This window comes from Arvicanthis niloticus, chromosome 4 (genome assembly GCF_011762505.2).
Source record: "Arvicanthis niloticus isolate mArvNil1 chromosome 4, mArvNil1.pat.X, whole genome shotgun sequence".
In the NCBI taxonomy this organism is placed as follows: Eukaryota; Metazoa; Chordata; class Mammalia; order Rodentia; family Muridae; genus Arvicanthis; species Arvicanthis niloticus.
Window position 1 is genome coordinate 13,029,350 of NC_047661.1, and position 60,880 is coordinate 13,090,229.

At 45.7% G+C, this 60,880-nt stretch overlaps 1 protein-coding gene across 2 annotated transcripts; it reads left to right on the forward strand.

The window, feature by feature from the left end:
• The first annotated feature begins 321 nt into the window (after positions 1-321).
• Nceh1 (neutral cholesterol ester hydrolase 1) lies at positions 322-56,668 on the forward strand. Of its 2 annotated transcripts, none has more exons than XM_034500698.2 (5): positions 322-653; positions 36,043-36,271; positions 39,367-39,436; positions 50,985-51,156; positions 52,875-56,668. In XM_034500698.2, the coding sequence occupies exons 1-5, from the start codon at positions 516-518 to the stop codon at positions 53,490-53,492; spliced, it is 1,227 nt and encodes a 408-aa protein (XP_034356589.1). In that variant the 5' UTR covers positions 322-515; the 3' UTR covers positions 53,493-56,668. The 2 variants fall into 2 exon arrangements, with proteins under 2 accessions (XP_034356589.1, XP_076788316.1); XM_076932201.1 differs by lacking the exon at positions 322-653 and adding an exon at positions 8,258-8,489.
• Positions 56,669-60,880: the final 4,212 nt, after the last annotated feature.

Genomic DNA, 60,880 nt, shown 5'->3' on the forward strand with positions numbered 1-60,880 from the left:
ATCTAGCCCAGTATTGACTCAAACTTGTGATGCAGTCCAGGATGACCTTGGCCTTCATCCTTATGTCTCAACCTTTCAAAACCAAAGATGACAATTACGTGTGTCAAACCCAATGTATTTATTGTTTGTTTGCTTGCTTGTTTGTTACTGTTAAGTTTCTCTTCCGAGACTGTTTCAAGTAGCTCAGGCTGACCCGGAACCCCTTTTGCCACACCTTCAGAGGCAGCTTGGCATCGCAGGCAGTCATAATCACAGTGTCCGCCAGGGGTTGCTGTGCGTCCTCCGGGCTGCACCACCCTGCTTCCTGCAACCTGGCGAGCCCGCAGCTTTTTGCAAGGACACCGCGGAGGGGGCATATCCGCGCTCCCACTTCCTCCCGACGCAGCCTGTGATTGGCTCGCAGCCTGAGGAGGAACACGTGAAACAGCAGCTGCGGCTGGCAGAAACTTGCTGGTCGTCTCCCGGTAGCATCGCAGCGTACGGCTGTCAGCTCCAGACAGCCCGGCCTGGGGACAATGAGGTCGTCATGCGTCCTACTGGCCGCGCTGCTGGCGCTGGCCGCCTACTACGTGTACATCCCACTGCCCAGCACGGTGTCCGACCCCTGGAAACTGATGCTGCTGGACGCCACTTTCCGCGGCGCGCAGCAAGTGGTGAGCAGAGCGAAAGGGGATGCCCCGTGTCGTCCCTGCTTCCCTAAACGAAACCCCCATCGCTTATCCCGGTTGCCCATGCGCCCTTTGAGGATGTCACATTTGCATCCTTGTCCTGCAATAGGGATGTCTTGTGTTCCCGTGAACGCGCATCTGCTTTCCCCTGCTTCTTCTGATCCCCGGGCTCTGAGGGTGTCGTGTTTGCATCCTTGTAATGCAGTGGGGGCATCCGGTGTCACCCATGTTTTCCCCGAGCGCACTCGCGCACTCTTCCCCGGGACCCCTATCCCGGGCACGGAGGGTGTCGTGTTAGCATCCTTTAAATCCGCCGGCAGATATGAGAAACAGAAGTTCTCGCCTGGCATCTCCGACAGCTGTTTAACCTTTCCTTGGTTCTAATTAGCTCTCCTGCTTTCCTGGTTCTCTGTGTCTTGAGCCAAAGCCTTAAGCAATTTATAAACCACCCCGCTCCCACCTCCGTTGTCCCACCGGCAGGCAGAGGAGGAGTTAAATGTTTTTTAGCTAAGGGGATTGTGATTCCCGGGTGAGCAGAAGCGGGCGCGGGCAGCTTCCTAACGTTCCCAGGCCTTAGCGCTCGGTTCTGGGAACCGAAAGCTAGGAGGAACCGCTCTGACCTTCGGTTCTCTCCCTGGCACCTTTCAGCTCAATGGAAGAAAAGAAGGCCGGGAGGCTGGCAGGCCAGGAGGGCTGTTTTCTGTTTGCCTGCTGCATTAGTTTTCCGTCCTTCGATGTCTGGGAGATAACCTTGGCTTGAACCAGAGCGGTGTGGCCTTCTTTAACCTGCAGGGTGTCATTTCTCTGCACTGTATCCTGCTCATGTACATTGCTCCCCCGTGGGGTGGACAGTATCATTGGTTTATTACATGGTAGGAGGTTTGCTTTTAGTATAAGAAGCACAGTCTCCAGCTAGGGCTGAATGCCATGGCTACATTTTTCTGCGTTATGCGGGTTCCCAGCGCTCCTCCACCCTCTACCTCTGCCCAGCACTGAGCCTTAATACCGTTTTTTGTTTTGGTTTTCGAGACAAAGTTTCTTCATAACCCTGGCTATCTTGGAACTTGCTCTGTAGACCAGGCTAGCCTCCAACTTGCCTGCAGCTGCCCCAGGAACACTGAGATTAAAGGCATGTGCCACTACCTACCTGGACATGCATTAAAATTTTTTTTTGATTAATTTTTATGTATGGGTGTTTTGCCCGAATGTAAATCCGTGGACCATGTGGGTGGAGTGACCACAGAGACCAGAAGAGAATGTTGGGACTGTAGTTAAAGAAGGTTGTAAGCCCCTGAGTGGATGCTGGGAATGAACCCAGGGCCAGTGCTCTTAACCTGTGAGCTCTAGCTGGTCTCTCTCTCTCTGTGTTTCTGGTCTCTGTGTTTCTGTCTGTCTGTCTGTCTCTCTCCCTCTCTCTCTCTCTGTGTCTGTGTGTCTGCCTCTCTCTGTTTTGTAGACAGAGTCTCAGTATGTAGTTCTAGCTGGATTCTGTGTGTAGCCCAGACTAGTCTTTTTTTTTGGGGGGGGGGGGGGTTTGGTGTTTTCGAGACAGGGTTTCTCTGTGTAGCCCTGGCTATCCTGGAACTCACTCTGTAGACCAGGCTGGCCTCGAACTCAGAAATCCACCTGCCTCTGCCTCCCAAGTACTGGGATTAAAGGCATGTGCCACCACCACCCAGCAGCCCAGACTAGTCTTAAACTCTTGATCCTGCCTCTGCCTCCCAAGTGCTGGAATTTACTATGTGGGTCAAGCTGCTGGCTGTTCTTCATGCTGACATTACAGACCTGTCTGCACACTGTGTGTGTGTGTGTGTGTGTGTGTGTGTGTGTGTGTGTGTGTGTGTGTATGTGTGGTCTTGTAGCTGAGGCTGGGTATGCAGTCCTTGAACTATCCCTAGTGTTCAGACTATGTTGTTTAATTTTGGTTTTTAGAATCCAGACCTTGCTACCTGTCTCAAGCAAGCTGGCCTCAAACTTGCTATGTTGTTCAAGCTGGCCTTTGGGTCATAATTTTCCTGCCTCAGCCTCCTGATCCTGAGTGTCCAGGGAGTTTATTTAAAGGCACCTTCCACAGAGATTCCCCACTGTTTGTGAGGGAGACATCATGGAGACTTTAACAGGATGTGGAATAGTGGTCTGTTCTCTACATGAAACTGAGAAAGTCAGTCTTTCCTAGGAAGCCCTTATGAAGTTGAGTTTGTGCTTGACAGAAATTCTGGAGACTTAGGGGTGTGTACGGTACTGGGCTGGGCTGGCCATCTTTAATAAGTTAAAATAAGGAAAGGAAAACTCTGTGCTGGTGTGGAGATGCTTTGTCTATTATGTTTTAGGTCACTGAGGAATTCTTCCATATCACAGTCTTTTAGGAAAGTCCAGCTTTAGAGGAAAGTTTTTCTTCCCCAACATGCCTTCCAAACCACCAGGGCAAGGTGCCAGACTTCTATGATGGGCCCTCCAACATGCAGGGAATTGGGGGTGTGCTGTCAGGCAGTCCCAGGAAGTGATAAAGTAATGTGTGTTCTCACCTGATGCTGGCTTGGGAGTGGGTTTTGAGAGTGGGTCTGGTTGACTCCCTGCTAAACTGAGAATATTGGCAATACCATTCAGACCAGAAGAAAGCACAGTCTACTTGGAAAGTGGTTTCCCTGAGTTTTCCCCCAAATAGAGTCTAGACTCAGGGTTCTGTGCATGCAGGACAAATAGTGGACAGGGAGCTACACGCTCATGTTGGCCCAGCTGCGGGTCTTCCTTCCCCACTCCCCATCCAAAGCCTCAGTCTGTAGGTCTGGCTGGCTAGCCTAGAGCTTTCTATGTGTACCAGGCTAACCTTGAACCCACAGAGATCCACCTGCCTCTGCCCCTCAAGTGCTGGAATTAAAAGTACATAGCACCATGTCCCTCAACTGTTGTTCTAACTTTTGTTTGTTTGGTTCTTTTGAGGCTTGATCTCTCACTGTATATAGTCCGGACTGACCTGAAATTTATTTTAAGTTGTTTGTTTGTTTTCCTTAGTTTTGGTGTTTAGAATCCAGACGTTGCTACCTGCAGCAGGTTGGCCTCAAACTTGCTATGTTGTTCAAGCTGGCCTTCACCTCATAGTTTTCCTGCCTCTGCCTCCTGAGTGTCCTGGGAGTTTATTTAAAGTCCGATAGCCTGTTGTACTGAGAGTGCCTCCCACAGCGATCCAGCATGGATTGTGAGGAAAGTCTGTAGGATTGTCCCAATTTTGTCCAAACCATAAGATCAGCTGATTTATAGCTTCAGAACCTAGAGAGCCGTCATGAAGTTGGCATAGGCTTGTTTGCCAAGTAATTGTGGTTTAAGTCGCTTGGCTCAATTAGAAAAGCAATTGAAGTTGTTTAAGCGACTGAGCATGGGGGCTGGAGAGATGGCTCAGCAGTTAAGAGCGTTGACTGCTCTTCCTAGAGGTCCTGAGTTCAATTCCCAGCAACCATGGTGGCTTGGTGGCTCACAACCATCTGTCATGGGCATCTGATGCTGTTTTCTGGTGTGACTGAAGACAGCGACAGTACCTTCCTACATACATGAAATAAATAAATCTTGAGAGAGAGAGAGAGAGAGAGAGACACTAAGCTTGACCTTCTTTCTAATGTCAAGAAATTTGAGCGCGCTGCCTGGCATGGTGGCTCACACATCTCCAGCATTCAGGAGGCAGAGGCAGGCAGACCTCTGTGGGTTCAAGGCCAGCCTGGTCTACATGGTGAGAGTTTCAGGTTAGCCAGGGCTACTCCATATTGAGACCTTTCTACAGATAATTAGTGGTGTGCTTCCTTGTTCTGTTACCATTGGCCTCTAGCGTCTGCCATTTCCTTTTGCCTTGTGCACGGTGTCAGGCCATTCCGATCACGTTTATTACGCTTTCCTTCCTGGGAGCTCCTGGAGCTGCTCAGGTCTCTCACTTCCTCTTGCTTTTTGTTGTTTGAGAAAGTGCTTCTTGTAGTAGGGGCTAGCTTTGAACCTTTGGCCTCCAGTCTTCAGCTCCCCAGTGCTAGGGCTGCCTAAAAACTCCTGCCTGGGCCATCGTCCATACCACATTTACTTGGAATTCTGGGTGTTTTCAGGGTTTTTGAGCACTTATTTTCCTTGTGGCTATAGGACCAGGGTTTGGCTTCATCCGTGCTAGGAAAGCACTGTGCCACTGAGCTTCTGTTTCCAGCCAGGTCAGTGGTCTTGTCTTTTGAAAGTTCCCCAGGTGATTTCAACTGTAGCAAAGAACCTTGGTCCTTCCCGAACTCATAAGGCCAACCTGTGGTATATACTGATTATCTTCTGTCAAAAAAAAGAAGGAAATTCCCTCAAATTGTATTACCACGTAAATAAGACACAATACTGTAATGAATACGTTTATTTAGGATATTATTGATATAGTAATGATAATATATATTTTGCTTAATCTACCCAGGTAATCCAGCACGTATGGCTAGGTTATAAGATTAGTTGGGTGAGCTTCAAGGTCTAAGTCAGTGATTCTCAACCTGTGGGTCTTGAGGGGTCACATATCAGATATCCTGCATATCAGATAATTTACATTATAATTCATAACAGTAGCAAAATTGCAGTTATGAAGTAGCAATGAAATAATTTTATGGCCTGAGGTCACCACAACATGAGGAACTAAATTAAAGGGTTGTAGCATTGGAAAGGCTGAGAGCCACTGGTCTAAGGGAATAAGATGTTTACTGAGGAATATTTCAGCGTGACAGCAGAGCCCTCAGACTTCACAGCCACACGACAGTGGCAGTGTGTTGGTGGAAGGCAGAACGTGAGCCGATATCGAAGGAAGCCCCGGGACAGAGGGGAGTCAGGTCTAAGAGCATCTTTGAAAGTGTTCTGTGTGTAAGTGGGCTGGGGTTGTAGCTCACTTGGTAGAGTGGCCAGGCTGACCGAGGTTCTGGTTCAATCCTGAGCTCCGCCTAAACCGGGTATAGCTGTACATAGCTGCATTCAAGGGGCGGAGCCATCTTTATCTACAAATCATATCTGATGCTAATCTGGAATACATGTTACAAAAAAGAAAAGGAGAGAAAGAAAAGGTTGTGCAGATGAAAAGGTGCCTCCCGGGTCCTGCTTTCAGAGCCAAGCACTGCTGGGGAGAGCATGGGTTGGCAGTGCCCATCAGAAACCTTGGTAGCATGTCTTTTCTTCTTGACCACCAGTCCTTTTGGGCAGACTTTGTTATGTCATGGTTGGAGAGAGGCAAGGCTGTAGCTAGAGATGCAGATATTTTACAGGATTGAGAACCGCCTGCTAGTCGAAATACATGGTCATTTGTAAAAAATAGGGGAAACATTCCTCGTTAAGGGAAAGAGGATCGGAACACAGCGCACTGGTGGAGTGCTTATCTTGTATGTGCTAGATCCGAGGCAGCCCAGATCAGAGGCACCTCGAAATCATTTAAATGAAGGAAAATTCAGGAACAATAGAGGAGGGGGTGTGGGGTATGGCTCAAAGGTTGACTGCTTGCCTGGCGTGTGTGACACCCTGAGTTTGATCCCTAAACAAACAAAATATTAAACTGTCGTCAACTCATATTTTTTTGAGTACTAATAGCTAGAGTGTTTCTGTTGTAAAATATAATTTAGTGGGTGCTGGGGATATGACTCAGACAGCAAAGCAAAATGCTTTCTAAGTATGAGGACCTGAGTTTGAATCCTCAGTGTGCATGTAAAACCTGTACATAGTACACATGCCTGTGTTCCCAGCCCATGCCTGTGTTCTTATCCCATGCCTGTGTTCCCAGCTCATGCCTGTGTTCCCAGCTCATGCCCATGTTCTCATCACATGCTTGTGTTCCCAGCTCATGCCTGTGTTCTCATCACATGCTTGTGTTCCCAGCACTCTAGAGGCAGAGACGGGGGTGGGGGGGCGCGATTTCAAGGGCTTTCTGGTCATACATTCTGGCTGAGTCTGTTAGCTCAGTGTCCAGTGAGAGAGCCTACAGGATGTCAGTTATGAATCTTCTTAGTGACAAGATATAAAAGAAAGGTCCCTGAAATTGGCGTGGTCTGCTGACTTCCCCTATTTTTTGAGCACAGCACCAGGCTGTTCCCTGTCTTATGGATGACCAAGCTTTTGGACTAGCTAAGCAAAGCTGTTAGATGTCTCCTCACACTTAGAGCTGTAACTTGACCTGACCTGAGCTCTCTACAGGCCTTGCTGCACTCCTGTGTTGTGTGGGTCTGACTGAAATTACAGCCTAGCTGGAAACTTCAGAACTCCAGTGTACTGACCTTTGCCATACGTTTTCAATGGGAAAACAATACCCATATCAGGTACATTTTAACTATTTCTAAGTAGAGGAGGTGTTTCTTTTGGCTCGTGGTTTGAGGAGATGCAGTCCATGGGCAGGGGTAGCCTGAGAACCTGAGGCAGCTGCTCACATTGCCTCTGTAGTCCAGAAGGAGAGATGAATGTTGGAGCTCTAAATTGACTTTAGAATATATTAGTGAGTAAGTTTTCCTGATTTTCTTTTTGGAAACATTGTCATGCACTGTGAGCTGGGCTGGCCTTACTGTGTCCTTGGTGTAGGCTGGTTTTGAACTTGTGATAACTCCCTTTCAGACTCTTGGAACACTGGGACTGTGGTAGTGGGCTGCTATACTTGGTAGGAGACAAGTTTTCTATGCCACCTCCAGACTTGGCATGAAGACCACTACTTCATGGAAGCTTGAGGGGTCAGTAACCATAGTGATGATTAGCTGATTCAGTTGGATTTCCTACAGAGACAGGGCAGCAGAAAGGCTTCACCTTCACGGAGGTATTGGTACTTACACTAGTTCTGACAGGCAAGCCGGCTGAGTTGTGTTCTGCAGATAGCACTTGGGAGATGCTAAGGTCAAGTCAGTTACCAGGTGTGTACGGGAATAAAATATTAATAGACTCATCTTAATTTTTTTCTAACACTTCTACAGATCCAGCCATGGGCACAGAGAGGGTGTCCCCCTTAAGTGATCTTTTGTGAGGCAACCTATCCTGTTTCTTATAGGCAGCCCAAACTTGATCTGCAGACGTTTCTGTAGGATGTGGAACCTTTCATTCTGAAAGGTTCTTTTTATGCATGGTTACTCTAAAAATAATGAGCAGGAGGCTGGCGTGCAGCTGAACAGTGCAGTGTTTTTCTAGCATGGGTAAGACCTGGATTTTATTCCTAGCACTCAGAGGAGGTAAGAGGAGGGGGAGAGGAGGGGGAAGGTGTAGTTTTAGCTAGGTTGGTTGGTATACTTTGTAATCCCAGTGGCTGGAAATGCTGACACAGGAAAAGGACAAGTTCAGGCCTAGCCTGGGCAACTTAGTAAGATACTTACCTTAAAATAAAAACTTAAAGGGGGTTGGGGCTGGGAGAGGAGAGGTAGAATGTGTCCTTACTTAACAAACACAAGGCCTTGGGTTCAAGCATAGTTCACAGTAATAAATAAATGAATAACCAGCATGTGTTTATCTTAGCCTCCAAGGAGACTGTGTTGTAATAATGTGCTTATTTATTTATTTCCGCCATTTTATGCTCATAAAGGATGGAGGAAGGACCTAGTTTGGGGTGGTATGTACCAATAGGGCCAAACTTGGAAATGTGAGGCAGGAGGATTAAGAGTTTCAGGGTCAGCCTGAGCTGCATAGTAAGACCCTATCTCACAAAGAAATGGAATGAAGGAATGATGAAATGGGGCCTAGGAATGAGCTCAGTGGTGGAGTGTGCCTAGCATGCGCGGTGGTCTCCATTCATTCTCCAGCACCACCAAAGGGAAGAGAAAGCCATTGAGTTGCCAAGTGACAAGCCTGGCAGCACTCCCAGGACAATCGGAGGTATGTCATATTATGAAATGGTAGCTATATATTTTTCAGCGTTTCCAGAATAAAGTTAAAATCCTGCTACCCAAAAGTCATCATATTATGTGTGTGTGTGTGTGTGCGCACACCAGTTACCAGTTACACACACACACACACACACACATATATATATATGCCATGTATATGTATCATCACGTATAGTATATGTCCACATACATCACATACATGCACATGTGATGGTGTACTTGTGTAATTTCAGTGGCTGGAAATGTTGACTCAGGAGAAGGACAAGTTCAGGACTAGCCTGGGCAACTTAGTAAGACACACAACATGCTAAGTTGAGCCGCACATTCTTGGGTGTATTCAATAAAGATATTTTTCTTCTTTTCAGTGTGTCTGCGGTGAGTGCCTGTGTGTATGTACATTCACACGTGTCAGGGCATACATGTGCAGATGCGTATGCATGTGTGTGTGTGTGTGTGATGTGTATAGACATGCACATGCCGTGGCATACATGTGGAGGTCAGAGGATATCTTGCAGGACTGTTTTCTCCTTCTGCTGTGTGAGACCTAAGGATTGAACTTGGCAGTGTCTTAACTCAGCATTCTCACTGTCCTGAGTCCAGAATATTCTGCCATCAATCTTCCACCTTTTTCTTTGAGGAAAGATCTCTAGATGAAACTCAGAGCTCTAGCCAGCTTGTCCAGGGATTCCCTGTCCTGCCTCCCAAGGCTGGAATCACCGGGGAATCGCACAGCAAGGGCTTAAACCACTGAGCAATCCCTCCAACCCTTAACAAGTATCAGCCGGAACAACAGTGCTAGGAGCAGTAGAATGAATGGGAGACAGGTAATGTGGAGTCAGCGGTAACTGGTCTTGCTGTAGAACTTTTCTTGATGAGATACAAACAAATATCTATTTATCTGAGATAAGGTGGTGGTTTGAATGAAAATGGCCTCCATAGGCTCATCGGGTGAATCACTGTTGGGAGGTGTGGCTTTGTTGGAGTAGGCGTGGCCTTGCTGGGGTGGGTGTGGCCTTGCTGGAGTAGGTATGTCCTTGTTGGAGGAACTTGTGTGTTACTGTGGGTGGGCTTTGGGGTTTCAGAAGTTCAAGTCAGGCCCAGAGTCGATCTCTCTTCCTCCTGCCTGTTGATCCTGAGACAGAACTCTCAACTACCTCTCCAGTACCATGTGCCATGCTACCTACAAGGACAATAATGAGCTAACCCTCTGAACTGCAAGCCAGCCCCAGTTAAATATTTTCTTTTGTGGTCCTGGTGTCCCTTTACAGCAATAAGACAGGCATCAGTGACAAGCCAAAGAAACTATTCTGCCCAAGGCTTGCTTAGTGAAGCTATGAGTCTAGTGTATACATGAGTATGTTACAGGAGTATAGGTAATCCGAAGGCAGCTGTGTCATGGAAAATCCCATCCCCAGCATGGGTGATGCTGCCCTGGACTCCACCTTAGAGTCTCCTGTCCCAGCCATTGTTGACTTGTATTCCTGTGGTGGGTGTATATGTGTGTGAATTTTGTAACTTTCATGAACTTCCTGGGCCCTGTGAGTTTACTTCCTGGGCTCTTAGCAACATCCTTCCTGGGATGTTTCAATTAACATAATATAGCTAGCTGGGCAGTGGTGGCACACGCCTTTGATCCCAGCACTTGGGAAGCAGAGGCAGGCGGATTTCTGAGTTCGAGGCCAGCCTGGTCTACAGAGTGAGTTCCAGGATAGCCAGGGCTACACAGAGAAACCCTGTCTCAAAAACCCAACAAACAAACAAACAAACATAATATAGCTGTACAACAAACTCCAGTTGCCAGTTGCTGTTCAATGAGATGTGATGGGCCATCTGATAGTGACAGGGGCTATACTCAAATGACAGAACATAAGTTACAGTTGGGGCTTTTATGGGTCCCTGTAATATCCTTCAAAAAGGACATCAGACACAGACTTGGGGTCAGTGCCTGGTGGTACACACCTGTAATCCCAGCACTGGAGAGGTGGAGGCAGGAGGATCAGAATGTCAAGGCTCCACGAGACCGAACAACAGAAAGTGGCCCTGGCTACTGGGGCATGTCTCTTTTCCTTTGATATCTAATCTGTCAGCAAGGCTGAGTGTTGACAGCACACTCAGTATTTAACCACCGTGAGTGCCTTCGCTCTCACATCCTAGGCTTCACATGTGATTCATTGCGTCACTCCAATAACATGGCATTTTTCTTTATGTGACAGAGGAGAGGACTCAGAGGAAAGAAAACTTGCTCAGGATGACAGCAATGAGGAGGTGGGACTGGGTGAAGGCCAGGCTGCCTTGCTGTCATGCTCAGGAATTTCACCACCATGCTAATTGATGTGGCACAGGGACCAGCTGAGAAAATGGAAGTCAGGCACTTACAAGAGAGGAACAAAAGGCATTTTAGCCAGAGCAACAGAACATGAATGAGGGGCCCGAGGAGAGATGGTGATATAGTTGAGGGCCTAAAAATAGCTTAGGCCAGCTAGAGCCTTAAAAGTTTTATGGCCAGAGTGGAGGTCAGAGGGAAGTATGGGCGGGGCAAGGAGTGGCTTTTTGTGTGTGGTCTAGATGGCAGGAAGTTATGGGATTTTAGCCTGTATTTTAGAACAATCTTCAGCATTTATTTTAGACTCCCATAGCCCAGGCTGGCCAACAACTCCATGTAGCCTCTGAGGACGCTGAGCTGATGCCCTTGCTTCTGTCCCCCAAGTGCAGAGATCACATACCCTGCTGATGAGGTGCTAACAACCCTTGGCTTCCACCATGCTAAGGCGAGCACTTCCCAAGTAAGGTTATAGCGCTAGCATTCAGGAGTGTTTTGCTTTTTTCTCTGGTCTGTTAGGGCCTTATACATACTAGGTGTGGTGATTTGTATATGCTTGGCCCAGGGAGAGGAACTATTTGGAGGTGTGACCCTGTTGGAGTAGGTGGGTCACCTTGTGTGGAAGCTGTGGTGTGTCACAGTGTGTCACATGTATACCCTTTATCCACACCTCACCCTAGCTGCCTAGAAGCCAGTATTTTCCTAGCAGTCTCCAGATGAAGATAGAGAATTCTCAGCTCCACCTGCACCATGCCTGCCTGGATGCTGCCATGCTCCTGCCTTGATGATAATGGACTGAACCTCTGAACCTGTAAGCCAACCCCAATTAAATGTTGTTCTTATAAGAGTTGCCTTGGTTGTGGTGTCTGTCCACAGCAATAAAATCCTAACTAAGACAGTAGGCCAGCACTGCATCACTGAGCTACACCCAGAAGCCTTAGAAGAGTCCCCACTTGTAGTGTAGAAACTGAAATTTCAAGCAGAATCTAGTTATCCAACAGAGAACGTGAAGAAATGGCTTAGAGTAGTTTGATGAGCAGCTGACCAGGGTTGCCGCTGTGGGGATGCTCAGGGATGGGTGGGAGGGAGGAGCTGTGCTGAGCCCTGGACAGACTCTCAGAGCTGCAGCAATGGTGGCACTGAGCCTGATTGAGAGAGGGTCTGCTGGTGGCTGAGGTAGGGTTTGGGTCCTTGGAGGGCACTGCTGAGATGTAATAAGCCTGGCAGTAAACAGTTGGGTGTGGTGGCTCGCCGGAAGGTGACCTGGCTTCATGTGTTGAGGTCAGGGTCCCAGCAAAAGGGTGGTTGTGTGTGGAGTTGGATGAAGACTGGGAAATCTTTTCTAGGGCACTCTTGGGATACGCAGTGTCTTCCTTAGGGTTTCCGTTGTTGTGAAGGGACACTATGACTTCCACTGTGCGCATGCCTCATACCTAATATTCCAACACTCATGACACCAAGGCAGTAATACTGAGAGCTCAGCTTCCTGTCCCACTCCTGCCTTGCCGTGAACTTGTTTGTCCTTGTGTGTCTGACACCTTTCTCTTGTCCCCTATGCCTCAGAGGCCCTCCTGCCTTCTTGCTTTGACCAGCAGCCCACTTTCCTCTACAGTGTTCCCACCCACCAGGCAGGTTTGCCTCTGACCGGTTTTGGTTTGGACAGTCATTTGCCCTAGAGAACTGGAGGAGTTTCTGGTTCTGATTTCCTTCGGTCTGGTGCTCTAGCTGCCTCAAGGATCTGACCTCAGTGTTCACGTGCTTCTGACTCTGAACTTAGCTGAAATCGGCCTCTTGTTTCCTCTGCAGGCTTTTTTTTTTTTTTTTTTTTTTTTTTTTTCCCCCAAGACTGCTGTTTTCTGGGTTTCCAACTTCCTCATAATATTTTTAAAGATTTATGCTTGTTTTTGACTTTGGAATTAATTAACTATGTTTTTTTTTTCTTTTGTCTTGTTTTGTTTTTGGTTAAATACTAGCTGTTAATTCTAGGCCATCTTCTCCAAAGATGGCTGGCAAGCTTGCATCTTCACATGGAGGTGGTCTAGCCTTCTCTCTCCAGGTTGTATTCAGAGCTCCTCTCTCTTTCCTAGCCTGTTTAATGAGGCAGGGTTGCGCTATATAAAATGGCCCTGAATTCAACCTCCTCCTGCCTCAGCCTCTTAAGTGCCTGGATTACAGGCTTGTAAGTCCCTTTGTATCTGCCCTCTGCCCTTGTAGCCTCCCTGCTAAAATTAAAAAAAAAAAAAAAATACCTTGTGTGGAAGCTGTGGTGTGTCACAGTGTGTCACATGTATACCCTTTATCCACACATCTTTCCTTGCAAATGTTCAATGCAATGAGTCATTGTCTGGTTTGAGGCTTCTGACTTCTGTCACACCATCAATACTGGATCCTCACAGGTACTCCTCTCAGTTCCTTATCCTGCCATCCTCTCTCCCCCTCGACCCTGTTCTTCTGTCTCCCTCTTTCCCTGGTTTGTTGATCTCTCCACTGATAACTGTGCATTTGTTAAGTTTGCATCTCTTCCTTCTTCTGTGAGTCCAGACAAGCATCTCTTACTTTGTAGCTTGGGTGGCCTTGAACTTATGGCTGTTCTTCTGCTTCTGCCTCCTATGTGCTGAATGAGTCGCCATCCCCAGCTTTGCTCAGTTACCTTTATTGTTTTGGTTTTTGGTTTTTGGTTTTTCGTTTCTGGTTTTTGGTTTTTGGTTTTTCCGAGACTGGGTTTCTCTGTATAGCCCAGGCTGTTCTGGAACTCTGTAGACCAGGCTGGCCTCGAACTCAGAAATCCACTTGCCTCTGCCTCCCAAGTGCTGGGATTAAAGGTGTGTGCCACCACTGCCCGGCTGCTCAGTTACCTTTAAATCATTTGTCTTTGCAGCTAAGTCTGTTTCCTCTGTCTAGTTAGAAGGGTCTCTAGAGGAGAAAGGACAGGGCTGTGCTCCCCGCCCCCACCTTATGTATCCAGCTTTGAAAACTTCCTGGCACCAAGTAAATCTCTGTAAATTTCCTAAGTCAATAAGTGGGTAAGACACAGAGAGGTCCATCCCTAGAAGCTTTGAGCGCAAAGGGTAGGTTGCTAACACGGGACAGGTTACATCCCTTTCTCAAGCCAGGTAGCATCCTGCAGGGCCTGCCAGCCAGACTTCACTTTTGCCTGCATATCTGTTTCCTTCCCATGAAGAACCTAAGTAGGAAGTGGGCAGGGTGAATTGTCCACTGCTTCAGAAAATATGAACCTGGAGGTGACAGGGAAGAAAGACATAGAAGGTAATACTGTACATTCATTTGTTCAATCATTTTCAGTTAGGTGTGGTGGTATCGGAGGCTGGTGCAAAAGGAATTCAAGTTCAAGGACTGCCTGAGCTACAGAAAGAGCACAGGGCTAGCCTGGGCAATGTTGTGAGACCCTGTCTCAAAACAAAAAGTGGCTTGCATTTTCCCACAACAGAGAAGTAATTAATGCAGGTAGCCATGTAGGGTCACATGTGAACTTGCACCTCTTTTGCAAAGACAGAGACATGTACCTGCTCTGGAGATTGCTCTGGTCTTCTGTTTGGCTCATTGTCAGCACCCATCAATGCTTGGTTGTCCAGCGCGGTGTGTCCTCAGCCCTTCTGGGCTACCACATGTCTAGAGCTATTTGCCAACCTCAAGGACAAGGGTCAGATGAGAGACTGTTGACATTGTCTGTGACCCTTAGCACAGTTTTGAGCATCGCTCAGTATAGTACCAAGTTATAAATAGCCTTCCTCCTAGTGCTTAGTGGATATAAACAATAGCATTCCAGGTAAGTGAATATCTGAGAGAGATAGCATAGGCTGCCTGGATTTTCTGGATCGGTCAGTGTCATTCCTTAATTTTTTTATATTTATTATTTGGTATTGTGTATATATTTGGGGTCTGCTTGTGAGAAAACTGTGATAGTTTGTCTGTCTGTCTGTCTGTCTGTCTGTCTCTCTCTCTCTCTCTTTTTCTTGTTTCCCTCTTTTTCCTTCTTTTAGACCCTGGCACATGTAGGGATTGAGCCGACAGCCTCTCAATGCCTCCTACCCTGAGTAACTTTCATTCTCTGCTTTTTGGGATTTTGTTGTTGTTGATGTCTTTTCTTTTTAATACAGTTTTTTTATGTATATATTTAATCCAAGATGGTCTTGTAATCATGACCAACTTTCTTGTCTCACCCTCCTGAGTACTGGGATTCCAAGGTTTAGACTACCACAGCTTTTAAAACAATTAATTAATTTGAGATAGGACCTAACTGTAGTTTAGGCTGGTCTTGAACTGACTGTGTAGACCAGGCAGGCCTTGAATTCACAGAGATTCCCTTCCTTCTGCCTTCTGAGTACAGGGATTAAATCTGTGGACCAAAGACTTAGCGTACTAAGTCCTGGGTTTCGATTGTGGCATTTCTGTGCATGTATGGCAGTGTTCTTGTTCCTCCTCCATCTCTGTTGACTTCCTGTTGCCTGCCATGTTGCCTCAGATCCTTCCTCTTCTGCCCTCAGGTCACATGGATGCTATTGCATCTTGTTTTCCTTATGAGCGCCTCCTGATTGCTAAAGGTCTGCTCTCTTCCTGCCTTCATGACCTACAGACAGACAGAAAGACATCCAGACAGAAAAACACACAGATAACACACTTCTACTCCTCTAACCATCTTCTGCAAATGTTACAATTTCTAAAAACTATGATGCTGGGTGTGGACCCCAGGAACTTGCCCATTCTAGATGAACACTTTGTCTACCATTGGGCTATATCCCCAGTCCACGATTTCATGTTAATAATGGGTAATTAAAATTCTTTTATGTACATGTACCATCTATCTTTTCTTCATCCACTCATCTGTTGGTGGACACTTAAGCTGGTTCCATTTCTTAGCTGCTTTGAATACTGCAGTGATAAATGTGGACAGGCAGGTATCTCTGGAGTTCTGTTTTTACCTTTTGTGAGAGCTCATGCTGATTTCCCTAGTGACTATGCAGGGTACAGTCCTCCCCACAGATAGAATGGTTCCTCCTCCTCCTCCTCTTCCTCCTCATCTTCTTCACCAGCATTTGATTTATTATTTTGGTGATACCCATTTTGACTTGGCCAAGGTACAGTTGACACACCACACACACACACACACACACACACACACACACGTACACGTACACACACGTGTATATATATGATGAGTACACTGTAGCTATCTTCAGACATACCAGAAGAGAGCATTGGATCCCATTACAGATGGTTGTGAGCCACCATGTGGTTGCTGGGAATTGAACTCAGGACCTCTGGAAAAGCAGTCAGTGCTCTTAACTGCTGAGCCATCTCTCCAGCCCCAGATTGCGACAGTTTTAATTTGCATTCTTCCCCATGGCTAAGGATGTGGAACTATTTTTCAGGTACGTATCATCCACAGGTATTTCTTTTTAGTATTGCCCATTTTGAAAGAAGGCTATTATCTCAAAAAGAAAAGAAAAGAGAGAAATACCCTTTTGGCTTATTGGCCTATTTATGGGTAATCTGTGGCCTGAGTGTTTAGGTTTGCATTTATTTATTTATGTATTTATTTGTTAGAGCCGTGCACAGCACGGCATTTGGAGGTCAGAGGACAACACTGTGGAGTCAGTTTCCCCTTCACCCTTTATATGGGCCCCACTGATTGACATCAGGGTGTCACATGGCAAGTGCATTTATATTCTGGGCCACTGGTCAGCTCAGTTTGTTTGCTGTTCTCGATGCATTTTCAGTATTAACACCGTGTGATGGTCAGCGGGCAGGGTTTTCCTTCCTGTTCTGTAGGCCGTGTCTTCATGCTGATTGTTTCTTTGGCTGTGAGGAAGCCTTTTAATTTCACACAGTCCCAGTTGTCAATCCCGGGAATAAACACCTGTGCCACTGGAGTCCATTTTAGAAGACCCTTGCCTCTGTCTTAGAATGTGTTTCGTGCCTTTCCTTCTGGCAGTTTCAGAGTTTAGATCTCACATCAAGGTCTGTGATGCAGTTTGACTGGATTTTTGCACCCAGTAAGAGATACAGGTCTAGTTGCATTTGCTACATGTATATCCAGTTTCCCAGTACCATTTGTAGAGCGGGGTGTCTTTTCTCCATATTGTGTGGGGCTGAGGTTCACTTGCATATGTGGGCACTTGGCCCCTTTCTGTGGCTTATGCTGTGCTGAGCTTGTACTGGACAACCGTCTGCTGTGTGTCAAAGCTGTGTTCACTTTGCTGGCCTCCCTTCAAATGCCCAGGGCCTCTTCTGGCCACACTTAGTGTGTGTGTCGGGCAGGTCTCACCCTCCTCGGACATCTCCTGAGGTGTGTAATGTTCTCGGAAGTAACTGGGGTGTGTGGAGCATCCTCGGTGAGGTCTGTACAGGCAGAGGACCCACGTTTTTACGGCCCCCAACACCTTTGTAGTATTAATCACCACTTTGGAGGAACACAGCTGTGGATATTGAAGTGACCACTGGGCTTCAGAGTTCTGCAGCTCTACAAAGCCAGTCCACCTGTTGACCTCAGACTCTGGTTCTTCTCAGTTGAAAACTGCTGTTGCCCGTGCCACCAAGGAAGGCGTTAAAGGTTAGGGAAAACCCTGTGTTCTTTTCTGCCTGAGCTGAACTTCTGTAACCTGTCCTTTGCAGCTGGCCTGCCTGCTCTCACAGCTGCTCCCCGGGCTTGTTTTCCCACCCGTGGACTATAAGTTGACTTCTCATTGTTCTCTGCTCTCAGGTCCTCAGCATTACCCAGCGTTAAACAATAGGCTGTCTCTCTAGACGAGCCCCCCAGCACTACCTTCTGAGTCAGTCAGTGACAGATGGGTTTTTCTCCATGGCTAACCTATCCACCAGAGGGATCACTGATGCCTGTCCTGAGGGAAAGACTGCAGTCTCTCTTCTCCAGGACTGCCTTCCTGGTCTCTTGGGCAAGGCTTGTGCTTTCCTTTCCTCAGGGCTAGGGCAGGGTGACTTGGCTTGCTTCTCTTCAGCACACTCCCTGTTGTCTTTCTCCACACTTTCCAGCTCTTCTCTCACTGCGTGCTTGCATGCTGGCTAGTCAGCTTCCCAAACCTACCTGGGAAGAAGGAATCTATTGATTGGCCTTCAACAGATTGCCTGTGGCCAAGTCTTTGGGGGGCATTTCCTTGATAAATGGTTGATGTGGGAGGGTCTAGCCTACAGCCTACTGTGGTCCTGGGAGGGTAAGAAAGGCAGCTGACCGTGAGCCTGGAAGCAAGCCTCTACAGTTCAGAGGAGTCCTCAGAAGTCCTCTACTTCAGTTCCTGCCTTCAGGTTCCTTCCTTAAGTTCCTGCCATGTCTTCCCCCCCCCCACCCCCCGCCCATGATGGAGTATATAGTGTGTAAGCTAAGCAGACCCTTTCTTCACAAGTAGGTTTTGGTCAGTGTTTGTCACAGTAACAGCAAACTGGACAGCTGTCTTTGTCAGTACTGTCAGAACATAGTTCAAGATGGAGTCACGTGAGAATTCTGAGTGCTTGTGAGAAAACTCCAGGAAAATTAAAGAGTCTCAAGACCTCAGTTTCTTTAAAACACAGAATTGTCCTTGGAACAATTTTATGCTCCTCCCAAGTGTTTTGGATAGGAGTGAGTTTCCTTCAGCTGTTGCCATTCATATGCCTTTACAGAAAATGGTTCTGTCACATGTGGCTTGTCCTTGTGATTGAAGACCTTAGTCATGTGGTTCTTCTTAACCCTCAGTGTATAAACTGTCTGATGCTCTGAATAAAGTTGACAGTTGCACAAGACTTTAGCCCACCTCAGTTTTATGCCCCACTTTCCCAGGTTCACGCTGCCAGCTGGAGCGGAAATCAAACACCCAAAGCTCTTCTCCTTTGTCTCTCTGGAATGCTCTGTTCTTTCTTACTGGGTCACAAGGAAGCAGCGTGTACACGTCTTCCCATTCCTCATTAAAACCCCTTCTTCATGTTCTCATTTCTTACTTCTTTACCCTGAGTGGTGCGGGTAGGTGGGAATTAAAAAGAAGCCTTTGTTTCTCGCTTGTTAAGGTTTCTAGAGTCATTGGAAGGCTTTGGTGAGAGAGTAGGGATAGGAGTGTGGGAAGGTTATCTGTGTGGTTAGGAGACAGTGGAGAGGAAAGGCAGGCAGCCTTGCATATGCACTCTGTCCTGGCCAGCAGGACATTAAACAAAGGTTCGGGGAGATTACCTAAGGGGGCGGGGTGTGGGGGTGTGGGGTTGTGTGTGGGTTAAGCAAAGAAACAGTGTGTCTATAGGCTGATCAAACCATAATTTTTACTTTTTCACACAGGGGTTATATACACAAAAAGGCAGGATGTGGGGAAGGGGATGACATAGGAGCATAGGTGTTCAGGGGGAGTACAGATATCTTCCAGAACAGAGTGTCAGCTGGGTGAAGGTTCAGGGGACAGGACACTATGACTCCACCTATGATGCACTTGTCCCAATCTAAGTTGGTACTCTCTACCAAGGTCACCTATCTTCAAGGTCTATGACTAAAGTCTGGTAACTTGCACCAAAGCTGCTTGTTTACAATAGCTTCTAGCCATCTGTTCCAGTGTTTTTCCACAGAGACCCAAGACTTTGTGCTAGCAGGCATGTGGGTTAGGCCTATCGTTGTCTTCAGGCCTATGGCTGATTCCAGGCCTTCAGTGTATAAGCAGAGATGCCCCTGACAGCACTCCACTGTAGAGGGCCCTGTCTGTGTTCACCTCGGCTCATTCTCTGCTGTCAAGATTGTCTCTCTTGTTCATGGAACCAGTGGGAAGTCTTTGGCTGGCTTTGCTCCTCCATGGTGCAGCAATTAGTAACGTGTAGAAGTCCCACAGGTTGGCACCATAAACACAGCCCTTTGGATTTTGGATCAGGCAGGAGTAAGTGTGGACTTATCCTGTTCCTTCCCGGATAGGCATAGTAAACTCTTGTGACCTTTCCAGGTGAAAGGTTGGGTGTCAGTGTTTGATAGACAAACAGTGCTTCACAAGTAGGCCCCACTCTTCACTCTGGTAGGCTAGAGCGTCGGTCCTGTCCCCTGTCTGGCAGGAACTGGACCCCATTTGTAGAACAAATGTCCTAGACTAGCTCCAAACTAGTTTTTAAAACTTGGTTTTTAGATTGGTTTAATTTTATATGAATGTTTTTCCAATGTGTGTGTATATGATCACACGAATGTGTAATACCTGCAGAGGCCAGAGGAGAGTCTGGGGTGTTCTGGAACTGCATTGATGGGTTGTGAGCCAGCAGGTAGGTGCTGGGCATTGAGCCTGGATCCTCTCCAAGAGCAGCAAGTGCTCTAAACCACAGAACCATCTCTTCGTTCTGCTTAGTCAGCTAGCTTTAAGAGAAGTTTGTAGGTGTGAAAAGATTAAATGGAGTTTAATAAATGTCTTATTTACCACTAGGATTTTCCAGTGTCTTTAAAAGACTGAGCTGTTGTGAGCCTGAGAGAAGTGATCCTGATGACACAGTCACAGGGTTCTTCATCCTTTGTTATCAGCAGACAGCTACTGTAACTGGAGCTTTTAGGCCAAAACTCTGGAAACAGGCAGCTCCAATGGGCCAAGCTTGGCTGTGTACCCCGTCATGCCCATTAAGGACAGGGGACAGTGAAGAGCAGATAAGGGGAACACTGGGAAGAAGTGGCCCATAAAGGCGTCCCCAGGTCCATCTTATGGGGTCCTGACATAACCTTATGGGTTCACTGAAAGAACTGGACACTGGGCAGAAGACATCATAGTTAAGCAGTCCTGGCCAGGGTGTGGTCTCACCCATCATTTTCTCAGCTCTGATCTAGCAAGGTGAAGATGTCCTTATTGCTTGAGGGGTCAAGGGGTTGGGGGTAATTCTCAGGGCATGGTTACTTCTTTTTGTATAGAACCTGGTAGCAGAATGGGAACTTGGTACCAGGGCTAAGAAGGAATACATCCTTAGTGTTGTCTATGTCTCTATCTCCTATCATGTATATATCAAGGCTGGAAAGATGGTTCAGTGGATAAAATTGCACACTGCTCTCGCAAAGGAATGGAATTGGGTTTCCAGCACCCACATGAGTCAGCTCACAGTGCTTAGTAATTACAGGTCTAGGGGATCTGATGTCTTCTTCCCAGTGCCTCCGTGGGCATTGTACTCAAATGTGCATGCACTGGAGAGGTTCTCAAACCTACACTTTCACACATACACATGTACAGCTAATTAATAAAATCTCTGTCTTTGTGTTTTGAAACAGGGTCCTGTGTAATGCAGGCTGGCCTCACACTTGGTGAATAGTTCAGTCTGGGCTTTGGAAACCTGCTTCTCTTGCTCCTACTTCCCCAGTTCATTGATTATAGGTACAGCATCATGTGCTTCGATGGCCCTTCATTAATATTTCTGCACCGACTAGGTTTGACCCCACTGAATCTTTCTGGGACATCTAAAAAGACTATGGTGTCAGTATCTGGGTGGAGTCTATTGCCAGTGAGTTGAAGCCTAAAAGCTCTGCCCCAGGGCTGGGGTAGTTCAGTCGGTGGAGGACTCGCACAGCAGCTACAAAGCCCTGGCTTCAGTCCTTAGCACACATTACCTGTGTGTGGTCTACTCCTGTAATTCAAGCAATAACTCAAAGCAAGGTTGAGACCAGCCTGAGCTGCCAGATACTCTGTGGCATCCTGTGTCAAAAACAAATAAGCAAAACCAAAATGATAAACAAATTTGCTCCAAAGTCACCCAGAAAAAAAACAATGTGTAGCCCTGAAAGAGCATTAAGGCCCCAAGCTCCCACAAACGTTAGTGCAGTGACCCGGTTTAAGTGTTTACCTTCAGGTGTTATTTCTGTGTTTATTTACTCTATTGCTTGTTGTTGACTGCGTGTTGTAGTTGAGTGTGCATGTGTGCATATGTGGGTGCACTCTCATGTGATGAGTGCATATGTGGAGTCAGATATACACTTCAGAATCACCCTGTTCTTTACTTAGCAGAATAGTGTCCTCACGGAACATGGAGCTCCTATGTCCCTGAGGTCCTCCAGTCCAGGGTGAGACCTAATTTCCAAAAAAAAAGAGAGAGAGAGTGGATGAAAAATACACACATGGAATCTTTTGCTTGTAATTAACCTATGAAATCTCTCCTTGGAAGGGGTTGTTACTATATTATTATTCCTCTGCCCTGTAGATGCTTTGATGCTGACTGGATTTGTCTAGTATTAAATAGCTTACCTTGTAACTGTGGGTCAAGATGAAATGTTTTCCCTTTTTTAAAGATTTATTTGAATTATATCTGTGTATGTTGGGGCATGTGCATGTGAGTGCACATACCCATGGAAGCCAGAAGAGGGCATTGGATCCCGTGTAACTTGGGTGCAGGCAGCTGTAAGTCACAAGACATGGGTGCTAGGAACCAAACCTGGGTCCTCAGGAAGAGCAGCAAGCTCTCTTAACTGCTGAGCTGTCTCTCTGCCCCCTAAACTCTGTGTTCTACAAGAATGAGTAAGTTGTTTCAATTTCAGTCTGTTTGGATCAGCCAGCAGCTTCTGTTAACAGTGCAGAGTTTAGGAGCCATCGAATGCCAGCATCTGTGGGCAGCCAGCACTGCATCTCTGAGTCCTGTGAGCTGGGCCTGCAGGCCAGCCTGCCTCCTGAGGCCTCTCTACACAAGATGTGCCTGAGCTGTTTGAACCTGAGACTAACCAGTGACCGTGGGACCTCTTCCCGCTGTAAAGGCCTGGGCTTTTGTTCCCATGATGATTTCCTCTGACTCCCTTGTTGGTGCCCGTGGTCCTGCCGCACAGCTGAGCAGATCTGCTGGCAGAAAGAACCTGCTGTCAGGAGGAGGGAGTTGGTGGGGCATTCCATATCCTGCTTCCTTTCTTCCTGATTTTAATTTTGCACATGTAATGTTGCAAAGCACAAGTAATAGGAGAGGTGTGTACGTCTTGGAGCGCTGTTTGGGTGGCGGCTGCCTTCCAGCCCTGAGCAGTCAGTCATATTCAGAGCTATGAGTCAGAATCAGGTGAACCACCGAGTCAGAGACACTGGGGTTGTGGTACTGTGGAATCTGGGCTAGACAATTAACATCTCAGCCTCAGCTGAGCATCTAATAAGTGGGTTGCTCACCCTTCTTATTCATAAGACTTTCAGAGAATCCAGAGAGGGAAAGTTCAAATAAAAGCCATACAAAAGGGTACATAGTGTATTTTAAAAATATTTTATATAGAATTCATTGGTTGATTATTGTCCTTGTAGATAGACACAAATGGGTTATCATCGATTCCTCAGGCGCTGGTGAAGATCTATAAAATCATTTTCCTTGCGTGTTTAGACTTCGTGTACCATTTGAGGAATAATGCGTATCCCACCGTGTAAGCGGTTAGTCAGATTTTAAGCTATAGTGAGCTCTACATGTAAAAACAGAAAGTCATTCATCAAAGATCGCCTCCAATTGTCTGACTCCTAAACTTTGCAGAAAGCAGACGAGTCCAGCTTGTGCGGTACACTGTGGGCTGTGGAGCTTGTGTGTGAAGCCAGGCGGCAGGCATGAGTGGGCAAGCATGGATTGCTGTATTCCAGGAGTTGGGAAGGTTTTGTTTGCAAGCACCTTTTTTTTTTTTTTTTTTTTTTAATGTTGCAGGTTGAATCAGATGCTGTTTGGCACAATGAAAGGAAAACAAGAGCCATTTGTCCTGGCAAGCAGAATGGGCTCTGAGCAGGACATGGCCTCAGGGAGTCTTTTGATTAGGATCAGAACCCAAGGCAGTACAAAACTTTTAAATTTTCTTTTCCTTTTTATTTTTTGGGAGGAGGGGACAGGAAGAAAAAGAATCTTCAATGCTTATTTAAAAAATAATCAATGTACAGAACATGAAAATGAAGTCTCATGTCTGCCAAGCAAGCATGAGAACTTGAAATTAGATTGCCAGAATGCACATTTTTTTTTTTTTTTTGGTTATTGTTTTAACGAGTTGGGCTTGGCAGCATGTGCTGTGCTTATAATTTCAGTATGGGAGGAGTGGAGACAAGTGGGACACTGAGGCTCTTTGAATTGCTAGCCTAGCAGAATCTGTGAGCCTCAGGTTCAGACACACACACACACACACACACACACACACACACACACACACACACACGTGAAAAGACACTTGAAGGGCAACTGCATCAATGGTCTGATAGCCTAGGGGAACGGTACGTGTCTTTAGAATATCTTCAATGATATGTCTCAATATGAGTAGAAAAGAGCTTAATTCTTTTCTGTCTCTTTTGGTGGTGCTGAGCCTGTGTTAAGTTGTCCCCAGCCAGAGCTCTGTCTTTTCATTCTAAATCACATGGTGCTTGGAAGGCAAGGGAGAACAAGACATGAACGGGGCTGAGAGCGTCACAGGGCAGGAGAAGGGCTGGAGGGAGAGGGGATGACACTGGCTCCTTGGTCCTGACCAGTTGAATCTGGAGATGCTCTTCGGTCACTGCTGAGCCTGGGAGAGCCCTGTGTCATCCTTTGCTATCCCAGTGTCATGTTGTGTGACTATGTTCCAGATGGCGCATAATGGAGATCTGATTTTAAATGGGCCCCCAGTTATTTCCTCAGGCTGCTTTTGTCTAATCTTACTCTGTAGTAAGATCAGCGCCGAGCAGCCAGTGGCAACACACTCAGTCGTCTTTTAGACTTGGGGAGACTATTGGAATTTAACTGGCACGTAGCCTTATGGAAACGACTTGATTTCTGGTGACAGTGAAAGGACAATAATGACAGACAAACACCCCACAAATAAGGAGCTGAAGGGGCTAGCACAGCCTCTTTGCTGTCCTGAGACGAAGCGGTTGCCTTTGTGGTGTTCTCCCCAAGGGAGACCATGGACAGCATTTAGACTGAAAAGTTTGGGTGTGTTGTATCCCTCATTCTTTGGCCTAGAGTCTTTTGGCGAGTTAAGGTTCTCAGGTTTGCTTAGAAACCCATGATAGAATTCGTGAATGTGCAGATTAACAATCTGAAACAAAATGAACAGCTCCATAGTAGAGTGGCCTCAGGACAGCCTTGGTATTACAGAGCTGTAGTGTCAGAGGACGACTCTCTCTCTCTCTCTCTCTCTCTCTCTCTCTCTCTCTCTCTCTCTCTTTCTCACACACACACACATACACACACACACACACACACACACACACACACTCACTCTATCTATCTTAATTTTTTTTTTCCGATGCAGGGCTTCTGTTGTATATTGCTGGCTCTCTTGAAACTTGCTTTGTGGACCAGGCTGGCCTCAAGCTCAGAACTCAAGAGATCCACCTGCCTATGCCTCCCGAATGCTGGGATTAAAGGCGTGGCACCAACACTCCGAGACTATTTTTTACTTACTTATTTTTAAAGACAGATTCTCTTGTGTCTTAGGCTGGCCTTAAACTTGCTGTGTGGCTGAGGATAACCTTGAACTTCTGTTCTTTCTGCCTCTACCTTCCAAATTCCAAGGTCACAGGCATGCAGAAGCACACCTAGTTTATGCAGTGCAGGGGGATCAAACCCAGTTTTGCAAGGAAAGCACTTTACCAACTGACGTCCAGCCCCAGGGTGGCTTAATGATGGTCTCTAATGCTTTTCTGCGGCGTCTATTTTTCTATGCACCGTAGAGAACTCTGGATCCAACATAATCTCAGTGTTGGAAGAAAAGGCTTATTTGACAAAATAATACTGAACAAAACAGAGCAGGGAAAGATACACGGTTGATTTGAAAGTAGATGGAGCCTCTACCAACGGTCAGGAGTCTGAGTACGTTACCCTGATTTGTAGTGGGTGCTGATGTCCGTAGTTAAAACATGCATACTCCGGCGAGGCTCAGGTTCCTGACTACCGTCAACTGATGTACAGGGTGTCTGTAAAGTTATCACCTGCTTTTTGTGCTTGCCGGTGCTGAGCCTGCTTGCTTCCAAAGGGCACTGCCAAATAAAATAGCAGGTAAAAGATAAGTTATACAAGTTGTACATGAATACGGAGGAGGGTGGGGTGCTGAGAAATGAGATTTGTGTAGAATAGGAACCAAGCTGGAACACTGTGAAGGCACACATAACCCCTGCCCCAGGGAACAGGAAGTACAACTGCAGCCAGGATAATGTGTCAGCTTTAGGGCAGGAACCGTAATGGCAGTGGGTAACAGGTTGTTAGGGTGTTATCTACAGTTCAGGTTAGTAGGGCAGGCTCTGGGGATGATGGGCATCTCCATCAGGGCAGCAGCATTGACGTTAGTGGTGGTGTTACCAGGATACAGGTCAATGAATTCACGGACTATTTTAAACAGAAAGTGATTTCTTTGTAGTTTGGTCAAGCTGGGGAAAGGCTCTTTGTCTCTCTCTACCTTACCCATAGCATTTGCAGGGAGCACTCTATGCCAGAAACAGACAGACACATTTATGTCTTTCCTTAATGTCAGAATTTACTGAATAACAGTACACTCGCAAGGTATAGTGGTTTTGTTAGCAATTGCCAAGTGTCCCTGCATTCCCTGACAAACACATATCACAAAGCACAATAATATAAACACAGCAAATACATGATATCTCTATATATTTTTATATATAAAATTTAGGTTACAGAGTCGCTACAGAGTGTTAAATTGGCCTCTACACAATTCAAGGAGTTTCAGAGGCCAACCAGAGGCAGAAGTGGAGGAGCTGACAGGAGTGCAAAGAATCTGGGGGTGTGCAGAATGCTGTAACTTGTACGAAGTTGGGATTTGAGCTGATCCGATGATGGAGGCTGTTGAGGCAAAAGTGTGACATCACTTCCTGCTAGGCAAGTTTTTCATCTTATTGTATTTCTTAGGTACCCCCAGCATGGCATTCTCTGGGGCCATGGTTCAGTACTCTGATAGCTGAACAGAAAGCAGAGTGTTTCTCTCTAGGCTATCTCCTTTTTACCTGGGCTTCAGCACAGGGTCATTGTGACAGTGGAAGCCCAGTAGAGCAACCTTCAGAACATGTTGGCAGGTGGAGTAGAGAGATGAATCGATGGCTGCTTGGAAATTGTGAGAAAAGAGGAAGGAAGTGAGCAAAGAATCAAGGTTTTTCTGCCTTAGAACCTAGATGGCCAGACAGTCCGCCAAGACCATAGTGAGTTACTGCTGTGGGGGAGGAAAAGGAAGAGGAGACCCTGTTAATCTTGTCTGTCTGTCTGTCTATCTATCTATCTATCTTGCTGTGTAGGCTGGTCTTGAACTTATAGTAATGTGCCTGCCTCTGTCTTCTAAGTGCTAGGATTTAAGGTGTGAGCCACTAAAACAGCTGTTCTCAACCTTCCTAGTGCTGTGACCCTTTAATACAGTTTCTCATATTGTGGTGACCCCAACCATAACATTATTTTCATTGCTGCTTCATGACTGTAGTTTTCCCAGTTATGAATTGTAATGTAAACACCCGTGTTTTCCAGTGGTCTCAGGTGACCCCTGTGACATGGTCATTTGACCCCCAGAAGGGTTGTGACTCACAGGTGGAGAACCGAAGCACTCATGCCTGAGTGGGTATTACTCTTTTGTGGTGCTGGGGATTATTAGTTACTTATTTCATTACTACCGCAAAATACCTGAAGTGAAGCAATTTCATTGAGGATTTATTCTGGCTAATAGTTTTGTTGTTTTCTATGAATTTGGGGACATAGTCTGTCCCAGTGGGGAAGACATGGTGGCAAGAGCATGAATGAGCTGGCCACAGGATCTGTCATCAGGAAGCAAGGACAAGAACCCTGGTGCTAGCTTGCATTCACCTTTCCCTTTCTAGTCTGTTTGGGAACTCAGCCCATGGGAGTTGCTGCCCGTAATCAGGGTGGGTCTTCTGTGCTCAGTTAAATCTCTCTATAAATGTCCTCAGAAGTATGTCAGAGGCGGGTCCAGTCAGGTTGGCAATAAAGATTAACTACCACAGGATGCATGCCACTCTACTTTCTCAGAACCGTCCATGTAAATTTTGAGGAATGTATAGGCTAGCTCCTGGAGATGGTTGGAAATGTGGATCCGGAGTTTGAAAAGGACAGATGAGGGGTGGGAGGCAGTGCCAAAATGATCAGTATTCGAAGAGTCACTTCAACTCAAGTCAGTGAGCAGCGGTGGGTCTCTCCTGTGTGCCAGTCACTGTGTACAAGCTCACTGTCTTGTAAGGCAAGCAGAAACTGTGAAGTTGAGTGACATAAAATATTGAACTTTGAGCTTTGTCTAATGCAGGCTTGTAAATCCAGCTACCCCGGAGACTGAGGCAGGAGAATGGAGAGCTCAAGTTGGGGCTAGCAAGATGGCTCTGCAGGTTCAAAAGACTCCCCATGGACGCATGAGGACTGAGCTCCACTCTTGGAACCCTGTGGTGGAAGGAAAGAACTGATTCCTGAAAGTTGTCCTTTGACCTTGTTTCAGTTAGGGTTACTTTTTTTTTTTTTTTTTTTTTTTTTTTGGTTTTTTTTTTGGTTTTTTGAGACAGGGTTTCTCTGTGTAGTCCTGGCTGTCCTGGAACTCACTCTGTAGACCAGGCTGGCCTCGAACTCAGAAATCCGCCTGCCTCTGCCTCCTGAGTGCTGGGATTAAAGGCGTGCACCACCACCATCCAGATGTTAGGCTTACTCTTGCTGTGATGCAACACCATGACCAGAAGCAGGGTGGGAAGAAAAAGGGGTTATTTCACTCACAGTTCCATATAACAGTTCATCATCAAAATCACTGGGCAGAAACTCAAGCAGAGCAGGAACCTGGAGGCAGGAGCTGATGCAGAGGCCATGGACGGCTGCTACTTACTGACTTGCTCTTCATGACCTGCTCAGCCTGCTTTCTTATGGAACCCAGGGCCACCAGCTCAGGGATGGCACCAACCCGAAATGGGCTGGATTCTCCCCCATCAATCACTAATTAAAAAAACAAAAAACAAACAAAAAAAAAAAAAAAACTGCCCTGTGGGCTTACCTATACCTCGATCTTAAAAAGGTATTTTCTCAATTGAGGTTCCCTCCTCTCAGATGACTTTAGTTTGTGTCAAGTTGACATAAAACTATCCAACAAGGGGTTTAAAATGTAAAAGTTCAGGGCTAGAGTATTCACAGAGGAGCTGTGTTCAGTTCCTAGCATCTGGGTTGGGCAGCTCACCACTGTGTTCTTTTCTGGAATCTGAGTGGCTGCTTTTACATGTGCATGTATCCATACAATGTGTGTGTGTGCGCGCGCACACACTGATATATACACAGAATTTAAAATACAAGTTTTAAAAGGTCAAGACTTCTCTGGGAAACTTAGTGAGACCCTGCTTCAAAACAGAGCAGTTTAAGGGGCTGGGGGTGGGATGGCTCAGTGATAGAGCATCTACCTAGTGTTTTAGAAGCCTTGGGATCGGCCCCTAGAATCACAACAAAACAAAACAATAAAAAGTAGGACTTTGGAGACATCACCATTTAAGAAAACTCTGAGCCAGGTGACAGTGGTACACATCTTTTATCCCAGGACTTGGAAGGCAGAGGCAGGCAGATCTCTGATTTCAAGGCCAGCCTGGTTTATAGAACAAGTTCCAGGACAGCCAAAACTACACAGAGAAACCTTGTCTCACCCCCGACTCCATCAAAAAACAAACAAACAAACAAGAAAAAAAAAACCCTAAAAAACCCTCTGGGCCAGAACTAATCTATAAGATACACACATATACAGGAAAGCAGGCATTGGTCACATTGGCCATACCTGTAATCCCAGCACTTGGGAGATGGAGGCTGAAAGATCCTGAGTTTGAGGCTAGCTAGACTTTGTCTCAAGAAACAAACCAAAGCCTGAGAATGTGGTTCAGTTGGTGGCTAACTTACGTAACATACTGGAGGCCATGGGGTTCCTAGCATGGTGTATGTGCCTGTAATCCTAGCACTTGGGAGGTAGAGGCAAGAGGATCAGAAGTTCAAGGCTATGTTTTACTACATGGTAAGCTTGAGGTCAGTTTGAGCTTTATGAGACCCTCTTTTAAAAAGAAGATAGCAATTGCCTCCCACATGATAAATAAATTTTTTGTGGCATAATAGACAGTGGACCGGGCCAGGAAACTTGGTAAGGTAGATTGGGTCAGAGACCCTGGTACCTGGGTACCCACCTGAGATGGTAGGCACCTCCCTGCTCCCTACTAGATTCCTGGTCTGGAGTACATGTCCACGCTCCTCACATTGGTTGGTCAGGTAGCCCAGAACAGAGTTCTCCATGTTAATGCAGTATCTAGAGGCCCTGAGGGCTTAGCCCATAAACTTCCCTTCCCAGACATTCCTTCCTGCTAAAGGTATTTAATCTCTGTTCCACCCTGAGGAGTTGGTATGCATTCATTATCCATGAACAGTCAATAAATGGTATGGAAAAACATGGCTTGTCTCTTTCATCCAGAACCACTGTGGGGAGTATGGAGAAGGCCTTGGCCTACAGAGCCACAGCCTAAGTCTGTAGAAGGCCTCTCTGTGCATCTAAACAATTACATTAAAGTAAGGACTTTCACTGATGAGCTAAACTGGAGTTCCCCATTTTCCCTGGCCCGGTTTGTCATCGTCCTCAGCCTGTGGGCCCCCAAGGTCCCAGCCTCGTCAAGGGCCCGAAGACCCCAATCCTTCGTTCTGATTCCTCTGTGAGGCACCCCAGTGGTGACTGGATATCCAGGAGTTGGGGAACCCCAACTTTGGCCTCCCCGTCTTAGACTGCATTCTCCTACCCTGAGTGGTGTCTCAGCACTTCCCTAAAGCCCAGCAGCACCCCAGCAGCAGGGTGGAACATGGACCCGAAATACACAAGATCCTGGAGAAGTTAAAGGGGAAGAAACTTTGGGGAGCAGGTTGCTAGATGCTTGACTCAGTAGGCCCTGGTGAGCTTAGTTTCAGGATGTGGGGCTTAAAGTCAGAGCTTTGTAGGCCGCAAGGTTGGAAGAGAAAGATCTTATGTATAGAAAGACTTGGGTGTGCATCTTGAGAAAGCTTGTGACAGACAAGATCACAGAAAAAGAGTGGTACTGAGTTGTGATCTTAAAAAAGAAAGAAGAAATGGAAAGAAATGATGGGCTACTTTCATCCTCCTTCATCCTCCCTGCCCCGCCCCTTTTCTTTTGTCTCTGTTGTCCACACTGGTCTGACGTGTGATCTTTTTTACCTTGATCCTCGCAGACTGGAATTATAGTCTTGCATCAGTTTGTCCATTCCTTGCCCACTCCTTTAAGGCACTTCCAACATGTCCCCCTTCCCAGTGGGGCCCTCCTTCTGTGATGTTCCTTGAGCCTTACTTGGGGAGTGAGGAAGTGCAGGGTAGGATTGAGGAGCAGGATACAGACGCTCCTTTAAGGCTGAGCACCAGATTACCACCCCGTGCACCCCTTTGTCTCCTCTGCTGCTTTGCCTTATCTACCAGTAGGCATTTGATTAAGACTCCTTGCCCCAGCCCTTTCTAACCTGACTTCGGCACTTTTCCTAGTTGCTCATATCCCATCTTTGGCCCAGCTTGGTTCAGGCTGGATGCCTCGGCTGGACTTCATTCCTCTGTCTGTGCAGAGCCCTGCAAACCTTTGTCTGAGTCCTGGGGTGTCTGACCTTCTGACATCGGGGCGCAACATTATCATCTGTAAAGATCACACTTGAGAACCCTGCAGTGGAATTATAAAAAGCCCAAGCCAAACTCTCTAACGTTTTAAGTGGTTTTAAGCGAGTGCACCGCTGCCATGTGTTGGGCTGTACCGGAAAGCTCTTGCCAGCTTCACGTAGTGAGTGCACTGCTCTCACCGCTTAGGTACTGGCTTACCACAGGGTTACCAGTGCTGGGTTTCCTCGCTTGATCCTTGTGCCTCTTCTTGTTTTAATTTTCTTAAATTATGTGGTAGAAAACCTAGTTCTTTTTCTGTACCTCAGGCTAGCCTGGAAGTTACTCTGTAGCTCCAGCTAGATTTAAACTCATTGTAATCCTTTAGACTCAGCCTTCAAATAGCTGCCACCTAACCTGGCTTGATTTTTTTTTTTTTTTTAAAGAAAAACCTCTTACTACAGTGGACCACGATGGCCCCACATTTATTATATAGCCCAGACTAGCCTTGAACTCTTGGTGGTCGTCCTGCCTCCACCTCTGGACCACAGCATGTACTACTATCTCATCCAACTTCCTCTACTTCTTTTCATTTCCAAAGACTGCCTCTTCCTTCCCCTCTAAGTTCTCCATTCCCATGGAATTGTCCATAATTTCTGCATTGAATTAGCCACCAGAGATTTGCCCAAAACCACAACAGTTTGTATACTAACGAGTGGACTACCCTTTCTGGTCGTATTCTGCCATTTGCTCTTTGTCCTTCAGACCTGGGGAGGTAGACACATTTGGAGTCAAGGTCTCACAGCACAGCCTAGCCTCTACCTGCTACGTAGCCGAGGGTGCCCTTGAGCTGCCCATCTGCCTGTTTCCATCACCTCTATTGGATCCCAGATGTGCACCCCCACACTTGGTTCACATAGTGCTGAGGACTGAACCCAGCGCTTTGCACTTGATAGACAAGCACTGTCCTAACTGAGCTCCAGACCCTGTTTTTAAATTTGAACGATTATAACATACTGACTATGGGATAGCTGATTGTTTTGTTGGGACAGGAACCCACATATCCCAGGCTGGTCTGGCCCTTACTGTGGCTGGTATGACCAGGACCTGCCTCTTCCAGCTGGGTGCTTCTCTAATTTATCAGTAATTTTAAATCTCACAGTGGCAGCTTTCTGGGTGCTTTTTCTGCCACCCACTTTTTTTTTCCCTCTATTGCTTTCTCTCCTTGACAAACAGTCTCTTCTCAGTGCCACCCCCACCCCCAGCTACTGTTGTAAACAAAACACACTTGTTTTGGAGAAATGCAGCTAGTGTAAATGAATGCAAGCTAAGAAGCAGAAGTGTTTCTGGGAAGGCCTGGGTAAACTGAGCCGTGTGTAGGAACAGATGCTATGCTTGCTCTGGAATCTGGATGGATGAATATGGTGATGCCCTGGTCAGTGTAGCTGCCAGACCTACGGTAGTTTTCATCATGCAAATCAAAGGCCATTTTCTAACTTGCTAAAGAATTTAAATTTAGAATTGTACATGTACACAAACACACTCTATGCTCAAATATTTACTCATTTATTTATTTGAATTCTTTTATTTAATTGTGTACACATATGCCATGGCTAGCATGTGGATGTCAAAGGGTAACTTGCAGGAATCAGTTCTCCCTTTTCTTTTTTATTGGATATTTTATTTATTTACATTTCAGATGCCATCCCCTTTCGCCGTTTCTTCTCCCTAGAACCCACTATCTCATCCCCCCTCCTCCTTTTTGTTTTTATACCATTTTAATTACATGCAAGTATTAAGGTTGAGTACATGCAGTTCTAGGTTGAGGGTCTAGCAATAAAATAGATGCAAATAGTCAAGGAACAAGCAAGACAATAAACACAAATAGTCAAAGAAGAAGCAAGGCATTAAACCCAATTATGTGAACACTCCCGAGATCACTGTTTCTAAGGGCTTATCAGGATGACCAAAATATCTGAGCCTACTTCCCTGTCCTAGCCCAAAGTCATTTTCATGTCTGAAGCCTACTTCTTTGTTCTAGCCTAAAATTTAGATTCATGTCTGAAATTACTTCTTTATTCTAGCCTATTTAGATTCCTACCTGAAATTACTTCTTTGTTCAAGCCCAGTTTTCCCTTTTCATGTGGGCGCCAGGAATTGAACTTAGATTGTCAGGTTTGGTGGCAAGTGCCACTGCACACTGAACCATCTTGCAGGCCCTCCATTTATTTAATATGATGGATATTAACAATTATTTTAAGCAGTTCAGTAAAGTGGAAACTTATGTCAGAGCATATGTAGAGATTGAATTATCTTTTTTTTAAACACTTATTTTATTTCATGTATATGAGTACACTGTAGCTGTCTTCAGACACACCAGAAGAGGGCATTGGATCCCATTACACATGGTTGTGAGCCACCATGTGGTTGCTGGGAACTGAACTCAGGACCTCTGGAAGAGCAGTCAGTGCTTTTAACCACTGAGCCATCTCTCCAGCTCAGAGATTGAATTATCTTATCAATATCTATTTTTCCGTTGTTATGGTAAATGAATGTTTCCAAAATGCTGTTCCTGGTTAGGTCACTCACGTCTTGCTCTTGTTTTTCATGAATACCTGGTGGGTTTATGAGAAATGCTTTCCAGCATTCCTGGGTAGACTGGGTAAACTGAGTCAAGTGATCGTGACTCAGCACATACTCCAAAGGAAATCCAAATGGGTTTGCTGGTCAAGAGGACTGTCTTATCTAGGGTCATTGAGTCAGGAGCCTGGTCTCTAGAAACTGAGGGATGAATGTGGCATACTGTGAAATGGTGACTTACCTTGTTATCAGATCCTGGCTTCATAGTCTGTAGTAAAGCACCAGTACTCTACAGCTGTGCCCTTTGCTGGAAGAATTTTTTTAAATTGTGTTTTGACTAACGTACGTACGTGTGTGTGTGTGTGTGTGTGTGTGTGTGTGTGTGTGTGTGTGTGTGTGTGTGTGTATACAGTCCAGAAGAGGCCATTTGACCCCTCAGGCTATGGGAATTTACAGGATGCCAGGCTTTTACGTGAGTTCTGGAGTTTGAACTCTGATCTTCATGATTGAGCAGCCGTGTTCTTACACCATGAGCCATGATTCCGAAAGGTCTTCGCCCAGATGCAGGGCTCTTCTCTAACTGTACTTTCTGTGAACCTCAGTGCACATATCCTTTTGTTTGTTTTTGAGACAAAACAAACTGTATAGCTCAGGCTAGCCCAGGTCTCTGTGTAGCCCAGTCAGGATCTCACTTGCAGCAGTCCCTCTGTTTCCTGCTCTCTGGGTTCAGGGGTTTAAACCATGCCTAGCTTGGGTAGTTATTAGCTATTTGGGCAAAGCTCCTGGTTCTGCTGTTTCTTCTTGTAAGTGTGCATGACTTTGCCCACTTCTCAAGAGACCAGAAACATCTAAACACAGAAGCTTTAAAGCACTTGAAAAATACCTAATATAGTATAAAGTTTTCCTTTCTTTCATTTACATTTAAGTATTTTTCCTCCAGTCTCGGTATTTTCTTGAGATTGTAGTTTGTTTATTTGGAAAGTTAGGCTGGCTTTAGTTAGAAAGCAGTAATCCAGCCTGGTGGTGCAAGTCTAAAATTTCAACTCTTCAAGAAAGGGTTACAGAAAGAGTTCCAGGCTATTTAGTGAGACCCTGACGAGAGAGAGAGAGAGAGAGAGAGAGAGAGAGAGAGAGAGAGAGAGAGAGAGAGAGAGAGAGAGAGTTTTTTTTAAAGGGGCTGAAAATATTTTGTCAGGGCTGGGAGTATAACTTGGTAGTAGAGCACTTGTCTAGTATTCTCAAGGCCCTGGGTGAGCCCCAGTGATTGCCAGTAAATGATAAAGTCTGGGAGCATCTGCATAGGTTTTATGTAAACACTACCATTAAATAATAGGGTGTGGGAGTGGGGATGGGGGAGACAGGAGAGAGTGTGGGAGTGGGGATGGGGGGGAGACAGGAGAGAGTGTGGGAGTGAGGATGGGGGAGACAGGAGAGGGTATGGGAGTGAGGATGGGGGAGACAGGAGAGGGTGTGGGAGTGAGGATGGGGGAGACAGGAGAGGGTATGGGAGTGAGGATGGGGGAGACAGGAGAGGGTGTGGGAGTGAGGATGGAGACAGGAGAGAGTGTGGGAGTGGGGATGGGGGGGAGACAGGAGAGAGTGTGGGAGTGAGGATGGGGGAGACAGGAGAGGGTATGGGAGTGAGGATGGGGGAGACAGGAGAGGGTATGGGAGTGAGGATGGAGACAGGAGAGGGTGTGGGAGTGGGGATGGGGGAGACAGGAGAGGGTGTGGGAGTGGGGATGGGGGGAGACAGGAGAGGGTGTGGGGATGGGGGGAGACAGGAGAGGGTGTGGGAGTGGGGATAGGGATGGGACAGGGAGGGAAGGAGGAGTGGAAATGCTGTTAGCTCTAAGACCCAAAGGGGAATAGTTTTCTGTCATGTTCTAAGTGTCCAATGTCACTCACTCAGGGCCAGGACCAGTTGTTTGCAGGAACTCAGTTGTCACCAGCTAGCAAGCCTGGAATGCTGAATAAAGACCCTGTTTAATGTGCCAGGTGTGATGGTGCTTGCCTGCCTTTGATCCCAGCACTCTCAAAAAATAAAAGCAAGCTAAGCACCCGTACATGTGTTGGTGAGCGCTGCTCTGTCTACCTGCCTGATGCTAACAGTTGGCCCCAATCCCCTTCTTCTCCACAACCCTGCAGAGTAACCTGATACATTCCCTGGGACTGAGCCACCATCTGATCACACTGAATTTCTTCATCATCTCTTTTGGCAAGAGAAGCGCAAGGTCTTCTCCGAAAGTGAAGGTGACGGACACCGACTTCGATGGGGTAGAAGTCCGAGTATTTGAAGGAGCTCCAAAACCGGATGAGCCGCTGCGACGCAGCGTGGTCTATATCCACGGAGGAGGCTGGGCCTTGGCTAGTGCAAGTAAGTCCTCCTTTTCACCTTTAGGTGTGCTTGGCTCTGGGAGGGGTGTGATCCCTGGGACCCTTGGTTCTCCTGGAATATCCTGGTTCCTATGTTGCCCTGGTGGTGCCTCTTTCGTTTATATGGTTATATCTAGAGAGGTTTCTCCTTCCTTCCTCTCTTGTTTTCTTCCTGTCTTCCTTCCTGTCTTCCCATCTATAGCACTGGGGGTTGGAAGTGTTGCATCGTTCACGTGAGACAATGGCTCTCCAACTGAGCGCCAGCCCTAAACCTTGTTGATTTACTTCCTAGTGCAGATTGCTTTGAAAGTCTTTTTTGAGCTAAGAATGTAGCTTCGTAGATGGCAGAGTGCTGTACGCCATGCATAAGCTCCTGTGATCTAAATCATAGACTTACTATAATCCGGTGATATTAGCTTTCCATATGAGAATAAGCTCAACTTTATTAGTCTTTTGTTTGTTTGTTTGTTTGTTTTTTGACCAGAAGTTACTATATTTACTAGCACGTGAGGTAGTTCTCTGTAGCCCTTATCAACTTGATTCTGAAGGCTTCTTCTTACAAAACAGAGCGGGCATTGCTTACTACATGTTAACTCAGCATTAGCTTTCGAAACCCAATGAGGAAAATACCGCAAAGTATGCAGCAATTAAAAGAAACCACACAGTGTGTCCAAGCGCAGAGGTGTTTTCTTTGGAGTCAGACAGCGCTCATGAGCAGAACCAGTTCGAAGAAGCAGACTGCTTAGCACTGCGTCATGGGCAGAGCCTGTCTCAGAAGCTCAGGGCTTCTGCCTGTAGTGACCATGACCTCGTTTCTCATCCACAGTCCAGAGATTTTGGTATTCTCCATACAGAAAATGTATCAACAGACTTGGAATATGGTCCAGCAGACAGAAGTGTTGGCCACCAGGCCTGATGACTGAGTTCCATCCGTGGGACCCACGTGGTGAGAGGAGAATTGACTCCTTGAACTTGTCCTCTGACCTCTACGTGGGCATTGTGGGCACCGAGACAAGATACACACAAATAAAAGTGTAATATTAACAAACTAGAAAGAAAAAGTGATTCAATTATTATGTTTTTTATATGAACTTTTAAGGCACAAAATATAAAATGTACAACTCTCTCTCACAACTCCATCTTGTTTAGCGCTATACCCATCAGGTATTCTGTTAGTCACTGGCTAGTTCCCACTGACGATGTGAATTTGTTCAAGACGTGACTTTTAGTGCAGACACTCACAGCTGTGAGCAGACCTGGTCCAGGAGTCATCACTGTATCAGTTGGGTCTTCATTGCTATGACAAAATATTGAATCAAGGAGGGAGGGAGGAAGAAAGGAAGGAGGGAGGGAGGGAAGGAAGGAAGGAAGGAAGGAAGGAAGGAAGGAAGGAAGGAAGGAAAGAAGAGTTTTATTATAGCTTACATTCTGAGGGTTCAGTCCATGGTGACAGGAAGGAAGGCCATGGGCAGAAACATGAGGTGTGGCTTGTTACATTGTATCTAGAGTTTTGTTGTTATTGTTGTTTTGTATAGTTGTAGTTAACTTTTCTCTTCAGTCCTGGAGCAGGACCCATGGAATCCTGCCATCCCCAGTCAGGATGGGTCTTCCTTCCCCGGTTGACAAGTCTAGAAACTTGTCACAGACATGCCCAGAGGTGATTGTACATCTCCGTCAAATTGACAACCAGTGCTAAGCATCATAGTTACTCTTGTGTGCTAGAGACACAGATCTAAAAATGACTAAGATGGGGCCTCCGCCTGGGACAGGTGGGGTCTGGGGCACTGGACACGTGTGTGTGTGTGTGTGTGTGTGTGTGTGTGTGTGTGTGTGTGTGTGTGTGATGTCCTATCCAAGGCAGGAAGGATAGATGACGGAGTGGTGCGGTTATGAGAGTCAGCCTATCCACTGTGCCTTAGTTTTGGCTGGTGTGTCTGAGGGAGAGCTGGGCTGGTATGTATGCAGGCAGACATGTAGTCCTTAACCTTCTGCGTCTAAGAACTTTGCAAGTCACTAAGGAAGGAAATATTGGGCCCTCTGCTGAAACAGTAAATCTTTTTTTGTTGTTTACTTGTTTGTTTGGGGGCAGGGTTCCATGTGCTTAGGCTAGCTTCACTGTGTAGCCCTTCACTATGAGTGATCTTAAACTTCTGATTCTCCAGCCTTCAGCTCCTGAGTGCTGGGATTACAGGTGTCTGCTACCTCCCCCAGTTAATGTGCTGTTAGGTTCAAACCCAAAGCTTCATGTTTGTTAGTCAGGTGCTCTACCAACTGCATTATATGCCAGTCTGGTGAGCTGTAAAGTACTGGAAGGAGAATTACAAGAAATCAATCCTTACCTCTTAAAGTTATATTGTTCCTGAGGGCATTTGAGTCCCCTTTCTAGAAAATGCTAAAACTTCCTAAAACTCTGCTTCTCTGCTGTAAAGAAACTACCCTATTCTTCACGTTGGTAGTTTTCCTGAATCACAGCAAATGAAGATGTTAAAAGTATAAAATCTTAGAATTCTAAGGAGGAAACTGCTAATTTGCTGTGATTTGTCTTGATAGTATATATCTGAAGAGCTTCGACATCAGAATTAATGTGGTACGTTTCATAAGCCCAGCATGAAATAAATGTTTAGTCAGTTAAAAACATAGTCAAAACTCACTCAGTACTGATTTCCTCTTATAGTAATTACATTTTATCATAAAATAGGTGTAATTTTTGCAGTTGAGTGTTTTGCCTTTCGTTCTTCCCTCACTTTCTAAACATCTCTTCCCACCTCCCTCCCTACCCCTTCCCTTCTCCTCCCTCCTTCCTCTTTTCTTCCTCTCTCCCTAACCCCTTCCTGTTTTTTTTTTTTTTGAGGGGGGGGGCTTTGAGCAGTTTCATGTATCCCAGGGTAATGTCCATGGCAGCCTTGAACCCCTGATCCTCCTGCCTCTGCCTCTCAGGTACTGACTTCAGAAGCAAGTGCATACACCTGGCTCACATGCCTCTTTCAGTGTTTGTTGTTATTATTATCTTAGTCTAAAAACAGTCTATACTCAGCAGCGTGTGAGAGTGGATAGCCTGAATGGCCGCCTTTGTAGTGATTAATTCTTCTCTCTTAGAAATCAGCTACTATGACCAGCTGTGCACAGCGATGGCCGAGGAGCTGAACGCCGTCGTCGTTTCTGTTGAGTGAGTAGCTACCACTAGTCACAACTCTTACTCAGATTTTTATTTATTTTTTGTATGTGTCCATGTCTGTGTGGGGGTATGTGCACATGAGTGCTGGTGCCCACAGAAACCAGAAGAGTGTGTCAGATCCCTTGAACTGGAGTTGCAGGTGTTTGTCAGTCTGGCTGAATTGCTGTGCTCCAAGTTCACTGAGAGACCTTATCTTAATAGGTAAAGAGCAATAGAGAAAACACCCAGTGTTGATCTCTGGTCTCTTCACACACATTTACAGGAGCATGAAGCAGCACACATGAATAGTGCGTGCGCGCGCGCGCACACTCACACACACACACACACACACACACATATACACACACACGCACACACACACACACACACACTCACTCATGTGCCCCCCTCCCTCGTATCCCCATACTGTATGTATTTTATTATTTTCTGCACAGAAAAAAAAATTAATTCATCTACAGGAGATGAGCTAGCTAAGTAGACACAGAGGTGGCATGTGGACTGACCACAGGCTAGAAGCTTTACAGGTTTCCATGTCTTACTAGCTATGAAGCCTAGATCAGAAGAAACTGATAAGGCCACATGACCTGACAGGGAAGGCCCCAACTGCTTGTATGACTCAGGCTCATCCAGTTCTCCCTTTCCTCTGCCTCTTCCCATTCATGGCTTTCAACCCTCTTGCCGTGCTGTAGACCTGAGGTGGGATTAGGGATCCTTCCTGGGAACAGAAAACAGGAAGACCTCACCTGGGTTCCCAACACCTTATGTTCACTGTAGTGTGAACACCAAGGAGATCGAGCTGACTTGGGAAGGAGACCTCCCAGACCTGTCTAGGAATCAGTTTAGACAATTGGAATAAAAGGACCTCTCATGTTCATCAGGGAATCCTCCTGCTGTGGTCTATGCAGAACTACTATACTGAGGTATCAGGCCAGCCCTGCGCTGTGACAGAACCCTGGACTCACACAGTGTGGCTGAGGATGCTTTCACCTCAGCAGGTTTAGTTGTAGTTGCCCTGTGCAGCTCCAGGTTTTTCTGAACCTGCAGCCAACCTCTCAGATCTCTGAGGGCTCTCCAGTGAAGTTCAACAATGCAGAAACCATTCAATAAACAACTGTGTCTTTATGCCTGGGCCACTGGTCAGGATTCAGAAGGACATTGAAGGAGCCAAGCCCTTAAAACAAGACCCTGGAATGTGGTATTAAAGAAGCTTCAGGGGCTCTTCAGTGGTTTCTGCTATAGTTATTCAAAGGCCTAGAGAAGGAAGGAAATCAGGCTTACTTCACTTGGCACCCTGAGGATCTCACCTCAGCAGGATCTTGTTTACCTGCCCTCAGGTCTTCAGTAGCAACATGGGCAGCACACCCTGAGGTCTTGCTGCATGCACACCCTACTCTACCTCGAAGTCTCTTGACTCCAGTGACACAGATGTCACTTTTGAGTCTAGGCACCCAGGAAGGTATATAAGATATGTTCAAGATTTTTAGAAAGAGTTAGACCTCAGAAGCAGTTGCATTCTTCTTACCTTCCCATTGTGCTGACTCTGGATAATGGGCATCCAGATGTTTACCACTGGGAGGAGCATAGTGCAGGGGCACCTTCAGGCAGCTCACTGAACCCATAAGCAATATAGAATTAGGAATCCTTCCTGGGAACAGAAGACATGAAGGCTTCATCTGGTTCCCAGCATCTTATATAAGGCTGCAGTGTGAACACAAAGTAGATCATGATGACTTGAGATGGGGAGCTCACAGATGTGTCTAGGGATCGGTTTAAACAATTGGAATAAAGGGGTCTCTGGTGTTCTCGTAGACCTGTCCAACCTGTGGTCAGCCCATGGGTTACATCTGTCCCAGAATAGTTGTGAATGCACTCAAATGTGTTTGTAGATGACAGAATTGTGTTGCAATGTCAAATCGTTGGACACTTCTTAAAGCACTGAGCAGGTAAGTCAGCGATCAAATGGCACATTATTCAGTGCACATTTACTGTGGACAGTAGTATGAGATAAGGGAGTTTGAGCCCAGGCTAGCCTCAGAAAGAATTATATCCCATGCTGTAGCTGAAGAATAGCTAACATCACATGACCATTGTATTCTCCCTGAAGAGCACGTCCAGAGGTCTAACCTGGGAGCATTGTTGTTCTTACTGGCTCACTTCTTTCCTTTTCCTTCTTTTTCCTTGAATGTTGATTTACTTTCTCTTCTGGGCCAATTGCAGTGTTAAGTCCTGGTATCACAGAGTAAGATTTAGCTCTCACCCTCACAGTCTAAAAATCTCGACCCAGAAGTTTAAGTGTGATGATCGATACGAAGTGGGTGGTGAGCAGAAGTTGAGCATCTATGGGTAAGACTGTCTATTGTTTGAAGGGTCAGAAAAGGAACCTTTAGGAAAGCGGTATTTGGAGCTTATGGTGTAGCCCAGCTTACACGAAGCCCTGGATGTGGTCTCCAGCCCTGCATGTCTGTGATGCCAGCAGTGGAGCTATAAAAGCAGGAGGATGAGAAGTTCAGGTCGTCCTTGTCTATGTGGAAAGTTCAAGGCCAGCCTGGGCTCCCATAAGACCCCCCATCTTTAAGAAACAAAAGAGCAAAACAAACTTTAAAAGAGAAAAATCAAACCGTTGTCAGAACAGAATCCCTTAAGGAAAAATGAGACCTAAGTAGACAGAGGAACGTGGATATGAAGTCTGGGGTGGGTGGTGAGATGAGAGGGCTTCTGGAGAGAGAGAGAGAGAGAGAGAGAAAATATGAATGAGAATGAATTAGTTCAAGGATCATACTCCCAAGAATGAGGGCAGAGAACCCCAGAGTCTTCAGCAACATTGTAGATGCTGGGTTCTCCCAGAGCCTCCCCTGCCCTCAGCAGAGAGATCCGCTGCCACAGGGTTCCCTGGGGGTGACTTCGCTCCCTGTGGATCAGCCTTTGGTGATGTTTATATCTCTGGGAGCTGGAGGGTGAGGCCTGGGGAAGCTTGGAAATGGAATCACCTCAAGTCATCCTCAGCACGAATTGGGATTCCTATACATGCACTATCTGTGCTGGTCTGCAGGGGTCAGGGACAGGCCTGGCAGCTAACTCACAGACAGGCCTTCATTTTAGAACATAGGCAAAGCCAGGGCCTCCTACTCAGGGCCATCTAGGGTACTGGGCAAGTATCACACACTAGTTGTACAGTATGTATCTTGTTTTACATTCACAAAGTAGGGTATTTCTAACACACTCCCTTTAAACCTTTGCTAGGATCATAGGCTATAAGGGACAAGAGGGATTCATACCTTCTTTTCAAAGGTACGCTATGAGATAATTTGTTAGTTGGGGTTCTCTAAAGGAACAGGTCAATAGAGTGTGTGTGTGTGTGTGTGTGTGTGTGTGTGTGTGTGTGTGTGTGAATACGTATGTAAAGAAGATCTATTAGTGTGACTTAAAGGTTGTGATTCAGGTAGTCCAACATTGGCTGTGTCAACCAAGGTTAGCCATTACAATAATAAACCTGGGTATTCTTGGTTGTCAGTACACAGAGGATGCTGGATAATATTAAATTCTATAAGGGATTTATCATACACCCCCTTTTTTGTTGTGGAAAACGCTCAGGTTTTTGCTTTTAATTAAATAATTTCTTCTGCATTTATTCACTATTCTACATAGATGCCAACCACATAACACTCCACCAAATGTCAGGAGAGCTTGAGGCTTTGCTGTGCATTGGTTCCGCTGCTGGCTTGCTCACACAAGATACCGATGTGCTTAGGCTTTGACGGTTGTCCTGGTATAAGCACTGGACACTTCAGGGCCTTGTTTTTATGGTCCATACAGTTTGGGGCTACAAGCTTCCAAAGCCACAGTGCTTTAACGGGACACTGTGCAATGTCCACGTGCTTAAGTAGCTTTAGGTATGTGGCAGTCTGAAAACCATACGGTCACCTACCTCACTGATAAATCTGCTTCACTTTGTTCTCTTCCTGGAGCGGTTAAGTGGAGCCACAGGGAGGTGACACAGGGGTAGATTGCTCTTTTCAAATGTGTGCAGCTCTGGGTTCCTGCCTCTATACACACGCACACCACCACCACCACCAACAACAACAATAGCAGCCGAAAAAACTGGGAAGAGCAGATCAACTTGAACCTTCCTGAACACAAACCAAATAAAACAACACAAACGGAGATCAGCCCAACACATGCCTACTCGGCCATGTCTGCCCCAGCCAGCATCAAACAGCGTCACACTACGTAATTCTCCAGAGAGAAGATCTACCTGGCTGCTTCCAGAAAATAGACTGTTTGATTTTTTTTTTTTTTTCTGAAGCTAAGTTGCAAATCACTCCTTTCAAACATTCTTAGTTAGTTGTGGTGCCTCTCTTACGGCTTCTTAAATCAAGTCCCAAAGAGAAGAAGTCCTGAGCCTTTCTCTTATGTGTGAGGTCCTTTAAAATTTGAGATGAGAGGGAGTGGTTCAGAGAGATAGCTCATTTGGCAAAGTGTTTACTGTGCAGGAATGGAGGCCAAAATCCCATCCCCAGAACTCATTCAAACTGGAGAAAAGCCAATTTGTAATCCTAGTACAAGGGAGGTGGAGGAATAGGTCCCAGGGCTCACTTGCCTGCCAGCCCAGTCTACCCTGTGAGTGCCAGCCCAGTGAGGGACTGTCTCGAAAGCAAAGTGGGTGGCATCTTGAGAAATGCCAGCCAGGGTTGGCCTGTGACCTCTTCGTATATACGCATACACACACTTGTACTGTGAGACACCTGTGCACACACAGAGCTATGCTGCGTTCACAGTCCAGCGATGACAGAAAAATCCCCGTGAGCTGAGAAGTCTGGCCCCACTGGTTCACACTGGGGCTTGTGGCTTCCTCTTTAGCCTCTGTAGCTATACCAAGAGAGGAAGCTAGAAGCACACAGTGTCCTGGATAGCCTAGGTTCCTTCTGTAGTGCTGTCAGAGTGTCTCGGCTGAGGTTAAGAGTGAGGTTTGCTTCTGAACGGGGGGGGGGGGGGGGGGGGGGAGAGGGAGTCGAGATAAGCACCTGGAACTGGAGTGTCTCAGCCTTTACAGATAAAGCTCTGGAAGGCATTTCCTTCTCGAAGTCTTGGAGACCAAACTTAGGACCTGATGCATTCTAGGCAAGTGTTCTGCTACTGAGCTTTTGTGAGCCTCTGGAAGTCTCAAGCTGGGACCAGCACATTGGGAGAGTCGAACTGTTTAAATAGACTTCACATCTGGGCTCCAGCCGTCAACCTCTTAAGATTTTTGTGGCGCCTCCCAATATTGATCGAATTTTTTGAAGCCTGGGTGTATTTGTGTGTTTGTGGATGCATGTGACAAGCATATAGGGATCAAAGAACAACCAGAGGTGTTCTTCCTTAGAAATTGTCCACTGCCCCCGAGCCCCCCAGCCCAGGTCTGTTACTCCTCACCAAGCAGACTAGGCTCGAGACCAGCAAGCCCAAGGACTCTCACCAGTCTCCGCCTTTCCTATACTTGAATTAGTAACACATACCACCATGCCTGGCTTGTTACATGGGTTCTGGGGATTGAAATCAGCCCCTTCCCCCTTGAGTGTTCAGGGCAGGTGCTTTACCCACTGAGCTATCTGTCTTCCCCTACCTTTTTGAGACAAGGATCTCATCTGTAGCCAGACTAGCCTCATACTCACAGAAGTCTTCGTTGTCTCAGCCACTGAAGTGCTGGGGAGATAGACGCCATGCCTGGTTTATCGAGTGTTTGTCCATCCAGTCAGTCAAGTGTTCACTCTAACAGCCACCTCCTTTGCTGAAGGATTGCTGGTCAGGGTGGTGTGAACGCTTCTTGTTCTCGAGTCCAGTGTTGAGGGTGTAAACAGCAAGGGAGACTGGTCTCCAGTGTTCATACCCAAACTGCACTTCCAATAAAAACGGACAGCTCTTGATTCCCAGCACAGCTGCTGTCTGAACGTCTCCTCCTTTCCCTCTTTTCCTCCCTTCTCCTTGCTCCTCTTCCTCCTTTTATTTATTTATTTATTTATTTATTTATTTATTTATAAATCGGGTTTCATGTAGCCAAAGTTGGCTTTGAACTTGCTACATAGTTAAGGATGACCTTGTACTTCTGATCCTCCTGCCTGCATTTCTTGAGTCGCTGGGTTTATAGGCATGTGGCACCATGCCTATTTTTATGTGGTGCTGCGGGTGGAACCTGGGGCTTCATAGTAGGCAAACACTCCACCAACTGAGCTCTGTTCCCAGCCCCTACTGTACTTTCCTTTAATAAAAAGGAACTTTGATAAAGGAATACGTAGATTGTTCCTCTGAGTTGTCTCTAGAGAGCTTGAGCCGTATATAATTATTAATTTATTTTGGATTCCCCCTACTGAAGATCTAGGTTCTTTAAACTTTTGGAGGATGGTAAGCCTTTTATGGTTTCCATAATGAACTGATCAAAATTTCCTTGGAAGAAGAAAGAAAAAACGAAGTTGTCTGGAAAGGCCTTGACCCTTCTCTCTGTTGCACTGAAAGCTAACAGGAAGAGGATTTCATTTTCCACTGTCATACAGCCTTTCACCCACCTGGCATAACCTGAGGTGAACGTTGTCCTGCAGACAGCAGGTGGCACGGCTTCCAGGTTATGTTAGTTTTGAGGGACAATGCTTGTTCCAACCATGTTGGACACTAGTGAGATTCCAGATGCCAGATTACCAGTCTCTCTGCATTGCCTCCCTTCCTTGTCATTGTAGTAAATGCCAAAGCATTCAGGGCTGGCGGTAGATTGCCTGCATTGCATAAAATCAGGTTTTGATGGCAGTACCATTTAACCCCTGTCTGTAATTCTGACACTCAGAAGGTGTTCAAGGTCATCCTCAGCTAGTTTGAGGCTTGTCTGGGCTCTAGGAGATACTGCTTCAGCAAAACCAAACATTAGCTCACAGAGCCACTGCTCAGTAGAACAGTGACTATTTTTCACCTTTCTTTTCTCAAGAAATTTGAGGTGTCTAATTTACAATGTATTGTCAAAGAGCTGGGATTCTAGAAAGGAGATACTCAAAAAGTTATCGAAAGAAGTGTCATTTAGAATGAAAGGTAGGGGACTTTTGATGAGGAAATGATAGGGAAGAATCTTTGCAGTGGTGGGGAGGGGACCAGCATTCTGCAGTGAGAACAGGAAGCACCCTGAGTGGGGGAGGGGAGGAAAGGAGAGCATGTGATAGGGTTCTAATGTGTCTGACCTGGTGCAACACTGGGATTCTTGGGGATTTTTCTTTTAAGATAGTTGTTGGATAGATTCCAACAGTAGTGAAATTGGAATTTTTTTTGGGGGGGGGCAGGGCTTACACCTCAGTGTTTTTGAGAAACTGCTAGCATTAGGTGAAGTACAGGCAGAATTTAGAAGGAAAGTGTGTGGTGTATTTTTCATGTTTGTTTGTTTGAGACACTGTCCTGCAACTACAGTTCTGCCTGGCCTGTACATGCTATGGAGCTCAGCTGGTCTCGAACTTGTGGCATCCATCCTCCCCAGTCTCCTCCATGCTAGAATTACATATGTGCAGATTACCACAGCGCTGGAATTACATATGTGCAGATTACCACAGCGCTAGAGTTACATCTGTGTGCAGATTAGCACATCTGGTAAGAAAGATACGTTTTACTCTGGGTAAGGCGTTTTGTTGTTTATGATGTGTAGCTCAGGCTAGCCTTATAGCTGAAATTGACCTTGAGTTTCTGATCTTCCTGCATCTAAACTCTGAGTGTCAGGATTATAGGCGTGTGCCACCTCTCCTGACAAGGAAAAACATGGTGTTAATGTGTACAGGAATATTGTAATCCACCCAAATCATGATGTTTGTTCTGAGACACCAGAAACCTAGTCTGAGGATTTGCTGCACAAAGGAAGTAATGTGAACCTTCAGTGTGTTGCAAAAAACCACACACCAACATATATACTCACTCACATATGCACACACACATACAATTGTCTGAGTTGGGTATGGTGGCACATGCTTTTCCAGTGCTTTCCAGGGACCTAACTTGGAGCTTGAGCAGCAGTCAGCAAGCATACTCTCTCCCTCCATCCTTCCCTTCCTCTCTCGGGACTCATACACACAGGCAAACCCTGTTCCACTGAGTTGTATATCCGCGGGGCTCATACACACAGGCAAACCCTGTACCACCGAGCTATATATCCAGGCTTTTATTCTGTTTCATATTTTGAGAGAGTATTATCATCTGTAGTTACCTAGGTTGGCTTTGGACTCACTCTTGGGACGCACTCCAATCCCAACTCGGCATTACTGGCCTCTGCCACTAGCCCAGGCTGTCACCTTTCTTTAGATAAACCACTCATGAATTTCCTCCTGACGCTTCTCTTTGTCTATCAATACATTGCAAACATTGTTGGCTCTCTCAGGAAAATGTTACCACGTTGAAGTGACTGGAATCTGACTGCTTTCAGTATATTCCTTCTCTGCTCTACAAAAGGAGTGTCTTTTCTTACCGAGTAAAATTTAGGAATATATTAATGGAGCAAAGGTGCTTACGTTAGTTTAGTAAGCTATTAACTGACAGGATTAATCAATGGGTTACTGGTTTTCCCAGATTTTATTTCCTTCAACCCAAAGACTCTGAGGACTTTCGTAGGACAGTGCCTGGAAACTCAGCTTAATGCATGTGTATATCCTGGCACAAATTTGTGCAAGTAGAAACACTCTTTATTATGATATATGGGGCAGTGACCATGCTTGCTGGGCTTATGACAACTTGACACACAAACTTGAGTTTTCTGAAAGGAGGGAACCTTAATTTAGAAAATGCCTCCATAAGATCTAGCTGTAGGGCATTTTCTCAGTGATTGATGGGAGAGGGCCCAGCCCATTGTGGGTGGTACCATCCTTGGGTTCTATAAGACATCAGGCTGAGCAAGCCATGGGGAGCTCGCCAGTAAGCAGCATCCCTCCATGGCCTCTGCTTCAGCCCCTGCCTCCAGGTTCCTGCCCTGCTTGAGTAAACCTTTCCTCACCAGCTTGCTTTTTGCTCATGGTGTTTCATCACAGCAACGGAAACTCTAAGACAGTGATGGAATGAGAAAAGGAAAAAATATATATATATTTGCATGTCTTGACTCCTGAAGTGCATCTGTTTTTTTTTTTTTTTTTTTTTTTCTTTTATTTGTTTGAAATCAGAAAAACTACATGGAGGAGCAGGGATAAATACAATCTTGAGAGATGTCGCCACCTAGTGGAATAAATAGTGTAGTCCCCTTCTGTCTATGTGCCTATGGGTATTGCATGCTATATATTTTTTTTTTTTTTTTTTTTCTTCTTCTTCTTCATTTATGACAAGGTGTCCCAGGCTAGACGTGTGAACCAGCAGGACTTTTGAATTCAGAATTCTGCCTCAGCTTCGTAAGAGACTGAGATTACAGCCCAAGGCACGGCTTGAATCAACTCAGCCCGAGAAGCAAGTGGGATTAGGGTCCAAGGAGAAGTCGAGTTAAGCACAGGAGGAGGATGGGAAAGTGTGAGGGTCAGACTGAACTGTCCATACACACGCAAATCATCTTGAGCGTGGGCTTCTGACACTTTTTACTGAATAAGATGACAGACTTCTGGTGTTTCAAAGTGCGCCTTAGGAGACCCCAGAGGATCTGGATGAGGCTGTGTGCTAACTTCGTTTTCTCTTTGTAGTTAAAAAGACATTTTACTAATGTTCCAGCGTGCAAGTGCATTCCTTGGATTTAATGGCTCCTGGCATAGGCCTCTCTCTCCAGCAGACAGCTTTTCTTGTAGTTATCGAATGAAGTGTGGTAAATTGAGAGCAGTGAATTGGCTGATGCTGTTAGTTAGCTGTTACTTACTTAACCCAGAGCCGTCAAGAGTGGTAGATAGACCTTCCAAAATAAATCCCCAAAGTTTGTTACGGAGCCACTCGTATCCGCATAAGGATCCTAATGAGAAACACCTGCACATTCAAGCCTTGAGCTGTTGGTGCAGACAGTTGGATGTCTGAGAAGCTGCTTTTTGAGATAGGATCCTTCTATGTGACCCAGGTTGGCCCCAGCCTGTAGAGGACACAGAGGTCCTTGTGCTCATGGGCAGGCACTAGGGGATCCAGGATCCCCTAAGCACATGGGCTTGTCTCTTCAAAGAAAAGAGAGTCTCTGTTTTCCTCCAAGAAGGCTGAGAATGGATGTAGTTAATAGCCCGGCGACCTTTGTGCTACCTGTATGACCAAGACCACACCAGACCGGCCCCAGGTCCTTAAGATGCCACATGTAGTCAATCTATAGAACCCATCATTATGGAAGAGGCCACATGCACTTCACAAAGAGTTTTGATGCAGTCAGGCCTTAAGCTTTATTGGTAAATGGGATGGAGTTAATTATCACCAGGAAACCCTTTCCTGAAATAACCTGCCCAGTGTCAGACTCTTGAGGTTTGAACCCACACCAGCCACTGAGTCGTCTTGAATGACACTTCGTTCTTGCCTCATAAAGATGGACACTCTGCTGGCCTAATCCTCCTGCCTCAGCTTCCTCTGGGAGAATCCATGTTCACCCACCATGGCTGGTGTAGTTTGTAGTTTGCTTTTTTTTTTTTTGCTGTGATAAAATGTGACCAAAAGCAAGGTGGCCAAATAAGAAAAGGCTTATTTAGTGTTCGCATCCTGGTTCAAGTCCTCATTGAGGGTGCTAGCATTCTGTCTAAACTCTACCCCGTCTTTACCTGGCAACAGCTCCTTGCCCCCTCCTCTCTCTTGCATTCTTGCTTCTTGCTTCTCTTTTGCCCTCTTGGGCTCTTCCCTACCCCGCTCCCCCCTACCCTCTCATGGTCATGGGCGGCCTCTACTTCTCTGCTTTTCTATTGTCTCTCTCTCTCTGCCTCTACTACCCTCTTAGCTCCCCTCCCCATGCCCTGAATAAACTCTATTCTCTACTGTACCATTGTGTGGCTGGTCCCTTAGGGAAGAGATGCCTCAGCATGGGCCTGCTGAGACAGCTCCTTCCCCATGACTCACCACACACCCACAGAACATATTCTCTTTCTCTTTTTATAAACACATCAGAGGGGAGGCTGGAGAAAGATCTGGGCAGGACATGAAGCAGAAGCCATAGGGCATCTCTGGCCACTGTTTTGCTCCCTCTGCATAGAGTTCAACCTGCTTCCATAAGGACCCAGGACATCTGCCCAGTGGCTACCGCTCACAGCAGGGGCTGCTGCCCACAGTGTGCTGGGCCCTCTCACATACCTCAGTAAGCATGAAAATGCCCCCCCCCACCCCCCGCCAGCTCACAGGCCAACCTGTTCCCCAACAGAGACTCCCTCAGCTAACACTGGGCTGTGCCCAGTTAACAGCTGACTCTAACTAGGAGAGCCAGCTTGAACGTTTTAAAGAACTTTGTCTATACCAAGTTACCTTCTATGCCTACTTTACAAGAAAACAAATGGTTTATGCTTATATCTTATATTTATTTTAATTTCTTGTCTATTTCTGGCTTTTGCATTTTTTTTTTCCTCTCTAGATGTCCAGTAGCCATTAAAACGTCCTAAAATGAACACCCATTTTGTCTTCACAGATACAGGCTAGTCCCACAGGTTTATTTTCCTGAGCAAATTTATGATGTCATCCGTGCCACGAAATACTTCCTGCAGCCAGAAGTCTTAGACAGGTACAAGGTTGACCCTGGAAGAGTGGGCATTTCTGGAGACAGTGCTGGTGGGAATCTGGCTGCCGTCCTTGGACAGCAGGTAACCACCACCTCAGGGTCCTAATGATAGGTGGGTGGGGTGAGCATGCGCAGCTGACGCCACGTTCTTCACACGTGGTGCGCGGTGCTGGGCTAGCTAGCACCCTCATGGATTGTCCCGGGACCCTTCTCACAGGGTTTTTTTGGTTTTTGGTTTTTGTTTTTGGAAGCGGGCACTGAGGAATGTCTCAGAAAATGCTAATGTTCCTCAGGAAGATGTGTGGACATGAAGTAACCCCACTGGCCTGGTACTGTTTGACTTGGACAATGGAATATCTTGGCTGAAATTTCAGTTCTTATGGCTGTTTTCTTAGAGTTTTAAGGGAAATTAAAATACTAAGCCATTTTTCCAAAGTTGTATTTATTATTTTTTTGTTTTTGTTTTGTTTTTTGTTTGTTTTGTTTGTTTGTTTGAGGTAGGGTATCATGTAGCCCTGGTTAGTCTTAAATTCTTTCTGTAATTTAGATAACTTTGTATTTCTGGTCCTCCTGCCTCTGCCTCTCGAGGCTTAAGATTACGGGCCTGTACTCCCACACTCCCAGTCTCTATCACTCTTCTTGTTTGTTTTTGTGTTTTGTTTTGAAATGCGGTCTTACAGTGTAGTTCAAGCCAACCTACAAGTTCTGATCCTATTGTCTTAGCCGTCTAGACTGCTGGATTGAAGGTACATACCACCGTGCCTGGCTCATAGGCCTCAAAGATAGGATTTTGGTTTCAGATTGGAGAGTTGTAAGTCCATGGCTAAATCCCTTTGTTCTGTGAGCCTTGGAAATGTGAAGATCATATCATCCAGCTTCAGGACTGTTACAGGGATGTAGGGACACCATATGCACACGGTTGTTACATACATATTACCATGAGATGGATTTCTAAAAGTGACAGTTATCCAGTTACCGTGAAACACGCCACCTTCTTTTTAGATGCAGCATTCACAGGTAAAAAATTTTTTTTTTTTTTTTTTTTTTTTTTTTTTTTTTTTTTTTTTTGGTTTTTCGAGACAGGGTTTCTCTGTGTAGTCCTGGCTGTCCTGGAACTCACTCTGTAGACCAGGCTGGCCTCGAACTCAGAAATCCGCCTGCCTCTGCCTCCCAAGTGCTGGGATTAAAGGCGTGCGCCACCACCGCCCGGCCACAGGTAAAAATTTAAATGCTGGAATTACAATACAGTCACCCTGTGGAGTCACTGGTAAGCTGAGGTTGCGGGCATGGAAGTCATTTTCCTTCCAATTCAAGCTCGCTCTGGGCAAGTGCTCACTGCCTGTCCCAGCACAGAGGCTAAGGTCCCAGCTTGTCCCTGAGTACCTATAAACTCCGGAGTCCCACCATCCCTGCGTTCACTGTTCCTAGCCTTCCCCAGAAGAGGAAGATTTGTGATTTTTTTTTTTTTCTATTCTAGAAGCCACTGGACATTTGGCATCTTATAAATGTGGCCTAGACTTTACTTATAGGTAATATGCAACAAGGCGTGTAAGTACAAAAGAATAGAGCCCAGTAGAGTGTCATTGGGGCTTTAGAGACATCAGAGGTCACATGACCATGAATTGATTCGAATCTAGCTAGGAGTCACAAATAGTAACCATTCCTGAGGGATTGTCCAGCAGCTTGGTGTGCTGTAATTCGGGGGGGGGGGGGGGTTGGGGGAGGGGCAGGGTTTCTTTATTTAAAGCATTCTGTAAAAGGATCTACACAAAATGAAGTAATGTATTTCTTCTGTTCTAGTTTACCCACGTTGCGAGCCTGAAGAATAAGCTCAAACTACAGGCTCTGATCTACCCGGTCTTGCAGGCTTTGGACTTCAACACACCCTCTTACCAGCAGAGCGTGAACGTCCCCATCCTGCCGCGGCACGTCATGGTTAGGTATTGGATACACTACCTCAAGGGCAACTACGACTTTGTAGAGGCAATGATTGTGAACAATCACACTTCACTTGATGTAGAAAGGGCTGCAGCCCTCAGGGCCCGTCTCGACTGGACATCCCTGTTGCCCACATCCATCAAAAAGAACTACAAGCCTGTCATGCAGACCACTGGTGACGCCAGGATCGTCAAGGACCTCCCTCAGCTGCTGGATGCTGCTGCTTCTCCGCTCATCGCAGAGCAGGAAGTGCTTCAGGCCCTCCCAAAGACCTACATCCTCACGTGCGAGCATGACGTCCTGCGGGATGATGGGATCATGTACGCCAAGCGCTTGGAGAGTGCGGGTGTGAACGTGACCTTGGATCACTTTGAGGATGGCTTCCATGGCTGTATGATTTTCACAAGCTGGCCGACCAACTTCTCCGTGGGAATCCGGACTAGGAATAGTTACATCAAATGGCTGGATCAAAACCTGTGATGGAGGGAACTCCTCAGACGCACGCAGTCCTTGACCTCTGCTTTGGGAAAACCCGTGCTTTTCAGTCATCACCTTGTCCTCGTTTTGTGTTAGTACTGAAATCTGTACCCTACAGACCTTATAATAAGTTACAAAGTGACTCTGACGAACTTGGTTAAAGACATCTGAACTTGGTTTCCCAAATGAATCGTTTTTTTTGCTGTTCTTTTTTGAAGCCCAAGTGCTAGGTAGGAGTGGCCACAGTTTGAGGAGCTAGAAACAGCCTTAGATCCTGCCTCTGTTGTGTTCTTTCCAGAAGTAGTTTTTGCAGCTCTAGGTAAGGTAGTAAATTCTGAGGAACAAAAACAACAACGACAACAACCCAACCGTGAGCTTTTCTTCAGTTTGCTCAGGTTGACGTGGGCTGCAGAGCAGAGTCTAGTGGACACTCCAAGGGTGGCCCCTGGTACTGCATAACCTCTGCCTCCCAGGATGGTTGTGTTTCCTGTGGGAATTTTGACGGGATTTCTGGCAAGACAGATTCCTTCTCAAAAGCTTCCTCAGGAGTATTAATTTTCTGAGCTGGATGCTGTAAATTCAGTGAGGCTAAAGGCATACTTAAAAGTTACCTGCTATTAAGAAAACATGAGGCTACATGTACTGGCTATTTCCTTGGGAAAATGTTCTGGGAACAAACTTATTTAACTGTAGAGTAAGTTTCCTATTATGAAATAAGTAAAGATAGAAAAATAACAGCCTGTTGTTACTTAAGAATGCTGCTGGCATAAGTTACTTAAAGTGGTGTGTATATATTTGGGGTAGTAAGGAAATATGTTTAATAATAGCTTAAAATGATGAGAAATGCCTGCAGAAAGCTTTGCCCATTTTTGGCAGAAGGCCTAGTACATTGAAACCTCAACTTTTCACTCGTAGCTAAAAATGGGACTATTTTGCTATAGCAGTTGTTTATTTTTTAAGTTATTTAATGTTAATATATAGAGCTAAACAGGGTTTTTCTGTAAAAACATTAGAAAAAATTTAAGATAAAAGGTATTTTAAAAAGAAGACTACCATAAAGTTATATCCACATGTAATTTTGTGAGAAGATACATAATAATAGCAGTACCACATGTAAGTAAGGATCAAATACTTTGATATTTATCTGCATATGCAAATTAAAATAATTAGAAACTTTTTACCTAGTAAGTCATGTTGTACTAGGTACATGATGCTGGTTGGTCATCCTTAACCCAAATCTGACCTATTCCAAAATCCAGAATTTTGAGTCAGGTCTTATGATACAAATGGAAAATTCCAGTGAACGTTTAATTTGTATATAAAATTGTTAAGTATATTGTGTTGAAGCTACCCTCAGGCCATGTAGATCAGATGTATACAAAGCACAAATGAATGTCTCAATTAGATTTGGGTTCCATTCGCAAGATAATTTATTATGTATATTCAAATATTCTAATGTCTAGAAAAATTAAAATCCTGATAATCTGGTTCCCAGCTCTTCAGATGAGGGATAGTGAACCTGTAGTTTAAACAGCTTAGGTAAGACTCATCTACACATCGCTGCCCACGATGGCCAGGGGAACCCTCAGGGAATCCTCTGGGTCAAGGGCAGATGCTAACACTGCCCGTTCCTCTTAGTTCTCTTTCCGGTCCTGTCCTGGAGTTCTAACTGCCGAGCCTTACCTTCATAGAAGGTCTTCACTGCCAGTGTGGGCATCTTGGGCATATTAAAGGGATTCCAGACTAGATATGAGTTGAGCACCCTGCCCTTCTTCCTATCACCCCAGCTTCTGCCGATAATCCATGCTACATTAAGGGACTGTACAGAGAACACTCAGCCAAGTCACGATCCAGTTCATCACGAAGAGAGAGAGACCTTTCCACTCTATGAAGGGTACCGGCTTCCGGTTTCCAGCAACAAGATAACAAGTGAAAATTTGCACACTGACTTTTCATTTACCATAAAAGCTACTAGCACCTTTATGTACAGAACTAATGTAACTCTGTGTGTGTGTGTGTGCTGTATGCATATAAAAATGACTGCACAGGCTACTTTGCTGATGTGTGCTGTCTGCATGTAGAAATATTAGCATAGGCTACCTTACTGATGTGCCCATGTCACTGGTCTCCCTTTTATCCAAAATCGGAGAGTAGAATAACCTGATCTTTGAGGCCTCTTCCAATATTAGTCTTTTCTAAGGTACTTTTTAGTAGGTCGTAATTTAGTATACACTAACCCACTCATCTCTGAAGATTGATTTTGCTTATAAATTGCTTTTTTTTAAATTGGCCACATAGCATTAATACCTCAACAGGGTCACTGTTGTTCACATTTAGGATAAAAATTGATGCCCTTCTTCAGCTGAGGTTGTTATGGGGGTCAGGAATCAATCACAGAGTATTTTTTTTTAACCTGATATTTTCATTCCTATTTGAGTGATGGCCATCTTTTCAAGGTGCTGGGCGTGGATCCCCAGGCCTTATGTGCTTGGCAAGTGCTTTACCCTCAAGCTACACCTGAAGCTCCATTCCTGGTCTCCTCTGCACCAATTGAGGGTGTGAGTTATATTTTGACTTCATCTACCTCTGAGAAAGAGGAAAATGTAATTATTCACAGAGTCTCTCAAAATGGCATTTCTCTTCCCAAACTATGAGCCAAATTCTGCAGAAATCATGGAAAGTAAATGGTGGTGGATGTCTGAAGAGGCCTCACAGATGCAAAGAAAATATAAGGGACAAAGGGGCCACCCACAGCATCTGATGACATACTTGAGTTTTCTTGTTCTTTGGGGTTTTATTCTTACAGATATGTTACGCTCTACTGCCCGATCTCTTCAGTCCAAGACAGTTTGGCTTCGCTTCCCTGTGCTATGAAAAGGTCACACTTTGGAATACTGAAGGAAAGCCCTGAGGTGCTGTGATGTGTAGCAAACACCTCTTGGTGTTTTCGTGTTCATTTATGAGGACTCAGACTTACAGAATAATGCCGAATGGAATGTTTTGTGCATGACCTTTTAACCTTTGACTTTCGCCAATTCCCCACTGCAACAGGGGGAAGGCAGATTTTATGAAGAGTTTTAGGAATAAATACCTTTTATAGAATGAAAACCCAGTATGGTACTGGGGAAGTTTATTTATGCTTGCAATCTTGTTTGGAAATAAAACGGGTCCACCTGGAAGCATGCCTCCGGCTCTTCCCTTGCCTGCACTGTCTGGTTCCAACTGGAACCACTGACCCCTTCCTTTCTTTGTATCCAGGTCATAGCCCCAAATTATCTTTGCCTAGACTAACTATAACTGTAATTTTGTCACAGACGGGTGGCTCTGTGACCTTCCAGATGACACTATTTTCCCCTGTCCAAGGGAAGCCTTTTGTGGATGGGCTATAGAGTCCCATGTCTGTCCTCAGTGCTGACACTAGAAAAGATGAGTGTGGACTTGAACCATCTCAGCCAGAGAAGTAGCAGTAATGAAAACAAGTTCTAAAGCTGGCTGTGTGAATGTGTGTTGGTTAGTTCATACCAATACTGTCTTAGTCACTGTTCTGTTGCTGGGAAAGGCCATGACCAAGGCAACTGTTACAAGACAAAGTAGCTGGGGGCTTGCTTACAGTCTCAGAGGCTTAGTCCATTTTCAGCATGATACAGTCCACTCTCTGGCCCCCATAGGCTTGCAGCCATATCATATTGTGAAAATGCATTCAGTCCACCTTCAAAAGTCCCCATAGCCTTTCAGTCTAAACACAGTTTCAAAGCCCAAACTCTCCTCTGAACTCATGGCAGTCTCTTAACTGAAACCCCCCTGTAAAATCAAAAACAAAAAGCAAATCATGTGCTTCCAACATATGGCACAGGATATACATTACCATTCCAGAAGGAAGGAAGGCAACATAGTGAGGAAATACTGGACCAAGGTAAGACTGAAAACCAGCTGAGCAATCTCCAAATTTTGTATCCATCTCTGATGTCAAAGCGCTCTTCAGACCTCCAACTCCGTTCAGCCTTGTTGACAACAGCACACTTCTCTTATGCTGGTTCCATGCCTTGTTTACAGCTTTCCTTGGCAGGTGTCCTATGGCTTTAGCATCTCCATCATCGTGAAGTTTCCAGTAACATCCAGGCTTCACCTTTGTACTTCACACATGGCCTCTCTGGACCTCCATGCAGAGATACCTCTGACATATGCCTGGCCTCAGCCGCTGTCCTTAGGTGGAGAGGGAGATTCCATAACCTCTGTTATGGTTTATGTAGGCTTGGCCCAGGGAGTGGTACTATTTGGAGGTGTGGCCCTGTTGTAGTAGGCGTGTCACTGTGGGTGTGGGTTTTAAGACCCTCGTCCTAGCTGTCTGAAAGTCAGTATTCTGCTAGCAGCCTTCAGATGAAGATGTAGAATTCTCAGCTCAGCCTGCACCACACCTGCCTGGATGCTGCCATGTTCCTCCTGCCTTGATGATAATGGACTGAACCTCTGAACCTGTAAGCCAGCCCCAATTAAATGTTGTTCTTGTAAGAGTTGCCTTGGTCATGGTGTCTGTTCGAAGTAATAAAACCCTAACTAAGATAGCCTCTGTCTTCTAGCTTTGACTCTAAAGCCAGAACCACATGGCTGAAGCTGCCAAGGTCTGGTGCTTGATGAGTTGGACTTGGCCACTTGTTCAGTTCCACTGGCATCAGCATTTCTCCCTGATGTCACCACTCTCTTTATTCCATTTAGCATGGCTCTTTTCTTTAAACCATTTTTTCTCTGTCCTCTGGACTCAGCTCCTTTATACTTTTCGGTACTCCTTTCCTCAAACTATACATTTTTTATTTCTCATTGTCCAGTTTGCTCCTTTTCAGTAGAAATCTATATAAGATTGGCCACTAATAACCACACAACATAATCAATACTAGAGTATCTTGAAATCTCCTCTGCCAGTCCCATTGATTGAAAACCCTCTAATGTAGTCTCAGGTAGATTTTGGAGGAAGAAGAGAGGACAAGGGCAAAAAGCCACATTCTTCCCAAAATATCACAAGAATAACTCTGTAAACAAATTACAAATATTCTTTCCCTCTGACACCTCTATATCTGAGCTGCCATAATATCTACATTTCTCTGAGCACCAACTGTCTTCCACATTCTATTAGGATGGCCCATTGAAAATGTTCAACTGCCTTTCTAGTCCAAAGTCCCACAGTTTATATTTCTAGGACAAACAACATGGTCAGGCATGTTACAGTAATACCCCATTTCTGGTACCAACTTCTGTTTCGGTCACTGTTCTATTGCTCTGAAGAGACACCATGACCAAGGCAATTGTTACAAGATAAAGTAATTGGGTGCTTGCTTGCAGTTTTAGGGGTTTAGTTAATTGTCATCACATTGAGGAGCATGGCTGGAGGCACATAGATGCTGGAGATCTATCCATAGGCAGAGAGAGAGAGAGGCGTGGTGACGGAGAAAGGGAGAGAGAGGCAGAGGCATACAAAATGACCGACTCTGGGCTTGACAAGGGCTTTTGACTTATCTACAAAACAAAGATATTCTATACAAAATAATACTGACTTTTGTGTATTTAAAACAAATCAGTTTTTCCCTCTTTACAACGTTAGGGTCAGTCTCAGGCCTCATGTATCCTCAGTGTGAGCTTCATCCCAGGCCCTTGGGGCACTAACCTATGGCCTATGAGTGAGCTGACAATGTTCCTTGGAAAGACAGTATGACGAATATAACTTCAGCCTTCCACCACACGAGGTTTAGACACACACTCAGCTGCTACGATGGGCTAGCCTGGATCTCACAGAACAGCGCTGCTCAGTTAATAATCTCTTCCGCCTTTGCTTGTTTTACTCAGCCCTGCTGCTTTAACTGTTACCATTTACCCACATCTGAATTTTTAAGGTTTTCTGTAATCTTTTATTTTTTGTGATGAATGTGGTGGCACACATTTTTAATCCCAGCACTCGGGAGGCAGGGGTAGGTGGATCTCTGAATTCAAGGCCAGCATGGTCTATGTAGCAAGTTCCAGACCAACCAGGACTACATAGTGTGATGAGACCCTGTCTCAAAACAAAACATGGGCCTCAAGTATTGAACTGGGGTTGTCAAATTTGGCAATAGGTGACTCTACCCAATGGTTCAGCTTGCTGCTTCCTCCCTTTTAAAAATTAATTTCTTAATAGGTATTTATATATCCTAGGCTGCTCTCAAACTCTTCGTGTAGCTAAGTGTCAAGTGTGATGTAGTTGCGAGATGACTGATGCTGGTCCTTGGCAGCTGAGGGTCACTCTGAACTGATCGTCCGGTCTCTGCTGGGATTGCAGCTGTGTTCCATTTTCCCCAACGTTGTTTGCATTGTTAAGGTTAAAACTCCCGGACTTTCCTCCTCCCCCTCTTCTTCCTCCCCCCTCCTCTCACTCCCCCTCCTCGTCTTCCTCCTCCCCCCTCTTCTTCCCTCCCCTCTTCTTCCTCCCCTCCCTCCTCCTCCTCCTCCTCCTCCTCCTCCTCCTCATCCTCCTCTTCCTCTTCTTCTTGTTTTTTGAGACAGAGTTTCACATATCCTAATCTGGCTGCAAACTTCCCGCAAAGCTGAAGATCAAAGCTGAAGTTTCCTGAACTTGTAATTCTCCCACTCTACTTCTCCAGTGTTGGGTTTCAATTGTGCACCGTCACGTCAGGTTTACATCGTTTCGTGCATGCTAGGGACGCTCAACAAACTTAACTCAGTCCCTTCTTTCCCTTCTTGTTGTGTAGGACAGGGTTTCACTTTGTGTCCCATACTAAATCAAACGCACTGTGTGCTAGCTCAGGCTAGCCTGGAACTTCCTGTAAGCCTCCTGCCTGAGCCTCCTAGGTGCTGCCGTTTAGTTATGTCATTCTTGGTTTATGGGACTTTTTTTTTTTGCAGATGTTTTCTTTCTACTAAGTGCTTCAAATCTTATTTTGTGAAAACAAAACAAAACACTGAAGTCCACAATAGATGTATAAAATAAAAATAAAAATAAAAAAAATAAAAATAAAAATAAAAATAAAATGTCTTCAGCAAGTGCCAGCAGAGGGCGCCCGTGAAAGTCAATGAAGCTAGCCACCTCACTATTTTCATACACTATTTTCCTTAAAATTGAAAAACATTTCCCAGTTAGATTTCTTTTATTTACAAAAGATGAACAAGAAGCAGTGTCATATTCTGTCACAGAAAAAATTAAATTATGTATGATTTGGCAGTAGAGGAAACATTTTGAATTCTCCTGACTACCTGAAAGAAAATGAGTTTTCCAAACAAACAAACCAGGACGCACGCCGATCCCTTGTTAAATCATGACTCATCTCTCTGCCCACCAAAGGGTTTCAACTTGTTAAATTTTATATTATTTCCATGGTTTTATTCAAGGTAGATATATTTGCTATCCA

Coding starts and splice junctions, on each gene's coding strand:
- Nceh1 (XM_034500698.2), top strand. CDS start 516: ATGAGGTCGTCATGCGTCCTACTGGCCGCGCTGCTGGCGCTGGCCGCC. Junction 654..36,042: donor TCCGCGGCGCGCAGCAAGTG/GTGAGCAGAGCG, acceptor ACAACCCTGCAG/AGTAACCTGATACATTCCCT. Junction 36,272..39,366: donor CTGGGCCTTGGCTAGTGCAA/GTAAGTCCTCCT, acceptor CTTCTCTCTTAG/AAATCAGCTACTATGACCAG.